Genomic DNA, 60536 nt, shown 5'->3' on the forward strand with positions numbered 1-60536 from the left:
TCATGAAGAACCTAGGGGTAAGACAGGAATAAAGACACAGACCTACTAGAGAATGGACTTGAGGATATGGGGAGGGGGAAGGGTAAGCTGTGACAAAGTGAGAGAGTGGCATGGACATACATACACTACCAAACGTAAAATAGATAGCTAGTGGGAAGCAGCTGCATAGCACAGGGAGATCAGCTCGGTGCTTTGTGACCACCTAGAGGGGTGGGATAGGGAGGGTGGGAGACTCAAGAGGGAAGAGATATGGGGACATATGTACATGTATAACTGATTCACTTTGTTATAAAGCAGAAACTAACACACCATTGTAAAGCAATTATACTCCAATAAAGATGTTTAAAAAAAAGATTTACCTTCTATATTTTTACTTATAATAAACTTTTATTTACAAAGAATAGGATTATATTATACATACAGCTTTGAAAGCTGTTTTTCTAATTTAACAGTACAAGGTAGATAATCTTCCACAGCAAATATTTTTAGTGTCTAGATAGTATCTCTCTATGGATGTACTGTTATTTATCTTTTCAGTACTCTATTGATGGACATTTATGTGTGTATGTTTTCAGCTATGAATTATACCTGTAACCACCCTTTTATACTTTATAAACTTAATTTTAGTAATTGATGGAACTATATCAATAATCATTGTGAATGTTCATGGTTTAAATGCACCAAATAAAAGGCAGGGATTGTGGGAGTAGATCAGAAAACAAGACCCAAATATATGTTGTCTACTTTAAAAAAAAAAAAAGACCTCACCTAGACACCTCTTTTATTCTAACTTATCCACCAGGGCGTCCAGGAAGCACACTGGTTTCTGCCCACTTTAAAGTGTCCCATTGGCCCCAGTCCCCCACTTACACCCTTGCTCCAGGGCCTTTGGCTGCATCTCCTGCAGGGTTCAAGCGAGGAGGGTCATCTCTGGCCTTTCCTTCCCCTCCCAGCCCCGCCCCCCAGGCCTCTGCACCAGCCCCCCTCCCTGTATCAGCCCCCTCAGAGGCGGTGCATCCTTACCTTACAGAGAGGAAGACATCTGGATCTCACATCCAGAGCGCCGCAGTATCAAATCATAGCTCAAAGCCCCAGGGTTTCTCCAAGTTTTCTTCCTTGTCTTGACCCTTACCTGTAAGGAGACGTTCTCAAAGCACAGGAAACAGAAAAATATGGCCCAGTTTATCAAAACATGCAGAACGTCATCCCAGGAAGGTTGTGCATCCCTGAATCACACTTTCTTCTCACTTTCACGTTAGCGCCGAGTTGTTAAGTCAAGCGCGTGTGACAGTCAGGGTTCCCTCACCCATGTCTGGCTCCCCCTTTGCCGGCAGGATCCAGCTATTGCTAACAGCAGCAAGGTACCCAAGCTGCCTTGCAGCTGGGGCTCGATTCTGGCTACTGAGAGAGAAGCAGAGGTCAGCTCCAGTGGAGGGTGGGGTACAAGACTGGGGAAACATTTTTCCCTCTGGATAAAAGGGTCAGACATCACTAGTTGTCTTAGATTGAGTTTCCCCGGGGAAAGACTCTGAGACCGAAGCTGCGTGCATGCAGCTTCACCAGGGAGGGCTCTTGGGAGATGCACCTGGGACAGGTGGAGGACGCAGGACCAGGCAGAGGGAGGAGGTGGCCTGCAATGAGGTTGCAGCCGAGGCCTTGGTGGATGAGCTGGCCACCCTGCGGGGATGCCCTGCCTGAGTCCAGAGGGCAGAGCCTTTGTCTCCCACATCAGCCATCACTGGCAATCAGTGGTATCAGGTCGTTTCCAGAGGGGAGGGGGGCGTGTCCATCAGTGTGAAGAGGTGGGCTGGGCAGGCACCACCATGCCCACGGCTCAGCCATGTCCCCTTCCTACCGTGAATGAGAACACCATGGCCGGGCTACTGTCAAGGAGAGGGCAAAGACATCGGCCCAGACACTGATGACTGTTGGACAAACATAGCCACCTCTTTCCTCAGACTTTTTTCTCATTATGTGAGAAAGATGACTCCCTGTTTTTTTTTTGTTTTTTTTTTTTTTTTTTTTTTGCGGTATGCGGGCCTCTCACTGTTGTGGCCTCTCCTATTGCGGAGCACAGGCTCCGGACGCGCAGACTCAGCGGCCATGGCTCATGGGTCCAGCCGCTCCGCGGCATGTGGGATCTTCCCGGACCGGGGCATGAACCCGTGTCCCCTGCATCGGCAGGCGGACTCTCCACCACTGCGCCACCAGGGAAGCCCGACTCCCCGTTTGTTTAATCCACCGTGGTCTGCTGGCCGATACAGCGGCTGAACGCACAGCTGCCTTAGACTGGTATTCTTTCCTGCCTTCCCCTCCACCCCCAAAACCTGGCCTCCCCTCAGTGCTATCCCCAGACACTCTACGTCCTGAATGAATCTGAAATTTGTCTTCTCCGTACTACCTCCCAGGTCCTCATCACTGGGAATCCCAGGACCTAGGTCCCCAGAGCCAGGCAGCCAGTCATAGATAAGATTCTGTCCCTCCCTGGCTCCAAATCCTTCACTGCCCTCAGAATAAAGTCCAAACCCCTTGGAATGTGACCGCCCAGACTCTAAATGCAGATCTGACCCCTGTCCCAAGTCCAGCTGCATCGCTGTCTGGCCCTCACCCCAGGCTCACCCAGCTCTGATGGTCCAGCTCAGCACTGCCACTGTGTCTGTACATGTGGTGGACATTCCACTCCCTCTTCCTGGGAACTTGAAGGCCCTGACCTTCCTGTGTGCGTAAAAAACTCTTGTTTATCTTGCAAGATGGATTTCTTGTCCCCTGGAGTTAATCTTTGCCTTCTCAGGCTGCCTCTGTACCTGGGGCGTGTGCTACCGTCCCACTGCGTTGCTCTAAATGTTGTGGTGTCCCCCCACCAAACCAGGACGTTTCAAGGGCAGGGGTTTGGGTCTTGGATGTTTTTATTGTCTTTGCTCTCCCCTACTGTCCCCTGCCAGGGCCCCCTAACCTCAGCTCTGACTGCTTGGCCGGCACTGATGACAGAGATGCGGCCTTGCAAAGGCCATTGCCAGCCTGCAGGGACCGATGGCAGAGCTGGCTCCCAAGCCCTCCCTCCCAGGTCTCACCTCCAGCCCACAGTCTGACATCCCGGGGGCAAACGGGTGTTCTCTGCCTTGTCCCTTTTCTTCCTGGACCTTCACATGACAGTTCAGCTCCTTTCACCCTAGAATCCCATCCACAATAAGGAAGAGCCCAGTGTGCCACCGCCAGGGCCCAGTCCAGCACAGGTGGCCCTGCTGCAGTCGGCTGGAGCTACCCGTCTAGCAGACTTGCTTCCCAGTCCACACTGGTTCCGGACCCAGCGCACAGTAGGGTGGATAAAAAGGCACTAAGTGCGCCCTAGAGCTCCGAGGGCCCGGGTATAGAGGCAGCTCCTCCGAGGGAACTGTTAAGACAATGCCTCCAAAAACATCAGAGCCAGACGTGAGAAGCACGGGGATTTGGGAGCTGGGAGGGGCAACTGTGAGCTTCGGGTGTTACTGGGAGCGAGGTCCTCCTCTCTGCGCTAGGAGGACCCTGGCTTCGGCTGCGGCTGCTCTTTTTAGGGCGCAGGGAAGGCTGTGCAGAGGAGGCTGCTTCTGCCTCTTTCCAGCCTTGTGAACTCAGGCAAGGGGAGTCACTGCTTCAGGCCTCACATTTCCTATCTGTAAAATGGGATGCAAGGGATCCCTACGCTATAATATCTAGAGGCAGTTGCATCAAGATGAGCTGTGTCAAGGTAGGCTTATGCCGAGGTGAAGTTAGGTCCAGGAACAGATAATGTTAAGCTGTAATTACGCAGAGGTGGAGTAATATTAAGGTGCATTTATGTCAAGATGCAGATATGCAGGATTTAGATATGTCAGGGAGTATTATGTCAAGGTTCAGTGGAGCTATACCAGGATGCGCTTATGTTATGGTGTATTCATGCCAAGTTATCTCAAGGTGCAGGTCAGCTATGGGGCACCTGTCAACGCCATGGCAGCTGTAGGATGGGAACCTGTGAAGTGGGATCATTACTGACTTGTGTAATCGGACTTGGCAGGAACCCACGAGGGCGCCCGCGAGGTTAGGTCCCTTCCTTCAGCAACAATAGGAAACGACTCCACCTCCATTAAGATCATGAAACTATTTCTCCTTTCACGGTTGACTCCTTTTAAGCGAAAATAATTCAAGAGCCAGATTGACGTGGGAAACTGGTTGAAGGAGCTCGGTGCAGTTACCCGAGTGCTCCACTGGGTGGCGCGCGGGCTCTGCTCCGATGCGGGAAAGAGCGGACTTTCCAGGTGGCGGGAGGTGGTCGGGCCGGAAGTGGCGGGAAGTGGGGATCCGACGCAGGCGGGCGTCTTTGGGGATTTTGCCAGGGAAGGCGGCCCCTGCCGCAGGAGACAGCAGAGATGCTCCCTGCCCTCGGAGCTTTACCCACTGCCTCACACATGGGGAAGGAGGCCCAGGGACCTGCTCTGGCACAGTTTGCATGTTGGGTCAGGGCTGAAGGAGAGGGGGCGGGTGTCACACGGAGGTCCCCTCTGTCCATCCACCGTTGCTGTGGCGGGGGGATAGCTGTGCCCAAGCCCGGGGAGAGGTCTGCTCTGCCTGGAATGGGGGCGGAGGGACTTCTGTCTGATGCCCTCCCAGCCATCACCACCCACTCCACTCTTTTCGCTGGGCTATGTTCACCGAGCGCCCACAAACTCCTGGGACCTGGGGTGATGAGTCTGTGCCGGGGATGGACACATGCTGGGTGGGAGCTGAGCTAAGGCTGCTCCCAGGGGCCACTGAGGGAGGGAGGGCAGAGCATGGAGGATCCCAGGGTTACAGCACGACATTAAAAGCCACCCTTTCCTTTAATCAGCTTCTATCAGGTATATGCCCAGGTTTCCAGACGCTTCCAGGAGCATCCCTGACCCCGCCCACCCAGCTCCCCAGCCCCCTCCAGCGCTCCTGAACAGATACCTTTATGCAGGTGTTTTGGGCCCCAGCCCTGTTATGTGGCCCTACCCATTGCTGAAATTCTGCAGCTGGGTCCGAGGAGGGGCCCCCAGTGTGTACTGACACCTGCAACCCTGGACATGTGCCTTCACTCTGTGCCTTGGTCTGCTTCTCTGTGGATGCAAAGATGCCCTGGAAGGCCCTCTGGGGCCACTGCTTCCTCCTAGAGAAGCGGGCAGGGAGGGTGGAGGAGAAAATCGAGGAGGGAGACCCCAGGCCACGTTTGTGCAGTGGGAGGGCAGGTCATGAGGCCCAAGTCAAACCCGGGGGTTCCCCTCCGAGCCAGGCTCCTTTGGTGTGGACTCAGGAGACACGGGTGGGAGCAGCTGAGAGCTTTGGGGCAGGGCGCATGCCTTCTAGGGGCAGCCTCGATGTTTGCTGTCAGCAAAAACTCACAGGTTTTGTTCTGTCGCCTGCCATGTTTGCTGAGTGTCTGCTGTGTGCCTGGCCCTGGGCAGGGCTCTGTTCTCAAGGACTCAGGAGTGGGGTGTGGCAGGGGCCACAGGGCTCACGTCTTAGGGCGATGGGGCACTGACACAAACTGGAAGTGATCTCGGGTGGCCTCGGCCTGCAGCGGCTTGAAGTAGGGTTTCTGTTCCACGCCAGAGACTGAGGTCAGGCCGCAGCAGTGAGAGCCCTGAATCTTAGCCTCTAGACCACCAGGGACCAGTGGCCAGTGACAAGGCCCTGGCCCATCCGCTGTGTAGAAATGAACTTCCACAGAGAGACAGAAATTAGTGAAACAAGTAAAGTGTTTATTAGGAGGGAAAAAGTACAGTACGTGTGGACAGACACACAGGCGGGCTCAGAGACAGTCGCGCCCTCGTGGTAGTTTAAATCACTTATATGGGGCATCTCTTCTGGTTTCCTTCGGCCAATCATTTTGACTTGCCTGGTTCTGAGTCTGTATTCGGTTTATCTCAGGGTCCTCCCTGTGTGTGCGTACATCTCTCAGCCAAGATGGATCCCAGTGAAGAGGCCTATGGGTAGCTCGACATCGCTCCCCTTTTGACCTCCAAGAAGCTTTATAGTCGGGAAGGTCTCCTTCACTTCGAGAATGAGAAATGTGTGGTCTCCTCTCTCGTATCTGGGCGGGGCTCAGCTTTTCCTCCCTCCTGCTATTTTGGAGTTTCTGTCCACAGGGGACCAACTCCAGCTGTTCGGCCTGGGGCCCATCTATCTCCTGCCTCAGAAATAGCGGGGAAGGATTTACAAAGGGCCTCCTAGAAAATGGGACCTCCTGAAAGTTTACCAGCACGATCAAACACCTGGAGTCCTTCCCCCACCTGGAACTCGCAGGCTGGGGTTCTAAAGGTGGGATGCAGCATTCAGGTGGGAGAGGGCCGTCGGGATGGGGAACAGTGTAAGGAAGGGCTCCGAGTCCAAAGCAGCTGTGTTTCTGGAGCCAACAGCAGCCAGGGGGGAGGGTGACTGTGACAGCGCCTGGGCTCACAGGTCTTAGCAGTTACCACGATTCTCCCACAGGGATGAGGACCTCGGGGTGGAGGTGCGGGTTAAGCAGGGAGTTCTGACCCTTGTGCCTGCACTGGCCACCCTGCTGACCAGAGCATCTTTGGAGACTTGTGTCCTCGTTAAGAATCTCTACTCTCGGGAACTCCCTGGTGGTCCAGTGGTTAGGACTCTGTGCTTTCACTGTCGAGGGCCCAGGTTCGATCCCTCATTGGCGAGCTAAGATCCCACAAGCCACAGGGTGTGGCCCAAAAAAATCTGTATCCTTGAATTCCCCAAGAACAAAACACTACTACTTTGGATTCCACATCATAATACATATACAAGGAGGATTACACTTTTCATATTAGTCATAGATCAGTAATTTAGAATAATAGCCAACACTCTCATAGAGCCTTGTAGACCCAAGCCCTCACATGGACTCTTCTCCCTTGGCCATCGGGGTGTCTACTTGTGAGGAGACATGACAGGTCTTAAGTGACAGCCTCGCTGTCTCCCAGCAAGTGAGTGGGAAGCGCTGTCTTCTGATGGGGTTTCCAGGCAGAAGGGTGGGGCTGGCGCCAGGGCCACATCTCCAAGGGCCCCAGATGCTACCCACGCTGGAGCTCCTAGGAGGCTCCAGCTCGGAAGCAGGGTTGGGGGGTGCTCCAAATACGGGCCTCTCCCAAGTCCACTCAGAGCCCACGTCTCCAAGGAGGCCGGGAGGCCTTGGTCCTGGCTGGAGGTCACTTGAAATGTGAAGGAGCAGAGTAAGAAGAGTTGGGATCTGAGGAGGGGACAAAGCACAGAATCAGGACCACCTGTTCCCCCCAACCTAGGACCCCGTCTCAGGTACTCCGTGACAATGTCGGGGCACCTACTGCATCCCAGGCTGGGCACTGGGCACTGGATGCTGTGATGAGTAAGAAATGGCCTCTGCCCTTGAGGGGCTCACAGACCCTTTAAAAGAGAAACCAGGGGAAAAAGGCCAAGCAAGGTGCTGGGGGCTCTGAGGTAGGCGTCACGGAGGCCACCACCAGTGACAGCCGTCTTCAGGGCCAAACCAGGCCATGGATCCTGTCTTGGACCATCGGCCTGAGTTTGTCTTTAGCCGCTATCTCTAGTGCTGGGAATCTTGGAGTTTCTTAGAAGAGCCCCAATTTCGTAGAAAGTAATTTTTTTCTTTTATTCAGAGGTGATCCACTAGAACTATAGCTGACTATGATTTCATTTTTATGCTTCTGTAAAATTCTTTCATGTAAAAGAATGTGCAAAGTAGGAAAAAGTCCATTTTGGTTTTGGAAATTACAGCTTGCATAGCTCACACGTGTTGCACACCTGCACACATACCTGCACACACACGCCCTCAGCATAGGGTGCTGCCCACAGTGGGATCTCTGAGCCTGAACTCACACCTGTGGACACGACAGAGCAGCTGTCGCCCAGGACTGTATTGTAGGGATTGGCTGGAAGTTGCAGGGAACACCTGCAGGGGTCGTGGGAAAGCCCGTCTGCCTCCCTCTTCCTCTGTTCAGGAGGGAGGGGAAGGGGCAGGCCAACGGGCAACCTGGAACGATGTCAGAAGGGCCAGTCCTGCCCCCAGCACAGCCCTGCTTCACGTGACCTTGTTTCCAGGACGACTGCAGTGACCCAGCTGAGTCAGTGGCCTGGTGCCCATTTCCCTGGGATGGAGGTTTGGGTCCTCGCTCGGTTTGGGCTGAGAGCTTATGGGTGGTGGAAGGGGGGTACCCAGCCAGGCCACAGTTCACGAAGCAGAGGACCAGCTGGACTGCCGCGTTCGGGCCTGGGTGTGACCGGCGAAGGCCCCCAGGGCCCGTCCAGCTGAGGGGAAGCTGAGGGAAACAAGGGCTCTGCCCTTGACCTCAAGTGGCTTCTGTGAGAAACTGGCTAGTAATATCTCCCATGCATTCCAGAAAGGGCAAGATAAAGCAGGGTGTGGTAGGTTAGGTTATTTATTTGAGATTTTCCCTCTTTCTTGAGTTAGACCTGTATCACTAGAAACGTCCCTCTTTGAACTAGTTTTGCAGCGTCCCATAGATTTTGGAAAGTTGTGTTTCCATTTTCATTTGTCTTGAGGTGTTTCCTGATTTCCTCTTTGGTTTCTTCTTTAACCTCTTGGGTTTTTTTTTAGTAGCATACATTTTAGTCCCCAAGGGTTGTTGTGGAACCTAAAAAATAAAACAAATGAACGAATATAGCAAAACAGACTCACAGATATAGAAAACAAAGCAGTGGTTGCCAGTGGGAGAGGGAAGCCGGGAGGGACAAATTAGGGGTATGGGATTAAGAGGTACAAACTGCTGTGTATAAAATAGATAAGTGACAAAGATACATTGTACAGCACAGGGAATTAGAGCCACTGTCTTGTAAAAACTTTTAATGGAGTATAATCTGTGAAAACGTTGAATCACTGTGCTGTACACCTGAAACTAATATAATATTGTAAATCAACTATACTTCAATTTAAACAAAAAAGAAAGATAGGGGGAAAAAAGCAGGGCATGAATGACCCCAGCTCTGGGGCCGAAGCAGTGGGCAAAGCAGTGGGCTTACCACAGGAAGCTGCTGGTTCCCCCTGCCTGGAGTCACAGTTCCCAAGGCAGGTGGATGCATCTGCCCAAGATGAACAGACCTCCTGGGTTTTCAGTGTCCAATCAGGCCAGTGTAGTCTGCAGCCCTGGGTCGAAACACTTGTGTGACTGAAACCAGCCAGCCCCACGGGCATCTCTTACTCATGCACTTTAAATGAAACCTTTGCCTTTCATGTCACACATAGAGGTGAAGTAATGCTCTAGAAATAATTTCACACCAAAATGTAAGTGGCGGGCACAGGCCATTCCTTCCTTCACAAATGTTTATTGACAGCCAACAGGTCAGCAGTCAGAGGTGAGAATTAAGTAAGGTAATGCAGATTGACAACCAGGCACGTAGTAGAATCTCCTTACATTTTACTTCCCAATCCTTTACACATCGTGGAACACATAGAAAATAATACAACTTTTTCTGCACATTGGAATAAACTGAGATAACTATATAGGGCTTAGTGAAAAAATTCATTACATTGTCTTTAAGTATATAAACAATTATGATAAAGATAAATTTAAAAGTTTGGGGGACGGGCTTCCCTGGTGGCGCAGTGGTTGAGAGTCCGCCTGTCGATGCAGGGGACATGGGTTCGTGCCCCGGTCCGGGAAGATCCCACATGCCGCGGAGCGGCTGGGCCCGTGAGCCATGGCCGCTGAGCCTGCGCGTCCGGAGCCTGTGCTCCGCAACGGGAGAGGCCACGACAGTGAGAGGCCCGCATACCGCAAAAAAAAAAAGTTTTGGGGAGATATTAAATGTGGAATTGGTATGAAACATCAAAATACACTTTCAAAAAAAAAAAACTTGCGCTTGCATTTATGTACATACCTTTGGGGGTAAGCTTGTTTGTTTGGACTGGCTACAATCAGCTCCTGATCAAGACTTTTAGATCATTCCTCAGTTGAGTGAGTGCATTTGCCCCCAAGGTCTTCAGGTAACTGGCACAAGAACTGTCCTTGCCAGCAGGCACCTGGATGCCCAGATCAGAAGGACTTTGTATGAATTCAGAAACGTTTGGGTATTCGGGTCTGGGTGTCAGGAAGGAGTCTCATATCTGGAATTTTTTGCAAGTAATGTATTAGAGACTGGGGAATCTCAAACCCTGGTGTGTAATTGCTTTAGATTTGCGGTTTAGGCTGAAATCTAAGTTTGTAAACAGTGCTGGAACATTTAAGAGAATGTAAGGTTCATCATATTCAAATTCAGAATTTGAAATTAAAAGGCTCAAAATGACTTTGTCATCAGACCATTGAAATACTTAAAAAGGAAAACGTATATTAAACTTATAAAGTCTTAAATGTTAGAAGAGTTTTCCTTAAGTAAGTTTGCAGCTGAAAACAAATGTTAGTCAAAGGCCCATTAAAAGTGATTGCTGGCTGTACACTAACAATGAATAATCCAAAAATAAAATTGAGAAAACAATTCCATGTAAAATAACATCAAAAAGAAAAAATAGGAATGAATTTAATTTATAAATGGCAAGACTTGTACACACTGAAAACTACAAAACATTGTTGAAAGAAATTTTAAAAGACCTAAATAAATAGCAAGATATCCCATGTTTATGGATCGGAAGACTTAATATTTTTAAGATAGCAATATTCCCCCATTTTACCAACAGACTCAGTGCAATCCCTATCAAAATCCCAGTGGCAGTTTTTGTAGAAATTGACAAGCTGACCCCAAAATTCATGCAAAACTGCAAAGGACCCAGGATAGTCAAAACGACTCTGAAAAAGAATAAGTTGGAAGATTCACATTTCCCAATTTTAAAACAATACAAAGTACAGTAGTCAGGACAGTGTGGTACTGGCAAAAGGTTAGACATGTAGATCAAAGGAATAGGGTTGAAAATCCGGAATTAAACCCTCACATTTATGGTCAATTGTTTTTTGACATGAGTGCCAAGACAATTCAATGGGGAAAGAATTGTCTTTTCAACAAACAGTGCTGACAACTGGATATCCACGTGTAAAAGAATAAACTTGAGTTCCTACTTTGCACCAGATACAAAAATTAACTCAAAATGAATCAAAGACTTAAATGTAAGAGCTAAGATCACACCTACAGCCCGTGCTCCACAGCGGGAGAAGCCACCGCAATGAGAAGCCCACGCACCACAACAACGAGTAGCCCCCGCTCGCCGCAACTAGAGAAAGCCTGTGCGCAGCAAAGAAGACCCAATGCAGCCAAAAATAAATAAATACATAAAATAAATTTTAAAAAAATGACAACATTATAGAAATAAAAAACAGATCAGTGGACCTGGGGCTAAGGAGCGGGTGGGGCAGGTGAATACTGAATGTGATTATAAAGGACACATGAGGGTTCCTTGTGATGGTGGACATGTTCTATATCTTGACTGTGGTGGTGGATACATAAATCTACACATGATAAAACTGCATAGAACTAAATACACACACACACACACACAAATAAGTACAATAACACTGGGGAACTCTGAGCAGGACCAGTGACCTGTGCCAGCGTCACATCCTGGCTGTGATGCTGTACGATGGTTTTGCAACACGTTCTTATTGAGGGAGACTGGGCAGAGGGTACCAAGGTCTCTCTCTGTATTATTCTGACAACTGCATAGGAACCTGCAATGATCTAAAATTTAAAGCTTTTTGCTTTTTTTTTTTTTTTTTTTTTTGGGGAGAACCCGTGTCCCCTGCATCGGCAGGCGGACTCTCAACCACTGCGCCACCAGGGAAGCCTGAATATTCATATTCTTATTTGATTCCTAGGCTCATTGGTTTTCTCAAAAAAAACCTCATGATAGAAATTGCAGACATTTTTATAATATTTTAGGAAGTTTCAAGGTGCAAAAAGCGAAAATAAAACTCACTTGGAACGCTCCTACCTTGGGGACTGCCAAAGTTAATAATTTGGTGCGGGTGTGCCCTTCCTGACGGTCTTTGTAAATGTGACAGGGTGATAATGGGGTCTTGGCGTCTCTGTGGAGAGATGGGAAGTCCAGCCACGTAGGTTTTATCAAAGGGATCTTCTACCACTATTATTGTCCGTTACCCACTTTGATGGTAGGGGGTAAGGGAGGACAGTACCCGCAAAGCAAACAACGGGGCATCAAAGGAGCTGCCAGAGAACTTGGCTGGGTCGCCGGGGGGTTGGGGAAGTAGGTGCCAGGGTGCGGCAGCAGATTTGTGTCTGGAGGATCTAAGAGCAAAGAGCTGGGCTGGGGCTGTCCCTAGAGCAGAGCGGGGAGAGGAACACAGAGAGTGCACTGCTCTCCGTGGGTGGGCCGCAGGGTCAGTCTCAGGAACAGGCATCGCCAAAGGGCCCGGGAGGCCTGGAGAGGCAAGGTGACATCCCCCCTGGGGAATCCAGGAGTGGAGGGCAGCCGGCAGCCCAGAGCTGAGTGCAAACAGCCCGCAAGGGAGGAGCCTCTGTCAAGGAATCAGGGGTGGCTATTCCCCAGCACAGGAGCCCACGGTGGCAGAAGGCAGCCCAGGGTGCTACCCCGACAGGAACAACTTCAGGGACACACAGCGACCCAGGATTCTGTCCTTGTCCTCTAATGGCCCCTGCCCCCGGTCCTGGGCAGAGGAAAACGGGTGGGGCGGAGGGGCAGAAAGACTACCTATCAGTGGGAGAACAGGTGAAGTGAGGAAGAGAGAAAAGCAGGCCTCCACCCCGCCACCTTCTGCCCCTTCTACTGCTGGTTTCCAAGCCCAAGTCTGACTTCTGAATTGGATAAAAGATGGCAGCTTTGGGGCTTCCCTGGTGGCGCAGTGGTTGAGAGTCCGCCTGCTGATGCAAGGGACTCGGGTTCGTGCCCCGGTCCGGGAAGATCCCACATGCCGCGGAGCGGCTGGGCCCGTGAGCCATGGCCGCTGAGCCTGCGTGTCCGGAGCCTGTGCTCCGCAACGGGAGAGGCCACAACAGTGAGAGGCTCGCGTCAGGCAAAAAAAAAAAAAAAAAAAAGATGGCAGCTTTGGTTCCAGACTGGACCAGACTTTTTAAGACCTGAAAACAAAACCATTCCTCGATATCTGAGAGCCAAACAAGAGTACTGAGCACTTGGAGCGAGGCTGGTCTGAACAGAGATGTGCTGGAATCGTAAAGTACGTACTGCAGTTCATTTTGGTAATTGACGTAAAAGCAGTATTAACAGTATATTGGTTTCGGGTGTACAACCTAATCATTCGATATTTGTATACACTGCAAAGTGACCACCACAAAAGTCTAGCTCCCATCCGTCACCACACAACTGGACCCCTTCACCCTTTTGTCCAACCCACAGCCCCTTGTCCTCTGATATAACCACCAATCTGTTCTCTGTATCTATGAGGTTTTTTGTTTTGTTTTCTTTGTTCATTTGTTCTGTTTCCTTTAGCAACAGACACATAGATCAATGGAACAGAATAGAGCCCAGAAATAAACATAAATTTATGGTCAATTAATTTACAACAAAGGAGGCAAGAATACACACTGGGGAAAGGACAGTCTCTTCAATAACTGGTGTTGGGGAAACTGGACAGCTACGTGTAAAAGAATGAAATTAGAACACTCTCTAACACCACACACACAGAACTAACTCAAAATGGATTAAAGACCTGAATGTAAGACCAGAAACCATAAAACTCCTGGCAGAAATCATAGGCAGTAAGCTCCCTGGTACCAGATTTACCAGACGGATCCTGTGGTGTGATCCGGCACTGGCAGAGGTGGGAGCTGCCTCTTTCTTAGACAGGTGTTTTCATGACTTCTAGGGAGATCCCCAACCCGCTTCAAGTGCTTTGCTGCGCACCCGTGACCCACAGACCCGCGGTGAGGGAGGCGGTCTCTGTGCACCCTGGCTGCTTACTAAGGAGCCCTGGGCAGCCAGCCTTGCCTCCAGTCCCTCAATGTGGCCCTTTTCCCATGCGAGGCCCCTCCCTTGCTCTCTGGTCCACAGTAAACCTTCCCAGCATCCTTTGCCACAACCCTTGGGGGCTCCAGCAGGAGAGCAGACCACCAGCTGGTCACTCACTCTCTGGATTTTTCAGGCCGGAATCCCAGACCAGTCCCTGTGTTCCCCAAACCGTGGGGTCACATGTTAGCCTCTTCAAGCAGGCTCCTTAAAGCCCTGCACTTGAAGCAGATGGTACCCCCTCCGTCCCCTTGGGGATCAGCTCCTGAGGCCCGCCAAACTCTTTCTCATTTCCAACTCTCAGCCTTCTACCCCGCGACGTGAGCCCACTGTTAGGAGTCTTGTAACTGATTTTCATCGCTTTGTTTCCAAAGCTCCAGGGCACAGCATGCCTGGGGGTTCCCATGAGAACTTCCCTCACTGCCAGGCCAAAGTTTCCCGAAGTGTGACCTAAAGTGGCGGCCTTGCTACAGGGATGACCTCCTTGGGCCCTGTCCGGGTTTCCTCGCCGAGTAACTGCATGGACGTTAGCACACGTGACCTCACAGTGCTGTGCTCACTCCCATGAAGATGGTTCCACTCCGAGCAGTTGCTCTGGTCTCTGTTCTAGAACATTCTCCTTTTCACACAGCTGCGCACCGGGCCCCTAACTTTCTCCATGTCCTCAGTCAAGTTCAGAGCCAGGCCTCTTGACTTCTAGTAGGTTGCACTTGGCCCCCTCCTCCTTCTACCCAGTGGGGTCCGGCCTTTCCTGTGAAACGCAGCATCTACTGTCCATGGTTGCCTAACCTGACATTTCTGTGCTAACATCTGCTGTACACGTGTACAGCTAAATGGGCTCTTACTACACACGCTCCCTTCCATGTAGTAGATTTGAACATCTCTCCAGGTCACTGTAGGTTCACATTAGAGTTTCCACACGGCAGATCCCAGAATCTCTGCAAGGCAGGGGTGATGAAACCGCCTCTAGCTTGGCTTGCGGCCCCCTGTCTCTGTGGCAGCTGCCTGTCTAGAAAGCAGTGTGGCACCTTGAGAGGGAAGCAGCCTCCCCTCCCTGGCAGGTTGGGGTGCATGAGGGCTTCTTTCAACCCGGAAACATCCTCTTCAACACCACACTGCTCATTGGCTGCACTGCGGTCAAAGCAGTGCCTCAGACGATGTCTCCAACCTGTGCCCCGAGGTCCCTGCCATCTGGAAGGCTCATGGAAGAGCTTGCTGGAGGAGCAGGAATTGGGGGTGAAGAGGAAGGGACCCTCCGGGCCAGGACACAGGGAAGGCCGGCGGGGTGGGGGGCATGCAGGCTGGCTGGGTTTTACAGAGAGGAGGAGAGACGGGAAGGCGTCTACATCATCATTAGTGCCTGACGTTGTCCTTGATTAGTCCGCTGGTGGGATGGGCTCCAGGTAGGAAAGGCTGGTTTAATCCCTCAGCATCCCCAAGGGGAGGTACCACAAGTGTGTCTACTTCACAAGTGAGGAGACTGAGGCTTCTTCGGGGCGTGAAATGACTTGATGCAGCCTCCAGGTGACAGAAGTGGACTTGAACTCATGCTATGTGACCCACATTCAGCAGACTTCACAGCGCCTGCTGAGGGCCCCTTCCTGAGATCCCCGTTGTCCCTGCCCTACAACTACCATACTATCCACACCAGGGGCCAGGAGTTGGAACAGGCCTTCCCACGAGCACTTGGTACAACACTCTTGGAGGTGGCAGAGCTGCAGGGGCGGGGGCCTAGCTCTGCTCCAGTCGGTCCCACCGTGGGCTCAGTGGGCTCCAGTCCTCCACCATGGACAGAGACTTAAAGGCGCCCAGTGACCAGTGGCCCAGCCCAGCACGGGCCGGCGATGGCCAGTCCTGTTCCAGCTGTGGAGTGACGGAAACCCAGATTACATTCCAGGGTCTCTCGCCAGGCTGTACACCCTGGAGCCGGTTGGCGACCCCACCCCTGTGTGTACATGGCTGCTGTGCATCTCCAGCTCCTCGCACATCAGAGGCTGGGGCGGGGGTCTCTGCAGTGGGGGAGATGAGATGGTGGGGTCACCGTGACTGTGAGTGAAAGCCCAGGGCTTCGCTCTAGGAGATGAGAAATTCCTCAAGCTAGCCAATCCACAGGGAGCCCGAGAAGCCTAGCTAACCGCTTGCTACACACAAGCTGCCCTCTACAGCTCCAGCTGCCTGGTCCCCGGGTACGAGCCCCTGTGTGGCCTTGCCTGGCGGCTTGCTCTGGCTTGGAGCTGTAAGTAACAGAGTCTGCCTTTCATATATCTGAGGATCTTTGTGTCAGGGCCACCATCAAAGGGACCTTTAAGTCTTAGGAAACAATTGGTGCTGTGAGCAGAATGGCGGGGCCCTGACCATTGGCTTCTGGAGAGCTTTGTCGGGAGACGGCTCTTGGTTTATTTATTGGTTCTAGACCACGGTGAGAGGGCTTGGGACAGAACTGGGGCTTGCATGTCGGGCTTGTTGCTGCTGCTGTGTGCTTGCTACTCTCCCCTCACCCAAGCGTCCTCAGCATGGGAACATTCAAATGAAGGGTGCTAACTGGACAAGCTCTGGGGACTGCCTACCCCCTCAGGTGGCCCGCTTTAGGGCCACAGGAGTGATGTGGGTCACCAGAGCAGCACTTTTCTGGGTTGGTTGTTCCAATGTGTCTCCAGCATTTATCCAGGACCTCATCCTGTCTTCGGTGTCGTTTTTTTTTTCTTTTTTTTTTCCTTTTTGCGGTACGCGGGCCTCTCACTGTTGTGGCCTCTCCCGTTGTGGAGCACAGGCTCCGGATGTGCAGGCTCAGCGGCCATGGCTCACGGGCCCAGCTGTTCCACGGCATGTGGGATCCTCCCGGACTGGGGCACGAACCCGTGTCCCCTGCTGTGGCAGGCGGACTCTCAACCACTGCGCCACCAGGGAAGGCCGGAGTCGTGTATTTAATTGTCCTTTAGGGTGGGACTCTGGTTTGTCTGTGTGTTTTGGGTGATCCCCGTGGAAAGATGTGTTGGTTGGACCCCCCGCCCCGAGGTAGAGACATGGGCCCCGTCTCACTGTCCGTGTTGCTCAGGTGGCGCTGGCGGCCTCCGTGTCTTTGTGGCTGCATAGCTCACTGCTCTCACCTGCACACTTCCTGCTCCCCAGACCCTCAGGGGTATTGTGAGTTAACATGTTCTCCCACCCACCCCCAGCCCCTGCCCGAGCCACATGTGCTTGGGCCTGACTAAGCACCCCCAAATATTAACATGCAAAGGGACTGATCCCTCAGACTGAGGGCGCAACTGTGCTGTCCCAAGGAGAGGCTGCTATCGCTCTTCTAAATGCAAACCCCCATCTCTGGGAGGGGGAGGCCCTTTCCCCACTCCTTTTCCTTAACCTCCTAGAAAGCCTACACTGTCAGTTATCACAGACAGAAACTAAAAACCACAGCTTTATGCTGCTAGAAGCCCCCCAAAAGAAAGAAACCTGGATACAGAAGGAGGTTCATATATATGTATATTATATATATAAATGATACACCAACCTTAAAAATACCTTCCCATTCCCCTTTCCTATATTTAAAGGGAGATATGTCTCAGCTTCATATATATGAAGACTCATTACACATGAGGCCCTTTACTCACATCTCTCCTTATCGGTATGGATTTTCAATCCTGCCCCCATCCCATAGGGCTGGAGGCCAGATCGGGGGCATATATTCCCTCGGGACGCATTGACTACAGATTGTCTCATGGGCCAGGCACCTGCCCATCTGGTACGGGGCCCATTTGAAACTAGATTTCCACCATCCAAAACTCCTTCCTTAACGACTGGGTTCTAAGGGTGCATAATTCATCCGGGCTTCCCCAAGGATCCTCTCCAGGAAAGTACAATTATTTCCTCAGAGCCGTTCCCACAGATAGCGTGGTCTATCAGAAAGAGAGATAAAAAGACAAAAGGTCCACTCAGTAAATAAAAGTCACTGTATCCCATAATGATGAAACCAGCCAATCCCTCATTTGTAATAACACATGCTAGGGGAAGATGGACAGCAGACCAGAAAAGCCTGTCTGGTACAACGACACGCCATGCTTTTAACTCTTGGTCTTGTTAATACTGATCTGGGTGCTTTCACCACTTTGCAATTCAGAGGCCAGAACCCTCCAAACGAGCCACTGTTTCAACCAACCATGGCAAATGCCAAGGCCCGCACGCATTCTATCCTATTAGGCTGATACTCTCTCTGAAGCCCAAAGACCCGGCTGGCGTGGCCGTCACCAACCAAACCAGCACCTGAGCCAGGAGCCCCATGGCAACTGCCGGATTGGAGGGCCTGCCCCCGGGCTGTGCTAAACTCCTACCTCAGGCACGGGGATCTCCATTGACAAGCAACCTGACACTCTCTTAAGGGCCCAAATCAGGCCATATGTTTCCAGCCTATCTGCGGCAAAACCCCTCTCATCACCCATCTGGGCAAAGGCTTGGAACCTTGGAAACCATTAGATTCGGTCACGCTTAAACAGGGCTTGAATTGTGCCAGTTGGGTTCCAGAGCTTTGGTCCAGTTACAACAATATCAGAGATGCTGGGCTCACTTTTGCTGGCTGTGCCCCCACAAAACCGCTTGATTTAAAAGATATTCACAGGGACTTTGCTGGTGGCACAGTGGATAAGAATCCGCCTGTCAATGCAGGGGACACGGGTTCGATCCCTGGTCCGGGAAGATGCCACAGAGCAGCTAAGTCCTTGCGCCACAACTACCGAGCCTGTGCTCTAGAGCCCGCAAGCCACAACTACTGAGCCTGCATGCCACAACTACTGAAGCCCATGCGCCTAGAGTAAGTGCTCCGCAACAAGAGAAGCCACCACAATGAGAAGCCCGCACACCACAACAAAGAGTAGCCCCCGCTCGCCGCAGCTAGAGAAAGCCCGCGCGCAGCAACGAAGACCCAACACAGCCCCCCAAAAAAGATATTCACAAATCAAGCTCCCAGGCTTCAAATTACAGGGAGCTCAGCCACAGAGCTGCAAAAACACAACCCACACCAACCCAAGTGGATCTCCACTTGGGAAGACTACCTCAGTCCCACAATCCACACCCAAGACCTGATTGTTAGAGACGGCTTTGCTCCAGACAATGAGACCATTGCCACAGTGAAGGCCAGGGGCCGCTCCTAAGGGGCTGACAAACCGGACTCAGGGTATTTATGGCTTTTCTTCCCTTGATATTAGGGATTCTATTCTGTTTCCTGAGCTTGCTGTTTGCCTAGCCCACGATCCTGTATATTCCTCGCTCTCTGCCAAAACGTACACCTCTATATTCCCACGCCTGGGGTGAAATCTTGCAGGTGTTACCACTGCCCACGTGTTTGCAGCCATGTTCACCACAAGCACCTCCTCCCCCTTGGTCACCAGCAAGTACCACTGTTCCTTGTCCATGGGTCTCACTGAATATCAGTTCAGACCCTCCAACAACATAGCTGCTGGACCTGCCCCCTCGGCCCAAGAAACATACCAAGACATTATCATCATAAAAATGTCACTCGTACTTTTAACGTACTTTGCAGTTCCACCAAGATATTATTAAAGACCCCAAAACATTTCAGATCTGTTTTCTTAGCTAATGCCACGTAACCAGGAAACTTGGTTATGGGCCAGCCTATACGGGCTCCCTGTATGAATATTTCTTCTTGTCTTCCTACCATTTACAGCAATGTATGCCCTGCGCTCTAAAAGTCTCCCCTACTAGTCAGGCCGCTAGTAATACCCCAAATAATCAAGCTCCAAACTGATGCCAAGACATTAAGGGGTCAATTGTAATAGAGTTGTGTTTTGAACACCATCTAGACCCACTTTTGAGGCCGTGGCTAGAGCCTTGTCAGTTCCTTTTCTTGAGAAGACGATTAAGTCCACACTCCAACCACTTCCCTTATCAGGCTCTCCACTGTGGACCGCCACGCCTCAGGCCCCGGGACCAGGTGCCACAGGTACCTGCCAACCAGGCACAGGCCCTCGGCTTAGGGCTTATAATTCCAAGTCATTCAAATCAGCCAGTCCCCGGGGAAGCTGTGAACCCTAGTTGGCTCACCTCACTGGCCACAGCCAAGCTGATCCACACGGCTCCCGCTGCCTGTTATACTGCTCCCAGGTGCGCGTCCCCTGGTGTGGCCCTGCCTGGAGGCCTTCTCCCATTTGGAGCCATAAGGAACAAAAAATTCTGCTTTTATCTATCCCGATGTCAATATGCTGTGTCCACTATCAAAAGAATCTTTAAATCTTATAAAACACCAGCAGACCAAACCCTTTCTGGCTCAGGAAAAGTTAGGAAACACTGGACCTGGGAAGGTGCCACGGAGCTTCCAGGGACCCAGCACCTGACCAAAATCTGGGTCTCGAGCAAGGAAGAAGGTGAGGTCGGGGGTGGGGGGTCTGCTGCCTCTAGGGTCAGCCTCAAAGGACAAACTTTGCTGTCTGCCCACGTCTGTCCCCTGCTTGTCCTGTGTCAGAACCACCAGACAGACACCATGACAGCCAGGAAGGATAGATCATTCATTCACTCCCTCACTTACTCACACACTTAGTCATTCACTCACTACTTGTTCTTCAAACTAAGACTGTTCTTTCCTTGCAAACGCCCAGACCTGTTCCACGGGTACAAAATGAGTGCCCGTGGACGGAATTCGGGCTGATCTCCAAGGGAGAGGACACGGGCATCAACAGAGAAAATGAGATGCTGATCGGAGATCTTAGAAAGTAGGGCAGCCTCATGTAGGCAGCGCAGATCATGAACCAGACTCTAGGCACTTCAGAACGTGCTACTTCCCGACCCGCTCACAAGCCCGCAGTCCCCATCCCAGGGTACAGCTGCTGACGCTTGCTCTGAGGCAGCTCCGGCAGCTCCAGCATCCTGTTAACGGCAGACTAATTCTCATGTGTAGAAACATGAAGGACCAGCAATGCTTCCTGAATTAGGCCTCGTTCCCATTTCTCAAAGGATCTCACCGTGTTACCTGATGAGATTCATCTACTCACTCAACAGCTGTGATTGAGGACCCTCTCTGTGCCAGAGGTATTCCAGGCTTGGAGAACAAGGCAGGTGTCCCAGAGGGCAAGCGTTCATTAAACAAGGAAACAGTGGATGATTTTCAATGGAAGAAAGTACCATGAGAAATGATCAGGGGACAGAATAAATGATCTAGGGAGGAGGGTTTCTCAGGGAAGGTTTCTAAGAGATCAGGTGCCTGAGTCCTCCAGGAAGAGGTGATCAGGTGGGGAGAGCACAAAGGTCTGGACGTGGGAACCTGTTTCCTCTGCTCGAGGAGTGGAGAGGAGGGACGGGGTGGGGGCAGGCAGGGCAGCCGGGCAGCGCTGGGGAGGAGAGGCCACCAGAAGCCTGTAAGTACAGGCTTGAAGTGCCCTGAGCACGGCTGCAGAAAGCACCCACAGACTGGCACAGAGGCCGCACAGCGGCGGTGGCGAGGAAGGTCTCGGGCTTGGACCAGGGCGGTGGGGGAGAGGGAAAGAATGGACAGAGGGTGAAATCGTTTGGAGTCTCCATGGGCTTTGGTGTGAGGATGATGAGAGGGAAGTCAAGCTGCCCGACAGTGTCCGCAAATCTGGGGTTCTGGCAGGAGAGCGGCGCCTTCTGGCCTGAGTCTCACTGCTGCCTTCTAGGGCTCCACACACCCTCCTTCCCACCATCCGCTTATGCACTGGTCCCATCCTGCCCCCCTGCCCCGCCCAGAGCTGCAGTTCCTACGGCTCGTTCAAGGGCTGGGCTCTCTTCTCCACGCCATCTACTCTGTCCATCAGGCCACAGCTGATAAAAACAAACCCCAGTTGTTATTTTTCCCTACTGGATGCATTGGGCAGACAGAACCCAGACCGGGAACTAAGACTACAGCTTTCCTCGTGGCCCCAGCTTGTGGGCTTTTGAACCAAGAGTTGGAAGGTTTTCGGTGGCCAGCCACTGGAGTGGTTCCTGCTTTCTGGTGCAGAGAGGACTTGGTGCCCGCAAAGACCACCACGAAGTGGAAATGATGCGTTGACACAGGAACAAAGCAATCAACAAGAGAAAGCAGTAAATTACTCTAAGGCTGTATTAATGAAGACAAATGTAGTAGCATCTGAAACCCATGAGAAACTCAGGGTGACATTTGTGATATGGCGACCTTTCTCAAAATTAGAAAAATTATAACCACCGTGTGGGTATGTGCAGACCTAGCAATGGGCACCTTAGCTAAACACTCCTCGCCAGACAGATTCCTTAGGGAAATACTGAACAAAGCCTCAGAAAACTCTAGTACCAAACTTATCACTTATGAATACTGACTTTAGCAGTGCTTACAAAGTCCCTGCGCCGTATCCACAAGTTATTCGGAAATTCCAGGGAGCCAGCTGTCCTTTGCCTGTTAAGAAGAGCAACAACGAGGACTTCCCTGGTGGCACAGTGGTTAAGAATCCACCTGCCAATACAGGGGACATGGATTTGATCCCTGATCCGGGAGGATCCCACATGCCGCTGAGCAACTAAGCCCGTGCACCACAACTACTGAGCCTGCGCCCTAGAGCCCGTGCGCCACAACTACTGAAGCCCGCGCGCCTAGAGCCGGTGCTCTGCAACAAGAGAAGCCACTGCAATGAGAAGCCCGCGCACCGCAACGAAGAGTAGCCCCCGCTGGCCGCAGCTAAAGAAAGCCCGCACGCAGCAACGAAGACCCAATGCAGGAAGGAAGGAAGGAAGGGAGGAAGGAAGAGCAACAACTAAGAAAGATTCAGGGGATTTGTTAAGTCAGTTCTTGGCCTGTCAGTTCCCCAGGGGCCCCCATACTTACATCCATTCAGAGTGTAAACGTGCTCCTTGCCACTCTCTCCCTCCCTCAGAGAGAATCGGGTCTCTGAGCCAGCTGATTTCAGGTTGCAAGTAGCATCAAATTATGGTGAGAAAAGCATAGCCTTTTAAGTTGTTTAAATAAATCATTCTTTTTTATTTTATTGATTAGTTCAAATAGAACTCAAAAGGTACAAAAGGGTGAATGGAAAAATAAGTTTCTTTCCATCTGTCTCCCCCAGGCACCCAGCTTACCTCCCAGGAGGCAGCCGCAGCTACCAGGTCCTTGTGTGTGTGTCCAAAATATCACAGGCATCTAAAAGCAGGTGCAAGAACAGTGGGGGAGGTCCAGACAATTCAGTGGATGTTGCTGGGACGGTGGTCCATCATATGAAAAGATGAAATTGGCTCTCTACCTTCACCATACACAGATGTCACTTCTTTGTGGATTAAAGTCCCAAATGAGAAAAGAAAAACCATAATCTTGGGATAGGGAAGAATTTCTTAAGACACAGAAAACACAAACCATAAGGGAGAAGGCTGAAAAAATGTATCTACTTCATTAAAAACAAACAACCTTTGAGACTTCCCTGGCGGTCCAGTGGTTAAGACTCCGTGCTTCCAATGCAGGGGGTGCGGCTTCGATTCCTGGTTGGGGAACTAAGATCCCGAGTGTCGCACGGCGCAGCAAATAAGTAAAAGACAAAAACCAAAAAACAAAATTTCTGTTAGTCAGAAAACAAGTCACAGACTGAGAAAAGACATTTGCAAAGGATAAAGCTGACACAGGACTAGTACTTGAAAATATAAAGAACACCTATATACCATCTCAGACCCACTGGTTTTGTGAAATTTAAAGAGCTTGACAATGCTAGGTTTTTGAAGACGTGGAGTGACAGGGTCGCTACCCTGTGGCATAGAGAGTTAATTCAGCCCACTCCACAGATGAGGCTGTACCCTGAGGCCCAGCGGGTCTCATCCACTCATGCTGCTTTGGGATCATAGCTCCACACTTTCTCAGATACTGGTGGAGATCCTTGTGGGCCACAGAATCTTCTAGAATGTAATCCTGCTTTTTGGTGTTCATGGTACCTATTTTCAGAGTTCCTTTCCATATATGGCAAATGATACTGTTTTTCCATTTACAGTGATGACCAAGTTTCCACTTAAAAAGTACATTTGTCAGAGAATTCTTGGAAGATATTGGAGTAGGAAACACCAGAAATCTGTTTCTCCACCTGGGCAACAATTATACTGGCATAATCTGCCTGATGTAACTATTCTGCATCTCTGGGGTCTGTTGAAAGCCTGCCACTTCCAGGGGAAGACTCGGGGAAGATTTCAATACCTCACTCGCAATAGTGGATAGAACAAAGAGAAGATAAAGAAGTAGAAAAGTTGGACTTTCCTGGAGGTGCAGTGGTTAAGAATCCCCTTGCCAATGCAGGGGGCAAGGGTTCGAGCCTTGGTCCAGGAAGATCCCACATGCTGAGGAGCGACTAAGCCTGTGCGCCACAACTACTGAGCCTGCACACCACAATTACTGAAGCCTGTGCTCCTAGAGCCCGTGATCTGCAACAAAAGAAGCCACTGCGATGAGAAGCCCATGCACGGCAATGAAGAGTAGTCCCTGCTCGCCCCAACTAGAGAAAGCCCGCGCGCAGCAATGAAGACCCAACACAGCCAAAACATGTTTTAAAAAAAGAAAAGAAAAGAAATAGAAAACTTAAATGACACAATAAACAAACTAGATCTAACAGACATGTACGGTAAGTCCCCTACATACAAATGAGTTCTGTTTCGAGAACACTTTCATAAGTCTAATTTGGTTTTTTTGTTGTTGTTTTGTTTTGTTTTGTTTTTTGCGGTATGCGGGCCTCTCACTGTTGTGGCCTCTCCCGTTGCGGAGCACAGGCTCCGGATGCGCGGGCTCAGCGGCCGTGGCTCACGGGCCCAGCCGCTCTGCGGCATGTGGGATCTTCCCGGACCGGGGCACGAACCCGTGTCCCCTGCATCGGCAGGCGGACTCCCACCCACTGCGCCACCAGGGAAGCCCTCCAATTCGTTTTTAAGTCCAACAAAGTTAGCCTAGGTACCCAACTAACACAATTGGCTATATAGTACTGTACTGTAGTAGGTTTATAATACTTTTCACACGAATAATACATAAAAAACAAACACAAAAATTAAAGAAAACATTTTGAATCTTAGAGTACAGGACCACGAAAAGTACAGTAGTGCAGTACAACAGCTGGCATACAGGGGCATGTTCACATCTTTGAAAACTCACAACTTGAAGGTTCGTATGTAGGGGACTTACTGTACAGAACACTCCACCAAAGAACAATAGAATATACATTCTTCTCTAGTGCACATGGGACATTTTCCAGGATAGACCATATGTTAGGCCATAAATTTAGTGCCAATGGATTTAAAGAGATAGATATTATAGAAAACATCTTCTCTGACCACAATGGGATGAAGTTAGAAATCAGCAACAAGAGAAAAACTGGAAAATCCACAAAATCATGGAAATTAAAAAACACGCTCTTTTTCTTTTTATTTTTTTATTGGAGTAAAATTGCTTTAAAATGTTGTGTTAGTTTCTGCGGTACAATGAAGTGAATCAGCTATATGTATACCTATATCCATCCCCCCATCTCACCCATTTGGTCGTCACAGAGCACTGAGGTGAGCTCCCTGTGCTATACAGCAGGTTCCCCCTAGCTATCTATTTTACACGTGGTAGTGTATTTACGTCAAACCTAATCTCCCAGTTCTTCCACCCTCCCCTTCCCCCCCATGTCCACATGTCCATTCTCCATGTCTATGTCTCTATTCCTGCCCTGCAAATAGGTTCATCTGTACCATTTTTCTAGATTCCACATATATGCGTTATATACGATATTTGTTTTTCTCTTTCTGGCTTACTTCATGCTGTATGACAGACTCCAGGTCCATCCACATCTCTACAAATGACCCAGTTTCATTCCTTTTTATGGCTGAGTAGTATTCCCTTGTACATATGTGCCACATCTTCTTTATCCATTCATCTATCATTGGACATTTAGGTTGCTTCCATGTCCTGGCTATTATAAATAGTGCTGCAGTGAACACTGGTGTACGTGTGTCCTTTAGAATTATGGTTTTCTCTGGGTATATGCCCAGTAGTGGGATTGCTGGGTCATATGGTAGTTCTACTTTTAGTTTTTTAAGGAATCTCCATACTATTCTCCATAGTGGCTGTATCAATTTACATTCTCAACAACAGTGCAAAAGGGTTCCCTTTTCTCCACACCCTCTCCAGCATTTACTGTTTGTAGATTTTTTGATGATGGCCATTCTGACTGGTGTGAGGTGATACCTCATTGTAGTTTTGATTTGCATTTCTTGAATAGTTAGTGATGTTGAGCATCTTTTCATGTGCCTCTTGGCCATCTGTATGTCTTCTTTGGTGAAATGTCTACTTAGATCTTCTGCCCATTTTTTAATTGGTTTGTTTGTTTTTTTGATATTGAGCTCCATGAGCTGTTTGTACATTTTGGAGATTAATCCTTTGTCTGTTGCTTCATTTGCAAATATTTTCTCCCATTCTGTGGGTTGTCTTTTCATCTTGTTTATGGTTTCCTTTGCTGTGCAAAAGCTTTTAAGTTTCATTAGGTCCCATTTGTTTATTTTTGTTTTTATTTTCTTTAGTCTAGGAGGTGGGTCAAAAAGGATCTTGCTGTGGTTTATGTCAAAGAGTGTTTTTCCTATGTTTTCCTCTAAGAGTTTTATAGTGTTTGATCTTACATTTAGGTCTCTAATCCATTTGGAGTTTATTTTTGTGTATAGCGTTAGGTAGTGTTCTAGTTTCATTCTTTTACGTGTAGCTGTCTGGTATTCCCAGCACCTCTTATTGAAGAGGCTGTCTTTTCTCCATTAAGCAACACACTTTTAAACAATCAATAAATCAAGAAGAAGTCAGAAAGAAAATTAGAAAATACTCAGAGATAAAAGAAGACTAGAACACAACATATCAAAACTTATGAGTGTAGTGAAAGCAGTGCTAAGGGGGAAATTTATAGCTATAACTCTTCTATTGCAAAATAAGAAATATCTCAAATAAACAACCTTACTTTACAACTTAAGAAACTAGAAAAAAATGAACACACTAAACTCAAAGTTAGAAGAAGGAAAGAAATGATAAAGATTACAGCAGAGATAAATGAAATAGAGAATAGAAAAACAATAGACAAAATCAATGAAACCAGAAGTTGCTTCTTCAAAAAGATCAACAAAATTGATGAACATTTAGACAGATAGACTAAGAAAAACAGAGAGAAGACTCAGATTACTAAAATCAGAAACTAGAGTGGGGAGATAACTACCAACTCTACAGAGTTAAAGAGGATCACGAGACTACCATAAACAATTGTACACCAACAAATGAGATAATCTGCATGAAATGGACACATTCCTAGAAACACAAAACCTACCAAGACTAAACCACAAAGAAACGGAACATCTGAGTAGATCTATTTCTAGTAAGGAATTTGAATCAGTAATGAAGAATATCCCGACAAAGAAAAGCCCTGGACCTGATGGCTTCACTGGTAAATTCCACCAAACATTTAAAGAAGGACTAATACGAATCCCTCTCAAATTTTACAAAACGTTGAAGAGGAGGGAACACTTCAAGCCCCATTGTATGAGGCCGGTAGTACCCCGACATCAAAGCCAGACAAAGCCAGACAAAGCCACTACAAGAAAACCATAGACTGATATCCCCTATGAGCACCGATGGAAAAATCCTCAACGAAATACTAGCAAACAGAATTCGGCAGCCTGTTCTCACGGCAGGCACTGCAAAGGGCACCTGACACATATTACCTCATTTAATTCACAAATATCCCTGTGAGAGAGGGATTACTCTTGCCATTTTATAGACAAGCAAACCAAGGCAAAGAAATCAAGTACTTCATCTGAAGTTGCAGCGAGTGTATTTCTATCTACTTCTATTTACTTCTTCTTCTCAGGAGAGATTTTTAACCCAAGTTCCACATTCACACTCTATAAGCTGAGGGCTCGCCAAGGTCTCTCACTAAGTATCTATTGTATATTCAACATGGGACCAGAGGGAGGGCCATGACTGTGATAAAATTAGGGGTGCAGCTGTGGCTGTACGTGGCTGTCTTCGTGGAACACAAGATGCAGAAGAGAAAGCCAGAGGCCACAGTCCAGAACAGCCAGAAGCCTGAGTGCTCAGGTTCTTCTTGCAGGAAGGAAACCCAGGCAGGAGGACTGACAACCAGAGGACCTGAGGCAGCCCAGGCGAGCAGAGCCAAGATGCGCCCTCCTGAACGGGGTCTCCAACGACAAGTTCTATGTTCCGTGTCCACCATTTAAGAAACAGTGTCATTTCTCTCCTACCCTCAGCCTCACGTCTCTACATACTGGTCTGCAGCTTCTTCTTTTCACCTCCAAATTATGCTCTCCTGGTCATGTTCCTGTGTCAGCACATGGATGTCTACTGTGCCTTTTCCAGCTCTCAGAGGGCCTCCCACAGAATGGACACAGCCCTCGTGCGTCTGGATGACTTGTCCTATTCGGAGTGGACGTGGTCACAGGGCTTCTTGAGAATGGGCTGTCCTTTCCCACAGAGTTGCTCCCTCCCATTGACTGACCAGAGGTGGGGAGGGGATGTCGTGTCTCAGAGAACCTGGTAAGGCCAGGATTCGGGTCCTTCTGATGTTTAAGTTGGGGTCTGAAGCACCTCCCATGATGCAATGGCTGCTCTGCACAGTCACGACTGCTGCCCAAAACAGCTGGGCTGGTCAGATGAGGGCCAGGCCTCGTCCCCAGGGGCTGTGGCACCGTCCACCCTGTTCAGCCAGGCTGTGTCCTGCACACTTCTGGGTGCAGCTCTCTGGAGCCTTCTCTGTCATCCAGGTGAAGCAGCGACAGGCGCCCTCCTTGCCTTGCAAGGGCTTAGCTGCTCCGAGTCATAGATCAAGACCTAGAGCAGCCAAGAGCTCTTCCTCCTTTCTGTTCCCCACATCTGGAAAAGCCGGTCTGTTTACAGTGATAGCAATCAATTCACCCAAAGGACACATGTCCTGGCAAGTTCAGGAAGCCAGTGGGACACAGCCCCTGTGGAAGCTGAATGTTCCTGGGCTTTCCAGAAACCTGCCTGCATGCTTAAAATTTCCCCCCCCTCTTTCTGTCCCTCCTTGCCTCCACCCTCTCTCCCTGTCTTTCAACAAACACTCATCACCCTTCACATGTACCAGGCACTGTGGTAAGTACTGAGCACTGAAAGGTGAATTAGCAAGTTCCTACTACTCTTCATAAGGACGTGCCGTTCTTCTGCACCAAGTTTCAAATTCCCCTTGGTTGAGGTTTTCTATAGTTTTATTGTATTTTCTGAATTCATGCTGTCCCAGATATCGAGGGTCCCTACGCTGATTCAGAGAACCATGGGCTGGTCCCTGGACCCCTGTTTCTTTAGGCTCTGTCCCAAATGCTTTGCACTGACCAAGCCTTCCAAGAACTGAAGAAACATGGGCACCTGCTGGAATCCCCTCTCTTCCCTGGAGGAGAACTCACAATGGCCTTGTCAAAGGCCGTCATGGCTGCCACCTGGAATGCTCCCAGGTACAATGGCCTCACCTCCACTACCCAGGCTCCCACATATACCTCCCTCTCCAGCCTGGTCACTTGTGCTCAGACAGCTTGGGCGTGGCACTTTGAGGGTACATTTTAGGTTGAATGAATGGACAAGTCACCAGGTGGAAACAGAAGCTCAGAGAGGTAGCAAGTCTGCCCCTTCATGACTTCTAAAAGGTAACATGCAGAGCCGAAAATAGTTGCCTTGATTTGGGAGAATCACGGAGTATTAGTACAATTTTCCTTTCTATGTTTTCTAAGTTTAAGTGTATTTTTTCCAAAAGAAAACAAATGCAGAGAAAAGATAACAAGAAAGGTCCCTCTGGCACAGTAGGTGGGAGGGTAAAGGTTTCTCAATACCTGGAGGCAAGTGGCTTCTCTAAAAGGTGGGTTCCTGGTCATCCGAGAGGGGGTCAGTTCCCATGGGGAGGCCTTTGGAGGAAGCCTGAGTTTGAGAGTGAAAGGCCCAGGATCGAGGCTGTTCCGGGATGCACCTGCTAAATTCCAGTGTTTTCTCAGCAATTCTTCGGAGTCTTAGTAGCATGCTGCATGGCAAAGGCTATTTGAGAGGTGCTGTAAGTGAAACCTGGAAAGGACATGCTTAACAGGGAGCAGCCTGCAAGCCCCAACCTGCACAGCTTGAGTAGTGAGTCTGCATCCAGGGGACCCACTGGCCCAGCCCTCTCTGTGCATCTGATGCTTCCTGATGTCCTGGGCAACTTGGGCCAAACTCTAGGTGTAACTCACTGGGCAGGCAGTGAGCTCTCCTGCAGAGTGGCAGGGTCCCCACCCCTCTCTGGGGCAGAAAGCATGAACCTGATTATTCTCAGGGCTGAACAGGGGGAAATGACTAAGCTTGAGGTATGCTTAATACTCTTTAGATTTTGCCCCTTTCCTCTGAGCCCAGCCTGCCCTTGGCCTTTCCAGCTCTGCCCCAGGAGCCACCCTGTTCCCCACAGAGATCAAAGACTTTCCAGCCTCCAGGACCCTTCCAGGTGCACCCTGCCTCCCTCTTCCTGCACAGACTCCCCTATCAGCATCTGTCCTGTCTTCTTCTCCCAGAACCCACCGTCTGTGCCTATTTCCTTCTGCCCTAGACGTCCATGGCTCTTCTCCCTTCTTCCCCAGCACAGTGGCTCTGACCCCTATCAGGGATTCCCTTATTTATCCTGCAGCCCTTGCAGCACGTGGAGCAGGGCCTGACCATCCTCCAGGGCCTGTGCCTGCTGTTCCTCTGTAGGGAAGGCCTCCTTCTCCCTCTGGTTAACCACTGCACACTCGCTCAAGGGTCACTTCCTCCCACAAGCTCCCTCCAGCCCTAGGTCAAGCCAGGCTGGGCTGCTGGGTGCCCCTGAGGATCCCTGCAGTCTCCTCCCAGCACCAAACCCTTTACACATTTATCATGCAGTGTCTGATTGAACTCTCTCTCTCCTTTCCCTAGGGTAAGCTTCAAAAAGGCAGGGATCAAAAAAAAAAAAAAAAAAAAGGCAGGGATCCACATCCTTGCCAACATTTGTTATATGTGTTCTTTTTGATGACAGCCATTCTGAAAGGTATGAGGTGACATATCACCATGGTTTTGATTTGCATTTCCCAGATTAGTGATCAGCATCTTTTCACGTCCCTTGGCCGTAGGCATTTCCTCTTTGGAAAAATGTATATTCAGTTCTTCTACCCATTTTTAAATCGGTTTATTTATTTTAGCTATATTAGCTGTTTATATATGTTGGATATTAACTCCTATCGGTCATATAATTTGCAAATATTTTTCTCATTCAGTAGGTTGTCTTTTCATTTGTCAATGGTTGTCTTTGTTGTGCAAAAGATTTAAGTTTTATTACTAAGGTCCTATTTGTTTAATTTTGCTTTTATTTCCTTTGCTTTAGGAGACAGATCCAAAAAATATTGCTACAATTTATTTCAAAGAATATGTTGGCTATGTTTTCCTCTAGGAGTTTTATGGTTTCCTATCTTACATTTAGGTCTTTAATCCATTTTGAGTTTAGTTTTGTATATGGTGTTAGAGAATGTTCTAATTTCATTCTTTTATGTGTGGCTGTCTAGTTTTCCCTGCACCACTTATTGAAAAGACTGTCTTTTCTCCATTGTATATTCTTTCCTCCTTTGTCATAGATTAATTGAACATAAGTGTGTGAGTTTCTTTCTGGGCTCTCTATTCTGTTCCATTGATTTATGTGTCTGTTTTTGTGCCAGTACCATACTGTTTTGATGACTGTAGCTTTGTAGTATAGTCTGAAGTCAGGGAGTATGACTGCTCCAGCTCTGTTCTTTCTCAAGATTGTTTTGGCTATTCAGGGTCTATTGTGTTTCCATACAAAATTTAAAATTATTTGTTCTAGTTCTGCAAAAAAATGCCATTGGTATTTTAATAGGGGTTGCACTGAATCTTTAGATTGCCTTGGGTAGTATGGTCATTTTAACAATATTAATTCTTCCAATCCATGTTGGTGAGGATGTGGAGAAAAGGGAAAGCCCATACACAGTTGGTGGGAAGGTAAATTGGTGCAGCCACTTTGGAAAACAGTATGGAGGTTTCTCAAAATACTAAAAATAGAACTACCATCTGACACTACTCCTGGGTATAACTAAACCACTCATTGGAAAAGATACATGCACCCCAATGTTCATAGCAGCATTATTTACAATTGCCAAGATATAGAAGCAACATGAATGTCCATCAACAGAGAATGGATAAAGAAGATGTGAGATACAGACACACACACACACACACACACACACACACACACACACACACACACACACACACACACACACACACACACACACACACACACACACAATGGAATACTACTCAGCCATATAAAAGAATAAAATTTTGCCATTTGCAGCAACATGGACGGACTTGGAAGACGTGCTAAATGAAGTAAGTCAGACAGAGAAAGACAAATACTGTTGATATCACTTATATGTGAAATTTTAAATATACAACAAGCTATTGAATATAACATAAAAGAAGCAGACTCACAGATATAGTTTTCAAGTGTGTGGATTTTATGCAGGGGGCACGGAGGCAGTGGGACAGTCTGCCTTCTAGAGTCAAGAGGCCCAGTTGCCCTCCATGTGGCCTGGGCATGTTCCTTCCCCACTCTGAGCCTGTAGGTGGGGTGACACCTACTGGAAAGGCTCTGTGGGATTAAATGAGGTCATGTGTGCAAAGAGCCTATGGCAGTGCTGGACACTTAGTAGGCCCTCAGCAATGCTGGCTCCCCTCCACCCTCCAAGGTCCAAGGCAGCTGTGACTGTCCTTAATCCATCGCCCAGCAGTTCCACCACGGAGTGATGCGGACCGGGGTGCAGCGTTCCGGGCTCCGGGCTCTGAGGGTGCAGGGAGAAGGAATGGGTGGCCGGAGCTGGTCTCAGTACCGCCTCTGCAGGGCAGGGAACTGGTCTCACGATGAGCCTGGACCCAGAGGTCACGCATATTAACTAACCCAGCAGAAAGATGAAAGAGCTCCAACTTAAGAACAGTTCGAGCAGTGGTGACCCGAGGGGTGCCACGGTGGGGAGTTTGGGGGGCATAGTGGTTGATGGTGATCATTCTTAAGAAATGGCGATCACCTGCAAAGAGTGCAAAGTGTGCGAAGTGTGCGAAGCGCCTCACCGTGGTAGCTTTGGCTCCGGGTGGGAGGTGGCGCCCAGACGTGGGCATCAGGAGTCAAACCCCCGCCCCAACCTCGGGGTGGTTCAGGGCTGCGCCCTTGGCGCTGGGCAGGTCCCTTGGGGTGCCCCTCAGTCTAGGGCGGGGGCCGGGCGGCGGCCGGGGCTCCTCCCTCTTCGTCAGGGGCGCCCCTGCTCTTAACCCGCGCGCGGGGGCGCCCTGGCCACTGAGCTCCGCCGGGCAAGAGAGCGCTCAGCGCAGAGCCAGAGCTGCGCGCGTCCTGTTCCGAGGCCGTCGCCAGCCCACCAGCATGGCCCCCTCAGCGGCGTCGGGCGGCAGCAGCCTGCCTAGCGGCTTCGCGGTCTTCACCACCTTCCCGGACCTGCTCTTCGTCTTCGAGTTTGTGAGTGGCTGGCGCGCCCCGCGCCCGCGCCTGGGAGGGCGGGATGGGATGGGTCGTGCCGCGCGCTCTTCTGGGGGATCCGTACAGCGCGCCGACTGATCCGCAAGCAGCGAGGGTCCCTGAGCCTCGGTAGCCGGGCCCGGGGAGGAAAGACTCTCCCGCACGCCCACCCCGCAGTAATACTTTGGCCCCTTCTAGCTAACGGCCATGGGGAAACCGTCTCCAAGACTTAGGTGGAAAAAACGAACTCGCAACACGGGTCAGATACCCGAAGCCGGCCCCGGTCCACTCTTTGCGCGCCGGTTTCGATGCTGCGCTCCCGACCTGTCTCCCATGGGCCGAGCAGAGGAAGCCCTTATTGGAGAGCGACGTCCCTGTAGAGGGGCCCAGCTCTTTCCAGGGTTAGGATTTTGCTTCAAAATTTAAAAATCATCAAAAGAAACCTGAGGATTACCAAGCAAAGTGTGGAGATTGGGTTGGTGTCATAGGAGGAGCCGAATCCGGATTATTTTCTCTTGAACGTCTCTGGTGAAGGTATTTGCGACAACTTTGATCTAATAAAACACGCTGTCGTTTGCTCCGCCACAGCCATGGTGCCCAGTGTGGGGTGTGCGAGGGGAGAGGGACCTGTGAGAGGCGTCCCCGGCCTTGGCTGACTTTGAGCAGTCTGTAGACCTCTGCACCGCGGCTGGTCCCTCCTTACACTGGAGCCGCACAGCCTCGCACGGCTGCAGGAAAGCGCTTCCTACTCTGGGCTCCTGTAAAGTGCTCACTGCCGGGAGGCTTCAGACCCGCCTTCAGCCTAAACTCCCCCAGGGCCCCAGGGCCTCACCTAAGGGGGTGGGGGGAGCGGGTGCGGTATTTCTTCTGTGGGTGCCGTTCCACGGGCTCCGAGACTCCTTTCCCTGCGTCCCCACCGCAGAAGTGGCTGCCTGGAGAGTCAGCTGGAAAAGAAAACGTCCAAGCCTGTTTAAAAACGGGACCCCAGCTTCTTATCTCCTGATGGTCAGGGAGGGTGTGAACAACAAAGGGATCAGGTTCTGTCATCCATGGAGGGTTGGGGGAAAGGGAAGCGGGGGTTAAGTTTGCTTGATGGCACCATATCAAGGAAGTGACATCTAGGAGAAACCCTGGACACCTCTAAGCTGAGCCACACTGTTTATAGGTAGGGACACCCAGACCCAGAGTGGAAGGGGCTTGCAGTCACTGGAACATTCCTTCCCCAAATGGCTCATCTCCGCGCTTCCAGTCGCACTTAGCCTGAAAATGAGTAATAGGTGGTTTCTTCAGAGGCTACTGTATTTACAAAGGCAGAATTTGGTGACTGTAAGTGATGATGGCTAGAGGTGAGATGGGGCAGAGAGATTTTTAAGCAACAAAATGACTTGCTCGTATCTCTTGAGTTGCCCTAATGAGTTTTTTACTCTGCCTTTGTAGCTGTTTGGGGAGCATTATAACAAGAATCATAAGAAAGTGTGTTGAGAATTGCCTGCAGCCCGGTGGTTAGGACTCTGCTTCCACTGCCAGGGGCCCGGGTTCAATCCCTGGCCGGGGAACTAAGATCCCGCAAGCCACACGGCATGGTCAAATAAATAAATAATTTTTTTTTAAAGTGTGTTCATCAGGCTTCATGCAAAAGACTCTAGCACACCCTCCTCCTCTTGCCCTGACCTGAACAGGTACACGAACATGTGTGTCACAATAATCAACAGGTGGAAACAGCCCAAATGTCCCATCAACGGGTGAATGGATAAGCAAACCGGAATAGTCCATGCAACGGAGTATTATTCAGCTGTAGAAAGGAATGAAGTACTGATACAGGTTGATAAACACTGAAACACTGCTCTAAGTAAAAGAAGCCAGGCACAGAAGGTTACATAGTGTATGACTGCATTTATCCGAAATGTCCAGAATGGGTAAGTCTATAGAGACAGAACTCAAATCGGTGGTTTGCCGGGGGCTGAGACGAGAGGGTAATTGGGAGCAGCTTAATGGGTGTGGGCTTTTCTTTCAGGGTGATGAAAAGGTTTTGGAGTTAGCGGTGATGGTTGTACAACATCGTGAGTGTATTAAATGCCATCGAACTGGTCCCTTTTAAATGGTTACTTTTCTGTTGCACCAACTTCAAATCAAACTTTTTAAATTAAGAACTATTTCAAAAATGACAGAAAAGTACATATACTTCAATAGGCATCCACGTAATTAACACTCAACTTTGTCAAATCTTAATATTTTGCCTTATTTACTCTCAGTATTAAGGAAATAGGGCTTTCAGATGACATCTAAGCCCCCTGGGTATTTTGCTATTATCTCACCTTACCTCTCCTCCCTCCACCCTCAGGACGACCCCTGGGCTGGATGTGTGTTCAAGATTAGACCTTTACTGCACCCCTAACTATCTATGACTACACACGGTGTGGTTTTATATATTTTCTCACTTTCTGAAAGTACCGTCACCCCGTACACATCCTTCTGTAACATGCTTTTCATGCAACCTTGTTCTGAGCTTTATACATGTTGACACTGTTTATTCAGTCTTCTATTGCTGGACACTTGGGCAATTTCCAATGTGTTGCATTTTGATAGCGCAGATGGAACCGCCAAAGAACATCCTTGTATTTGCCTCTTTCCTTTTGGGAATTTCTTGTGGGAACACACAGAGATTTGACTTGCTGGGTCATAGGGAATGCACACCCTTGTTTTCCCAGACGTTAGCACACTGATATCCAAAAGGGTTACAACGTACACAGTCAGAAGAGAAGTTTCCAGGAAGCTGATGAAGCTAATTAAGCTCAGGACTCCCACTTGCTCAGGACCCTTCCAAGACTCTGACTCACTCCGCATGCTTTCGTAAAGAGGGTCCCCATATCGTATAACTTCCTGACCCCACCAGCGGCTTATGAAAGTCTCCATTGTTCCTCATCCTGCCACACTTGGTAGAGTCAGATTTTGTAATTTTCTGCTAGTCCAGAGGGTGTGAAATGCTTGATTATTTTTTAACTCTGTGGTCCAGTGAGTCGTTGATTACTCCCAGTCTGTATTCTCATGCCTGACCTCCCAATAGCCTGGAAGGTGCAGATGCCAAACTTTCAGCCTCCAGGACTGAGGGTGGAGCTCTGCCCAGCTCCCAAGACATGCCCACAGAGCAGGGAAGGCTGGTAGCTCGGGCTGGCGCAGGGCAGCTCAACTCTGGCCCTGCACCCCTACCCCTGAGCTCCTGACTTCCGAGAGCTGCAGGGTCTTCACAGGAAGGGGAAGGCAGGCCCAACCAGGTGGTGTGACCCTGCCTCCGTGAGCACCCCAGAGCCGCAGAGGCCATGCCGCTGTTGCAGGCGGTGGGGTCACAGGTGTACCCCCATTCAGGTGCAGGTGGAACGCCCAGTGTCCCCCCTCCCACAACAACTCCCCCCAGGGCTTTGCTTCTGGCCTGTTCCCCCACTGCCACCCAAGGACATTTTTCCTTTTGGAGCCAAGGCTCTGTCTCCCCATCCTCGTCTTCCCTCTAAGCCAGGGGCTTCGGGACACTTGGGACATGTTCAGAAAATGGGATGTTAACATAGGATGTTTTTTGTCTCAGCTCTGGCCAGCTCTGGTCTCCCCAAGTGCCGGGAGAGACGCCTCCCTTTCGAAACTTGTGAAGGGGATACCTGAAAACAGGTTATGTAATAATCTTTAACCCAACTGCCTCTTCCCCAGCCTGCTAGAGATGGAGCCGCTGATAGAATGGCTGGATCTTGAGAGAACATTTCTTTGGAAAGAGTGTACGCACCTCAGGGTGTGCCCTTTGGGGGGCGGGGGTGGGAGTTGGAAGCCACCCGGAATCAGCCGGCAGTGTCGATTCTTACAGTGAACTGGACATAGTAGTTACTGAAATGAGACTGCTTCTAGGACCCAAAGTGACTGGGGACTTTTTATTATTTGAGAGTGACCAGAAAAGTCCTGGGACTGGGAGGGCAGGGGAGGGCAGGATGACAAAGCACTTTTCTGACGGGTGGTCCACATTCTGGCTACACTGGGAAGGCAGCATGAGGACCCCTAGGAGATGAGAGATGTAGAATCACAGAAACATAGTTTTCAAGAGGTGGGGGGAAACTGAGGCTCAGAGAGGGGAGGCAGCTCGCCCAGTACCTCCATCTCCAGTGGCACTTCTTGCAGTGACAGCAGAGCTCTCGCAGATTCCTGCATTCACCCAAACACCCACGATGAACTTCCGTCTACAACAGAAGGGACCACATTGCCCACCTGGCAGCCCTGGGCAAGGCCTGATTCCCTCTTCTCCCCCCAAGGGAGTGAAGGGACAGCTCGGAGCCACTGGGGAGCTCACAGCTGCCTAGGCCTTATTGTCAAAAACACCCTGGAAAAACAAAAACAAAAACAAAAACAAAAAAACACCCTGGAGGTCCTGAGTCACTAGGTTCTGGGCCGGCCCAAGAATCTGCATTTGCTAAGCACTGCACGGCCCGCATCATCCAGCTAGGTTTGGAGTGGTCGACGGGAGGCCAGTCTACCCCTCAACGTTAAATGGGCGACAGGACACTGGAGACAGCTCTCAGTGAAAGGCTTGGGCAAGAAGCCAGGTGCCCTGAGGTTCTCCTGGGCTCGGCGGAAGCACCCTCTCTGCTCCTGGGGAAACTTTCATTCTGCCCCAGCCAGGGACCTCTCCTACAGTCACCGGAGAGTACGAGCCGGCCCTGCCGCCAGTGCAGGACGGTGGCTGAGCCTCACTTCCCTGGCTGTGCCCACTGACTCCTGGCCCTGTGTCTCTCCTCGTGTTGCAGGCCCCTCCCTGGAGCTGTTTAAAAGGAGGTAAGGGTACTGCTGGGTTTTCTCCTTTCCTCTTCTCTGAAGGGAGGGGGAGAATTATAGGTAGAGGTCTCTCAGGGTTTTGTCCTTGGAGCTGAGAAGTGACTTTCCAGGTTTTCAAGAATGGGAGGCCTGCTTTGATCCGAAGTCAGTGACTGAGCTGTTCTCTGGAGACCACTAAGCGTGATGACGCAGCTCAGCTCCAGGATCCTCATGCGTATGTCGTCACAACCAAGCTGCCTTGAAAAAGATTGCTTCTGCGCTTTCCATAGGTCACCCCCAACTCGACGCAGATGGGCCCCCCTCTCTGTCCAAGTGCTTTCAGAAGAGAGTAGGCAGGTTCCAGATGCCCCTGCAAGGCACAGCTCACACTCAAGTCAGGCCAGGACAAAGGATGGCTGCTGCACCCACTCCCTCCATGCTGGCTGCCAGGGCGCGTTGGGGACGTGTGCTGTGCTGTCAGCCAAGGCTGGTTCTGCAGAGCCTTAGGAATGGCTTGTGTTTTGTTTTGTTTGTTTTTTTTAATTGAAGGATAGTTGATTTACGTTGGGCCAATCTCTGCTGTACAGCAAAATGACTCAGTTATACACATACAGACATTCTTTTTTAAAATATTCTTTTCCATTATGGTTCATCCCAGGAGATTGGATATAGTTCCCTGTGCTATACGGTAGGACCTCGTGGTTTATCCATTCTAAATGTAATGGTTTGCATCTACCAACCCCAAGTTCCCAGTCCATCCCTCTCCCTTCCTCCCCCTTGGCAGCCACAGGTCTATTCTTTATGTCTGTAAGTCTTTTTCTGCTTTGTAGATAGGTTCATTTGTGCCCTATTTTAGATTCCACATGTAAGTGACATCATAAGGTATTTGTCTTTCTCTTTCTGACTTACTTCACTTAGTATGATAATCTCTAGCTGCATCCATGTTGCTGCAAATGGCATTATTTCGTTCTTTTTAATGGCTGTGTAGTATTCTATTGTATATATGTACCGCATCTTCTTTACCCAAGGAAGAGCTTGGCTTTGCTCTGGACTCAGGACACTTTATCTGAGGGAGGGGCTGGGCATGGGAACTGGGCCACCTGGGGCCTGCCTCCAGGCAGGATGGGGCCAGCCAGTCTGGACCTGGATGGGGGCTGGGGACTGACTCCCCCTGGATTCCGTGCTGAGCCCTGGCTTCCACCCCCGATACAAGTCCCTGGACTTGGTGCTTTGGACCAGAGGCCACCAGGGTCAGGCACTGATGAGATGCCCCAGCAGGTGTTCTCTCTGGATGCTCATGAATGTGAGGACAGCAGGTGAATGACAGCCCTGGTCCCTGAAGCACTGATGCCTTGGGGAGGTGTGGGCCAACTCCTCACGGGTTCCAGATTATTCCTCAGAGCATGAAGCAGGGCCCTGGTACTCTCTGCATCGTGGGGCTCTGACCTGTCTTCTGCATTCTGGTGGGAAGCTGTGGTTCCTGGTAGCTTCTGGATGGGTAGCTTCTAGTGGCATAACTACTTCCTAGGGTAATGCAGTGGCCTTGATTCTCCGCCACACTTAGCCAAGGCTCTCTGTCCCTCCCACCATGTGAAAAACATTCGGTTCACGCTGGAGCAAAACAACCCTTGTGTTGAATCATTTTAATACACCAAGGTCCTAGGACCTAGAACATACATGTAGGAACTAAAAGAAAAGCCTTGTCACCAGCCGTCACACATTGACGTGCATGTGCGGTGAGAAAAAGGGCCACACAGCCAGTCTCAGCTGACCTGAAATTCCACACTGGAGCCTTGGTTCCTATTAGAATACAGTCAGGCTGGGAGGGGAGGGGCCAGAAAGAGCGGGACGGGGGGAAGGGGGAGAAGTACCCCCGCATGCTAATGACCAGTGCTATGGGGGGTGGGGGTGGGTACTCACCTGAGGGAAGAGGGACTCAGGCCTGGACAGGAGGCCACTGCCCAGTCCACACTCACCCTGTTAATATCAACTACAGACGTGAACCCACACCCTGTCTTTTTGAATCCCAGACCTCTATCCTCCTCTTCACAAACAGACTCAAGGTCCCCTGAGTCCTGGTCTCACCCTCAGATTAAAGGGACATTATCTAAGTCTATATTGGGAGGGTCATGTAATGATGGTTCCCCAGAATGAAGGAGCCTGCTGACAATGGGACCAGGAGGGCAGAGCACCTGGCATAGGTAAACTGAGTCACGAAGCCTCAGAAGCACTCCTGGTGTTCACCATGGGAGTAGACTCAGAGGTCAGACTCCTCAGTTGGCAGAGGGGGAGAGGGTCCCCACAGAGAGAATCTCTGACCTGCCCCAGATACCTCCATGAGGTCCAAGGAGAGGACGCTGTGCAAATATCTGGGCTCTTTCCCTCTCCTGGGCAGAGGTGATTAGCTGGTCACCCTCACTGGGGCCCCGACACTCACTAGGACCTGCCTTTGCCCTTGGTGGCCCCAGAGCTGCTTGACTGGGGCTTGGCAGCAAGACTGGAGGAGAGAGGCCAGGATGGGAGAGATGGGCTCCATTTACTAGTGTGTCTTTGAATAAAGTCTGTCTCCCTGGACGTACCTGCCCCCAGTGCTGCCATTTCCTCTCAGTATCTGTTAAATGCATAAGTGAATGAATGAATGAATGGGTGGCTGAGTGAGTGAGCAGGTGGAGGAAGGCTTTCCTTTGACTTGCTGGGAGCCCAGTTCCTCCATACAAGGGTGGTGGGGCTCACATGACAACTAGTGTTTGCTTCCTGCTGTCTCTGCTTTTCAGAACAGGAAGAGCCCCCCGCCTCCCCCTCAGACCCCTTTTCGTGGGTCTTGGGGAAGGTTTCAGTGCTCTGATCTCCCTCTCTCTATACTCTCCTGCTGCCTGGTGCTTAAGTCCTCTTGACTTGGTGCCTATTCCCTTCCCTGCAGTAGCTCAGCCTCCAGACACACACGCACAAGAAAACGCCCTCTGCTCTACCTCACGGAATGACTGATTGTTTTAGTCAAACAAGGCTCAGAGCTGGGACTGCTGCTTCTCCTGGAACACCGTTACTCTACTGGCCAAGTCACCTGCATAGGCCCTCCCAGCATTGCAATGACCCCTGACTGCCAAAAGAGTTCAGTGGATAGAGACACTTCCAGAAACACAAACTGGAGTTGCTCTTCCTGGTGGCCCTGGGAGAGCACCTAAGGGCTCGGAGCTCTCGGCAGCCGGGACAAGTCTCATTGCTGTGTCCATCTCTCTCCTCCCTCCTGGGGAGGTGATTTTTGCCCACCTGACCAAAGTAGCAGGACTGCTCAGGGTTGGGTGCGCCACCTGTGTTCTGTGGCCAGTTTCCTTCTCAAGAGTTCAGGGCACAAGCTCCTATTCACATACATGTGCCCTTCAAGACCACACTGTGCCCTCAGAGCTTGGGAATTCTGACACTGGGCCCCGAGGGACTTACTACCGGGTGTGTGTGTGAACAGCCCCACGTGGACGTCCTCCTTGGGTCACGTCTTGCCTTGTTATGGGAAGACTGCCTGCTTGTGGCAACCCTGACAGAGTAAAATGAGCCCCAGAAAAATATTCAGAGAATTTAAGCGATCCTTCTGCCTTGAACTCAATGATCCAAGTCCTGCTGCAAAAACACTGGACAATTGTGGACCCAGAGCTCTCAGCCCTGCACAAGCAATGGAGACACCCTACCAATCTCAAGAATGTGCCGGAGGAGTCCTTTTCCCACTTTTGTAACCAGAGCTCATTGTTGGAAGGAAGGCTTTCGCATATTTTTATGTCCTTTGTGTTCCCTTCGGCAGAGGCAGACACATTTTCCTCAGCTTTTGATTTCTGGGAGATTGTAGGTTTTTCCCTTTTTGATGCTTCTGAAGTTATTTTAAAATTCTGTGTCCCCACAAGGTCTGGGGGGGGATAATCGTGCAAGTTGAGATCTTGACCTACTGGGGTTTTCACGTGGTTACAGGAGAGGCTTCGCCCCATCGTACGTCAGTTATAACAGCAAGTACTTAGAGCACTCGCCGCCGTGTGCCAGGCACCTGTAGATATAAACTCATTTCACCCCGGTCCCATTGGGTGGGCACTACTGCTATCACTAGTTTTCAGATAGGGACTAGAGAGGAAGTAACTTGCCCAGAGACAACCAGTGACCCAGCGAAGTGTGGCAGAGCTGATTCAGATTCAGTAATTCTGAAGTCTACACCCTTAACCACCCTTGCCTGCCTCCTCTGGATTAATTCAGAAAAGAAAAGAAAGAACGTACTCTTGAGTTCACGTGAGACCTTCCCCAAGACCATCTCCTGAGGAAATTGTTTCCACAAAAATCATTTGATGGGGTAGACCGCAGATTAAAACTTTTTTAAGTCTTTGGAAATTTTTTGTCTGGATTTGTACAATATCCTTGGTTCTTACAGAACTTCACCTCTGCTCAGCCTCCACAAGCACACCGAATGAAAGATGGGCGGTTTCCAGGCCTGGAACACCAGGGTGGGTAGAGGCCTCAGATCCCCAGCTCCACCCCATCCATGGATACTGAGGCTCTGTCCCCGTGTCTAGAGGACACCCAAGGACGAGCGACTCTCACGTTCAGAGCAAGACAGGGATGGAAGCTTAAGGAGAGGAAAGGAAACTTTGTATCAGAGCCAGTGAGGAACTGGAGAGGCATCTTGGCCGGCACTGCTGGACGTTGGAGACAGGAACCATTTCTCCTTGTTTGACAGGAGTTACCAAAACTCCATCCATGGACCGCTTGTGGTATGGAAACATACTCCAAAGCCTTTGGCAAAGAGCCTGGGATGTTTGCTTCTTGTCCTATCACTCTGCTTCTCTCCTTGGCATGAGACCTGGGCACTGGGGTTTTCGAGGTGACCCAGGCGATTCCGGTGCAGAGTGAGGGCTGAGGACCACTGAGCCCTAGTCCAGGCCCCACCCCCGTTTTCTAGCGTGGGGATCTGGGACCCAGAGAGCGAGCTCAAGTCTGGTGACTCTCGGGCCACTCAGCTAAGAAATGTTATGCAAGACGGTGACCTGGGCGCAGGTGAGGGTGGTGGGAATCTGGCCTGTTGACAGAGATGAACGGAAACTGGGGCCATGCCTCCACCTGTGTAACTGATGTGTCAAAACGATTGCCTCTCAGCGTGCTTCCTGAGAGCTGGGAGCCCCTTCGGGTTCTCTTTAGGAAGGGAAGCGCTTGAACCCTCACCTACCCCTTTGCTCTTGACAAATATTTGGCCAGTAGGGTTCTGAGGCCAGGGAGCAGTGGACTGCTCCCTGCCTGGGATGCCTTATCTCCTAGGTGTGGGTGCTGTACTTGCTCTGTTTGCTCTCTGCAAACTTTGTAGGTGGAGTGAGGCAGGCACTGGCTTTGCCCCGTGATTCATGTCGAATCTCGGTTTTCCACTGAGCAGGGCCTGGCACGCCTTTGAGGTGGCCCAACCATCAGTCCTGTGTGAAGGTCACCCTTCCTCAAGCCGCACTCCCTGCCACTCCTTGTTCCCCAACCTCGTGCCAACTCACGGCCTTCCCAAGCCCTCACTGCTGCTGCGGCATCCTTTGGGCTTGGCATGTACCCTTTCCTCCCCTGGAAAGCCTCGTCCTGACCTTCTGGCCTAAGTCCACCTCTCCCTTCAAAACTCAGTTGGGGCCGTGTCCCAGTCGGGACTGCCTTGCCCGATCGTCCCGCGCCGTCACTGGCTGACTCTACGTCTGTCTGCACTGGGCTGCCGGCATCCTGGGTGAGCAGACTTCCCTCTGCTGTTGGGTGGTGAGGGGGCACAGGGCCAGAAGCTTCACACTCACGCCCACAGTTTCAGGCGGTTCGCACCAGCCGGCAACGTGCGGAGTGAGCTGCCAAGTGCCATTTACGGTGGAGGAAGCCAGGGCCCGAGAGGTGGAACCACGTGCTACAGCATCCTCCAGCGGATTCGGTGGAGAGGCCCCCTCACGCCGTGTGCCAGCAGCCCTCTGCTCCCAAGATGGGCAAGCCAGTTCCACCCTCTTCTCCATGCCACACTCTCGTGCCTTCTACATCCAAGTCTGTCTCAGCCATAGGCACGATCACATCCTTCTGTTAAGCGTCCCTTACGAAAAAGTCCCAGCAATCTGTTTGATCTTAAAGGCAACGATGGATGAATCTATACACACATCTTACTCTATAGCAGTCTGAGGATTTTTATTTAATCGATTTTGCTCCACTTATTCTAAGTTGGAAAGTGTGTCCCACTGCCTCTCAGTCATCAGTAGAGGAATTTTCTGATCAGAGATGCCCACATATGATTCATCAGACCCAACTTGGTTTTGATAACTCCAGGTTCTTCACTGCACTGATTTTTCTACCCAAATGTGATGGTCTCCTGAAGCTTCTCAGCGAAGAGGCTCAGAGAACACCTGGGGAAGTGCTATCTCTTACCCAGCAAGTGGGCAGCAGGTGCAGGGAGACAATGTCAGGGTACCACATGCATTTACACCCCCAGACCCTCAGGAGGATGGCGCTAAGCTCTGCAGTACCTTGGACCCTGTGACTATCTCCACCCCTGTCCCAGCCCAGTCCTTCTCTGGGTGGGGTCAGTGGAGGAGGCTGAGGTGACTTCACTGGGATGGAGAGGGACAAGGAGAATGGAAGACAAGTACAGGAAATTCCAGCTTGGGTTGTACCTTGTCCACAGGGGGAGCCGGATTATACCATTGAGATTATGAACCCCAAGTCTGTCCTTATGTTTCTCTTGAAAACATGGGGCTCCCTGACCCTGAGGACACCAAGTGGGATGTCTTCTGGATAATGACAGGGGGAGGAATGCTTCTCCCACCTCTGAGGAGACCAGGCTGACCTGGGCCCTCCCCACTCCAACCCCATCTCCAAAAGTCACTCCAAAAGAGAACTTCTGGGACTTGGGGATTTAAAGGTCAAGTTTTTTTCTTAAATGCTAATGATATAGTATGGCTAATTTGTTTTGCCAAGTAAAGACCAAAAGAATCAGCTGGCCACTACCATTTTATAAAAGAAAGAATATTTGGGGGAGTTTCCTGGTGGTGCAGTGGTTAGGACTCAGTGCTCTCACTGCCATGGCCCCGGGTTCAAGCCTTGGGCCACAAGCCGTGCAGCGTGGCCAAAATAAAACAAAAAGGATATTTGTCTATAAAAAATACTAGGAAGGATATAATCTCAGAGTTTGCCCTTCTACTAAAAAACACTGGATGGCCTAAGTCCTTTCTAGGGATAACAAATTTTTTTTTTTTGGGGGGGATAACAAATTTTTAATTCAAAGGTGCCTCTGTTTCCCCATCTCACAAATGGGTCAGTACCACACTCACAGGGATGTTGTGAGGATTAACTGAGTTACCATTTATAGAGTGCCCCCGCTTCCCCAGCGTGACCTCTGGGTCTGGTCCTACCTGGGTGTGGGCTCTCCTGGTCTGACCCTCACCCCTTCTCTCCCTCCCTCTGCAGGTCTTTGGGGGGCTGGTGTGGATCCTGATTGCCTCGTCCCATGTGCCCATCCCACTGATCCAGGGCTGGGTCATGTTCACGTCTGTGTCTTGCTTCATAGCCACCACTCTACTGCTCTTCCTGTATCTAATTGGTGCCCACGGCAGCAGGACTTCCTGGATCACCCTGGTGAGTCCCAGTCCTGCGATGTTTGAGGTGGGGGTGGGGGTGGGGTGCGGCATTGGAGCGTCGCCCCTGGCAGGTTGGCTTTGCCAGTGCTGGGTGAGGTGCCCTGTACAAGTCTCCCACCCATGCGCCAAGGCTGAGCCGGGCAGGCCCTCAGATCCGAGCTGCCCATAGCAGCCCAGGGCTCCCCGCCGCAGGAGGTCGGGCAGAGGTGAAAGGCAGAAGCGGACTGTCACTGTCACTGCCTGATCCTCTGTGGGCCTGCTCTGCTTTCTCCTGGGTGAACGCCCTTTTCATGCAAACCGGCAGCCCAACAACCCTCCCTGTACCTCCTGCACCTGCCAGGGGCCAGCTGGCATCTCCCACCACCCAGAAGGGCTGACTTCCATTTCGGGGTGGGGGACAGGGTGCTGGGGGCTGGTCCTGGCTGCCCAGTGTGAGGCCACACTCACTGCCCAGCTCTCAGTCACCACCTTCTAGAGCAGGGTCACCAGAGAGGGACTTGGCCCAGGAAGAGGGGAGGCCTGTGATCGCTCTTGCACATGAATTCTGCTTTGAGGCCCATGAAGGGGGTAAACTTACACGTGGGCCACCTGCCCTTACCTCCCCTGGAAGGCGGTGGGGCTGTTAGCCAGGCCTCTTAGTCTCAAAGGGCCTCCAACCTAGACCTTAGAAACCACCTCCAAATCGTAACTACTCAAAAACCTGTTCTAGTGCCTTTTTGCTTTTAAAACATACCTGGAGCCCCAATCCCCGGCTCCCCCCAAGAAAAAGCTAACAACAACACAACAGTGAAAATGGCCTGAACCTCTCACTCTGTATTGGCCACCAAGGCCACACCCGAACTGGGGACTGACTGCAGCTGACACTTCTCAGGTCCAGAACCAATTTCTACCAATCCCAAAGGACCACCTCCCCACCCCTTACTAGATCCCACCTCAAGGGAAAGCAGTATCCTTCCTCCATCAAAGTCCTTACTCTGGCCCCAAACCAGTGAGATAACTCAGCTCGGCAGCTCTGGTTAATCAATGTCTCTGAGGAGGGGGGCAGGGTTGGGGGTGTCAAAGGGAGTAGCAGATGATGACGGGGGACCTGGTCCTGGGGTGGGTCCCCCGTCATCTGAGGGGTGGACAGGCCCTGCTGGGACCACAGCTGCCCCACATCTCCATATCTGGGTGCCCCACCTGTCTAGTGGCCTTTTCTCACCCTGCAGGATGCAGCCTACCACTGTATCGCCTCCCTGTTTTACTTTGGTGCCTCTGTCCTGGAAGCTTTGGCCGCCATCCAGCTGCAAGTGGGCTTCACCTACAAATATTACCATGAAAACATCGCTGCTGTGGTGAGTCCCCAGTCAATTTGCCCCGTTCACAGCTCCCACTGAAAAGGTTCTGAGTGGAAGGCTGCCCGGGCCCTCCCGCATTTTTTTAGTTCACTAAATTTTGAATAAAATAAACCTTCTCCTCATTTCTGAAGAAACAAAGCCTCAGAAAAGGGAAATGATGTGCCCCAGACTCCCTCAGCCATCAGTCAGGCCTGCACTGCCCAGGGGTCCAAGCCTGGTTGGGCTTTGAGGCAGATATGGGAGGAGACATGACCGTGGGGCCTGGCACTGTCTTGAGCCCTTGCGAACAATCTTGTTTACCCCTCGCGACACCGCTAGGAGGGAGGTGCCGTTACACCCATTTCACAGATGGAGAACTAGGGCCTTAAGAGCATTGCACAACCTGCCCCAGGGTCACCAGGAATTGGAAAGGCCTGGTGTCCAGGCCAGGTGCTCTTTCACCCACACTCTTAGCACCAGTGTGAACAGAACATCTGGCCACTTGGGTTCCTGGCTCTCCATGAGTGTCTTCCAGGGAAGCACACCGTCAGGGCAGGGGCAGTGCTGAGACCACAGATGGAAAGTCGAGTGGCCAGTGTCTCCCAGGCCCTGGCTCTGCGGCTGTGGGGAGGCTCTGTGGCTGTGGGGAGGCCCTGCCACGCGCAGCATGTCCAGACCCCCAGCCATGGATGGTTGCTGCTGGGATTAGGCCTTCGTCTCTTGACAACGGTGTCTCCTGCCTGACAGCTCTGAGAACCTGTGCAGGAGGAAGCCTGGAGTTCACACTCGCCCATTCCTTGTGCAAGTCCCTTTGTGCCCTCTGAGCCTCGGTTTGCTCATCTATAAAATGGGACAGTAATTCCTGTTGTTTCCCTGGAGAATGAGACAGCTCTTAAACCGCTTCCATCCAAGGCCTCACGATGAGCAATGGGTGGAACAGGGCTGTAATCTCCTTCACCCCGTTAGGAGGTGAGATGGGGGTGAAACTGTGTGTCCGGGAAGCACACTGCACGTAGGTCTGAGCTTTAAAAGCAACAACCTCCAACTGGGGGACCAGATCCATGGCGGTCTGTGAGGTCATGACCTGATTTTCTTGTTGATGGAATGGATCAGAGTGACAGGGAATACGAGAAGGTACTGTTTCATGAAACTCTTTCCCAGAGTTGTGCGCGTGTGTCCTTGCACCAGTGTGCTAACGCATGATATCAGATGTATTTCTAACCATGGATATTGTTTAAAAACTAAGAAAAAGTTTCAGAAATAGCACTCAGGTTTCTAGCGATTGACCTATGAATTGAGCAAATCCCAAGGGCAAATGTGATGACACACCACGAGATGCCCGCCCCAGGTGCCAAATCTGTTCCACCCCCGCCTCTCTTCGGGAAGGGTAGAGCAGAGGCTGAGAGAAAACCCACAGGGTGGGCGCAGTTGGGCTCTGGGAAGGGGGTTAGTGAGGGTGCCCTTCCTGTCCCCAGAGGGAGGGGTCTGGGGGGAAGCTCCTCAAAGCCTGTCTGCTGGTCCCCAGGGGCCCACCCCCTTCCCTGGGGAAGCCACACACTCCCCTCAGCTCCCAGCCGCTCTCCAGTTCCATAAGCATGGCCACCTCCTGGTTCCTGGCATCCCCTCAAATGTCCCACCGTGTGGGACCCTCCCCCATGTGGGCTCATCTCCCAAGGTGGCTGGCTCCAGGAGCACAGCCAGGCAGCGCCTTGGGTGTTCTTCCCTCTCTTGGGAGACTGGTCATCTGCCTCCTCCGGCACCTTCAAATGCCTATTTCATCACCCCCTCACAAGAGAACCCATACATACCTCCCCCATCCCAAGCCCAGAAGCCTTGTCTCTGAACAGACATCAACCAGGCATTTGACGACCGTTTCTGTAAAATTAGTGCAGAAGAGGGCAGTGAAATGTAGACGGAATGTGGGTAGTGGGCCAGCCCTTGACTGAACAACGCAGGAGCGGGGAGTTAATGACCTGCCCACTGGGCAGATATCTAGTTGGGAACCACTGGGCTCTACCAGGCTCTACCCTATTCTGACTTCTCCCTTTTACTTTCCATCAAAATGCAGCATAAACAGGCATCCAGGGAGGTGACCTGGAAGCACGTGTACAACCTGATGAATTTCCATCATGCACCCATGACTCACAGTTCACAAGTCCTCCGTGTAACAAAGCATCCAGGTTAAGAAACATGACAAGCAGCCCCTTCTTGTCCCGCTGCGGTCACTGGGCCCCTGAACTGAGTATCAGCGCTGGCCTGGTTTCCAGCTCAGGTTCCACTTCCCCTGCTTTGCATTCTCATGAGCGTGACGTGCCTTCGCCCACGTCTGGCTTCTCTCTCTTCGCCTCCGGTTTGTGAGGCTCCTCCACACTGCTGGGTGGGGATGCAGAGGTCCGTTCTCTTTGCTGTTTAGTGCTCCACTGAGGACTGTACCAACATCTATTTATCCCTGCCACGATGGATCATGTCCCCACGTCCCTGGGAGCTGAGCTGGAGAACCATGAGGAGGCCCAGGCAAAGTCAGCAGGGCTGGAATCAGGAATCTACATGTTGCCAGCAGGCGGAAACGCTGGGCTGGAGCCCCCCGGGTTGTGTCCGTGCACATGGGAGACAGAATCGTGCTGACACGCTCAGGATTTAACCCCAGACCCTGCCCAACACCCACATGCCCCTCCCATGGTCTCAGGGTGGGGCGGGGCTGCGGCAGTCCGGGCATGTGACCTCCCGCACACCCCTGGCCTTTGGGAGCATCTGGCCTCCTCTCACCCCTCTTGGACTCCTCACCTGCCTCAAAAGCTGAGCTTCTCCCTCTCTCCTCGGCTGGCAGCAGAGAATCTGCACCAGAGGGATCCCTGGGATTGGTGAGAGCTGCCTGAGAGTAGCTGGAAATTTCTGGAGAAATCTAGAGGTTTCTGGATCTTAACTGTGGTGGGCAATAATGGCAGCTGTTCAGGGACAGGGGTTTTTAAGGGCCTAGGTTCATGTCCATTCATGGCCCTGGCTCTCCATGTCCCGTGTGCCATTTCTTGACCCCCCTTGAAAGTAAGTGTTTCCTGTTCCTGTGGGGACTTCTGAGGTGCTCCTGCCAAGGGTCTCCATTGGACTCGGAGTCCCCAACACAATACACTGCTCCCTCCTGATGCGCAGGGGGGTCTTCGAGGGGCTTCTCACTCGTGTGTGACTGCTCCCTTCAGACAGGGTATTTGGTTCCCAGATACATTTTCTTACCTTGGTTATTCAATAACTCAGGTTACTTACCGCCTCCGGCAGTGAGGGTGAGGGTTCGCCCAGGTGTGGAGGCAGCGGAAGAGCAGGCACAGTTACGGCTGGTTTTAGGGGAATTTTCAACAGTCACGGGAGTGTAGCCGCCCTGATGTTATGCCTGGGTTAGAAACTCCTGACCCTACACCCAAGGTCACAAGCCAGGTGCAGATATTTGCTTGGGAGCAGGCAGCCCTCAGGGCCGGCCACCCAGAGCAGGGTGATAGGACAGATGGTGCCCAGGTGCACCACGGCAGGTCAGAGGCTTGACAGGGCACAAAGTGACCTTTTGCCACATTCCCCAGCCTCTGTTCCCAGTAGTAGCTTTCTCAGTAAGCTCCCTCCTTTTGCCAAAAGCTCAAAATCCCTCCTCTCCATCCCAGTCCCTCACTTCCTGTGGCCTGGCTCCCTGGCCCATGCTTGTGCAATGCAAAATCTTAGAATAAAATTCTGGTCGGGGTCTGAAGATGTCCAGGCGGCAAACCCACGTGTTCAGACTCTCTTAGCCAAGGCCGCTGGGATCACAGCTGGTGGACTCTGGTCTTATTGGTGTGCAGGAAGGAAGTTTTCCATGAAGAGCCCTTCAATCACCACTTGAAGGGTCTCTGAGGGCCCTCGTTTCCAGTTGGATGGCACCTATATGATGATGTGTGACGGCAAATAGTTGACCTTGCACACCAAGTTCAGTATATCATTAGGTCACCTGGAGTCTGTGCTGAGAGCGTTCTGGGTCGCACCTAGGCTCTGCAGGAAAGCATATCTGCGTGTGTGATGGGAAGCAGTGGCAGTCCACAGACGTAAGGGCTGTCGACCGCAAGCCATGCACGTGGCGACCCCAGTGTGCACAGCCCATGCCTTTCCCTCTCCCCGTGCACGGCCATTAATTGTCACTTATCTTGCTTTCAGGTGTTTTCATTCGTAGTCACTCTGCTGTACGTGGTCCATGCAGTGTTTTCTTTAATCAGATGGAAGTCTTCCTAAAGCAGCAGAAGAACTTTAGCTGAAAACCAAGAGGGTATTAACTGATCGGCCTGCCTTCCAGCATAACACTTTAGAATGCAGAAATGTTCTTGATAGTGGATAAAGAAAGAGGTTTACTCTCCCATATACCTTCATGTCAGAATAGGAGGCTTGCTACATTTATCCTCCAACTACTGAGCTGTCTTTCCAAGATCGTTTCCTATTTGAAAGGGGGCAGTGGGAGTGGGAAGTGAGGAATGTGATCTGAGAGACCACAAAACTGGACTGCTGACTCCTGGACTGGATCGTGAGAACCGTCTACTGGAATTTTCCTCCGGCTCTTTTGAGTGTCCATCTTGCAGCAAGTTCCTCTGTCTTCAAGAATATTCTACCTGTCATGGGGAATAAAATTCACCCAACAAATATTTGCAGGTGTCCACAGTGGGATGTGATAAACCTTTGAAATACTTTATAAAGTACCTTTATGTTCAATACTTTCATGGGGGTGTTTTTCGTTTTTTTTGTTTTTTTTTTTTGAGGGGTGGGTCCGTGCTAAATTAGAAAATCCTTAAGCCAAAAGAAAACAAGGGCAGAAGTTTCTTCTCACTCTATATGAAGCTGATCAGAAATTTTCTGGGCAGTATCTTCCATGTTCTATTCCCATTAGGAACGTGGATAAGAAACTGTTTTTAGAATTTCCTTGAACCACACTGTTGTAGAGAAAGGGGACCGGGCCACAGTGTGAAAGGAAGTAGTATGACAAGTGGCAGTGCTACCTTTCAGGTATGAGATGTCTGGGTCGGGAGGAGAAAGGATGATTAGGAAGGAGGGCACTCAGTAAGGAATCCTGAAAACTCCGCTCCCGTTACGAAACGCTCCTTTAACCCTTCATTAAAGGAAGGTAATGGTTGGGACACCAGAACAGGTGTCTCAAAAGCTGGTCACGTTCCAGCGTGGAGGTGTAGATGCAGAGGCTGGACGACTGCTGGCTAGCGGGCACGCAGAGCAAAGATTGAAGCCTCAAGCAGAGGTCTGACTAGTTGACGTGTTACTCCCCTTCCAACATGGGGACCCTGTGACTAAACTGGATCTCAGTGGTATCTTCAGGAGCTGTTATCCCAGGGTAATTGTACCAGAAAAGGCCACTTTCACTGAGTCCACTTAAATTTAAGGTAAAATTTTACATTATTAGGAGCAAAAGGTGATTGGGGCTATATCCTGAAAAATACAAGTTAAGAAATGATAGGAAGTTGGTCACGTGTTTAACAAAATTTGCTACCAGGTGTTGACTGAGGGAAGTCTACAATTTTTTCATCATGCACCAAGATGCTAACAGAAGCTCATATTCGACCCCATCAAAAAAAAAAAAGAAACCAGAGGCTTAGTCGAATTTCCCAAGGGTTTCTCAATGTTTTTTCAATTATCCTCTTTACAGGAAATTTGATGTGCTCTTTCTCTATTTTCCCTTTTTCAGTTGGGAATTGTCTAATTCGAAACCCTCATTAATCCCAAGCTTTGCAGAAGATTCTCTGACATGACCTTCTCATTCCTTCTATCCTGAGTCATTTTTATAATTTGCAGTTTCACTGTGCATTCGATTTGCCTCCTCTTGCATTGGGTGTAATAAGGGTGGGCAGCCTCAAAAAATGCCCTCTCCTGGTCCTGTTTTCCTTCACCCAGACCACCCCGCCTCTCCCCACCCCCAGCAGACCCTGGTCCAGTCTCCCGGCTGGTGCATCTCACTGCTCAGCTCCATCTGCATCCAGCTATTTAGGAAGTGTTTGCAGGTACAACTTCTGGCCAGTGGGCAGGCCTCCTTGCTAAGGGCAGTGCTCCCAGGAACCCATGTGGCCTGGGGAAGGGGGCATTTAAGAAGCCTGCTGGGCAACAGCAGAAAGGTCCTCAGATCACAGAGACTGGGCGTCAACTGAGCACCTACTGTGTGCTGGGACCATTGGTCCCTCCAGGTGTGGGATGGTGTCTGCCCCCCAAAGCTTCTCGTGGTTGGCATGCCTCAGCTCTGCCTCTGGGTCTTGGGCAAGAGGGAACCTCCTATGGGGCACATCTGGCTGCCACCCCAAGGGCAGGTGGGACATGCCTTAGAGGTTACCTGCTTGGTGGCCCTGACTTGGACCAAAGGGCAGGTCACACCAACACCCAAATTTGCACTGTGTGACCATCTTGGCTGCCATGTTTGGAGCTCCTGCCTTGGGTCAGACACTGTGAGCACCTTCCATATAGAGAGCCTCCTGTCATCCTCCCAGTGGGCACAGTAGACAGCTATGACTGTCCTTGTACAGGTAAGGAGACAGACTCACTCAGCGGGTGAGAACTGGAGCTGGGCCTGGGGCCAACTTCTTCCGTCCCTGAAGCCCTGTGCTCACTCACTGTCCTCAGGTGTCCAGACCTGTCCCCATGAGGGTCTGTTCTCTGGCTGCTTCTCAGGAAGTGACAGTGAGACAAGACCTTGTAGTAGACCTGATACCAGTGGGCAGAGGACGTCAGAGGGGGATGAAGCCGGGCGTGTGGGACAGATCCGGACCGCTAGCAGGGCTTGCAGGAGGCCACACGGCCGAGTCCAGGTCCTGGACACCGTTGTCTTCCTGAAAGGGGTGGGCTGCTCTGAGCTGCAAAGTCATGGCCAGGCCCGTCCAGGCAGCTGCCGAGCTCCACGCTGCAGCCCCGACAAAGCCAAAGGGCCCCCAGGCCAGCTGACGCTTTGTGAAGAAGGTGAATAACTGGGTGTCTCTAAGTTCATAGAACAAAGAGCTATGTCCCTCCACGGGCCTGAGAAAGGAGTAAGAAGTCAATGTCTGTACATGACCAAGAGGCAAAGCTTGCAGCACAGAACAAACCATGGTGACTACAAACTTGTGTGAGGGTGTGCATCTCTGGACGGAAAGAAGGAGAGGCAGCCGTGGATCAAATCCCACCGGGATATTCGGGATGCTTCTACCTGTGACTTCAGTGCCTGTGGCCCCCTTGCTGTATGGGGGCTCTGGGGACACATCCTAAGGGCCTTCCCTGGGCAGGGCAGGCAGCCTGGGAGGGGCTTCATCACACGTAGTCCCCCTCCAGGAACCGAGCCCCTACCCCTTGCTGTGCTCCCAGTGGGTCCCACCGGATCTGCCCTTCTCCTGGAGAGGACAAAGCGTGGAGGAGCTGGGCTTCACCGGCATGCCCAAACCGAACTCTAAAAAGCACCTCTCATCAGAGCCCCTGCAGCAGCCCACGTGCGGGATTTAAGGCCTCTCCATGCTGACCTTAAAGAGACACAGGCTTTGCACTGCCAGCCGTGGCCCGTGGGCCGTGGGCCAGTGCAGCCTTCAAGCCCACACAAGGGATGATTGTTCCCGGGGTCACAATGGGGCCTCTGAGGGGCAAAGTGCCTCTGGCCTGGCCGAGTGCTCCTACACACATGGGCATCCGCCCAGGGCATTTAGAATAACACGACTTGAGAAAAAGATTGAAAGTGATTTTCCCCGCTCTCTGCATGACTCATGGGCTTTGTTCTCATGGGCTTTGTTTGGTAGCCTCCAAGAACTGGGGTGCTGGAGGCAGATGCTGGGGCTCCTAGCTGTGCCCTCTCTCTTCTCTCACAGGTAATCTGGGACAATCACAGTGCCAGGCTCTAGAGATGGTACCCAGAGAGGTTTGATACACGCAGGGAGTTCAGCTTCCAAGACGTCCTTCAGCTAATTTGTAGTCAAGGAGAGCCTGGTAGGAGGCAGGCGCCCAGGGACATGATGGGAGAAGCCTTGCCAACACCACTGGCTGCTCAGTGCTGCTTAAAGCACTTTACTTATTCACTTAATCCTCATGACAACCCTATGTGGTGGATACTGTTTAGATGAGGACTCTGAGGCGAAGAGAGGTTAAATGATTTACCCAAGGTCACAGAGCAAGTAGGTGTGACTCGAGTTCCAAGGGCCCCCAGTGTTACCTGTCATGTGCCACATCTCATAGGACCAGGGGGCACAGACCTGCCAAGCAAGTCCTTCAAACCCACAACGCTGACAGACGATACAGAAGGTTCCAGACTACACACAGGGATTTTCAGGGAAACGCAGGCAGAAGCCCAACCCGCCAAGGAAGTGCGTCTGAGATGAGAACACCTGCAGGCAGGGAGTCTTCCCTAGGCAGAGCCAGGACAATGATCCAGCCAGGTGGGGTGGGGGAGGGGAGGCCTCCAGAGGTTAGGAGAGTCTGACGTGGCCCTGAAGGCGAGTATCTGTTGGCAGGGGCAGCTCTCCAGGTGAGAGATGCTATGGGTGTGGGCAGTAGCAGGGGTGGTGGGGGAAGAGCGGCGGACAGGCTGGTCTGGGGAGGTGGGATAGACCTGACCAGGTTTTGGTGAACAGAGATCCCATGGAAGGCAGCGGCTGAGGACACGGACCCTGAGCCTGCACACGTGTGTGACCTCTCAGCCTCAGGGCCCTTGCCTGCAGAAGGGGAATATTCATCCTGCCTCACAGGTTGTTGGGAGGATTCAAGAACTTGGTTCAGGTAAGCACCTAGGACCAAAGAAGGCTGAGGGAGTGTCAGCTGGGCTCACCAGCATGGGAATGAAGGAGGGAAAGGTCTAGAATGATCCTAAGTCTCTACTCTGGGCAGATGACGGTTACTGGCATTGTGTTTATTAATTAACCATGTTCCTGACACTGTCAGAAACTCAGACTGACACTTCTGCTTCTCCCCACAGAACTGAACATTTAATCAGCCATGACATACTTTAAAATAGCCCCACCTAGAGAGAGTGGCATAGACATATATACACTGCCAAATGTGAAGTGGATAGCTGGTGGGATGCAGCCACATGGCACAGGGAGATCAGGTCGGTGCTTTGTGACCGCCTGGAGGGGTGGGATAGGGAGGGTGGGAGGGAGGGAGACGCGAGAGGGAAGAGATATGGGAACATATGTATAACTGATTCACTTTGTTATAAAGCAGAAACTGACACACCATTGTAAAGCAATTATACTCCAACAAAGATGTTAAAAAAAAAAAAAAACCCCACCTAGTTGATGACAGACTGAAATCATACGGAAGTAATCACAGCTCAGGAATACAAAACAGGGCAGGTGGCCATTGAGAATCTTGTCTCAGACACGTCCCTGCACCACTGAGAACTTCAACATTTTCTTAACTATATCAAACCAAGGACACCAGTTGTTTTTAAAACAACATCTGTGGTCTCAAGGTTGTTCCCCCTTCTAACTATACAATCACTTCAGACTCCAGCTGATCCTTACCTCCTGCCGGCTCCAATTATAATTCTTGATCAACAACTCGTAACTAACTGTGGCCTTGTGGGTTTTGCCTTTATAAGCGCTCTCCATTTTGTAGTCCAGCAGAACACAATTCAAGTGCTTCTTGAATCTGGCTCTCCTGGGCTGCAGTCCTAAAAAACCCCAAATAAATGCCTCTTTATTTCCATTAAGTCTTCATTCCCCAAATTTTGACTAACAGAGTAAACCAACTTTCAGTCCCTTGGGAAGGAAGCCATTTCTGCCAGAGCCCTCTGACCGCCAAGTGCAGGTCACTGTCATGGTCATGGTCATCTGACCAGACCCTTCAGTCCCTCAGTTGCCCAGGCATGAGTAGCCAGACCTAACAAGCTTCACTCCTCCCTCCTGGGGGCAGTGCTGGGAGGGGTCGGGGACATTCCAGATGAAGAACAGGAGGCTGGAGAGGCCAAGAGACTCACCTGAGCACACAGTAAGTTAGCGCTGGAGCAGGCACGCAGCCTCAGGGCTCCTGGGCACCCTCCTCTGAATGCTGCCCCCCTTGTCTTCCTGCCCCTGCCACCCTCCTCTTTTTCCCTCCAGTTTTATTAAGATACAATTGTCATATAACATTGTAGAAGTTTAAGGTGTACAACACGATGATTTGATCTATGTATACATATACTGTGAAATGCTACAACTGGTTTAATTAACATCCATCACCTCACATAGCTGACACAACCTTTTCTCCTTGGGATGAGAACTTTTAAGATTTACTCTCTTAGCTACTTTCAAATATACAGAAGAGTGTTGTCACCTATTGTCATCATGCTGTACAAACATGCCCGGGACTTATTTATCTCTAACTGGAAGTCTGTACCTTTGACCATTTTCACCCAATTCTCCAACGCCCTAGCCCCACTTAGGCAACCACAAAACTGATCTGTTTCTATGAGGTAGTTTTTGTTTGTTTGTTTGTTTTAGATTCCATATGTGAGATCATACACTGTCTTTCTCTGACTTACTTCACTTAGCATAAGGTAATCACTATCCCAGAGAGACACCTGTACCCTCATGTTCACTGCAGCATTATTTACAGTCGCCAAGACACAGAATCAATCGAAGTGTCCACTGACAGGAACTTGAGGGCGTTGTGTCTTCCTCTTTTAACATATCCCACCGCTTTCTGCCACTTGCACTGAGGCAGAACAGAGAGAGGGGCTAAATTAGCAACCTGCACTGACCACAGAGCAGGAGGTCAAAAAGAGCCATCCCTGTGAGTGTGGAGGTTCAGTGCCCGGGCTCTGGGGCCCACCAGCTGCCCTGCGGACTTCAGTTTCTGGGGTAAGAATGGATGACGACCTTGCGAATCACAGGACAGCATCCACCAGCGGCTCGGGAGGGGCACGGCCGTCCCTGAGAGTCATGCACAGATCACCCAGCCCACTCTTCGAACACTGTACCACGAACGTCTGTGACGATGCCGACGTGTCCCCACACCCAGCCTGCTCCCGGTGTCCTGCTCTCCACACCACCAGCCTCTGCCCTTTAACCCTACGAGCACCTCGCCCACCCCCACCTCCCAGGCAGATGCCCTGACTGGTTGCTTCTCTGCAGATGCTCGCCCTACCCACCCCCCAACAGGACACAGTGAGGCTAGAAGGACCGAGGGGCTCTCAACAGCTCCCAGGAGGAAGAAGTTCTTTGGTCCCAAGGGCCCCTCCTGGGACTCATTCCTATCGCCCAGGTCGGGAAGGGATGGCAGGCAGGGCAAGTGCAGGTGGACAGACAGCATATTTTTGCCAAGCCCTCACTTCTAAAAGTGGGGCAGGGGCCTCCAGCCTCGGCCTGTGCCCTGCCTTGGGCAAACAATGCCTGGAATGCACCCCGAGACAGCGTGCCTGGAGAGCTGGCCTCTTCCACCAGATGCTCTGATAGGGCTGCCCGCCCTTCGCCCCACTCTCCTAAGTCAGGTGTATTTCTGGCCCCTGATTCTAACAGGGGAAAGATCCTGGACCCTTTCGGGGGTCTCCCGACAGGGTGTCCTCCGTGGCCCGGCACAGCCCTCAGCGGTAATGGAAGGCGCAGGGGACTCTGGCCTCACCAGGCAGGGAGGTGGGGGAGGATTAGGGGGAGAAGAAGCTGCCACGTGGTCACCATAGGGCCCCATCCTGCCCCCCCACACCCGCTCAGCTCTGCTCCCTCCTGGGATCCACACGAGGGCCCCCAGTGGCTGGCGTGAACCCCCAGTGGGACGGAAGCTAAGAGCTCCCCACGTGTTCTGTGGCGTCACCTCACGGCGATCCTACCAGGCAGGTGTGATCACCGTTTCCACGGCGCAGCCTCGGATCACGCCCCGCTAAGGTCGCTGCTAAGAGGCTGAGCCCAGCCCTGAAGCAGGGAGGCTGAGCGGGCGCCCAGGCAGGGAAGGAGCCATCCCCGAAGAAGCATCGCATTCCCCACCTTCCCCGGTCCCCTCAGCACCTGCCTCCCCCGCTCCCCCAACTCCATACAGGTTCTCAGCTGCCCCCGTTCGCCTTCGGGGCTTAAAAGGACTACGGCCCCCGAGGATGTTGCATTTTAGCAGGAGACTCTGAAAACCTGCAAGGAAGGATTTAACAGTGTTTGGCCACCAGGATCCCATCCTTCCCGGCCCCGAAACCTTTCTCTCAAGGAGACTCTTCTTCCCGCTGGGTGAGAGAACAGACCCCTCACACCCCCAACCCTGAGGAGCAGTAAGGAGCCCCAGCTGGACCCCGCGAGCTCCCGTCTCCTGGGCCCAGAGAAGTCATTTCCCAGAACAGCTGTGAACAGGAACAGACGCGGCTGCAGAAGCCGCCGGGGTCCGGAGTTGGCAGGAGGCAGGGAGAGGTGCCCGGGACAAGGCCAGCAAAGCGACATACAAGACGGCTCTCCTGTCACTTGCCCAGAGGGTGGGCACTAGCGTCACTGGCAAAGCTCATTAACAATTCCGAGTATATAAAAACAGAATCTGAATAATAAAGTCTAATCTCTTTTCCTCCTCTCTTTTCCTTTGTGCTCAGTCTGGTGTCACTTGGTCAAAGGGTGCCTCGAGCAGTGGCTTCGCACCCGGCACTTCAGACGGAGCTCCCACAGCCAGGGGCTGCGCCTGACACCTCAGCTCGGCGGGCCGTGTGCTGACGGTGCCCAAGACACTCCACCCGAGATGGCGGCGGCGGGCGTGTGCAGAGACGTTGCCCCGCCCTTCAGTGTTAAGTGCAGTGAGCAATGCGCCTGCGCTGGACCTGCGGGAGCCCACCCGGCCCTCCATGGAAGAGAAGCTGATTGAGCAGCCCGGCCCGTAGTCTTTCGCGAAAAGCGTGTACTCTGAGGCCGCTCACACCTCTCCATTCTTTCATCAGAGAATAAAACTTCCCTTCGCTTCTGAATCGAACTCCCTCTCGTTCTATTGGCACAAGTGATGCCGGACAGAAGGACCTTTGTTGGGGCCTGAATCCAAAGTGTCGGTAACATGACTACTTTTCTTTTCCTTAAAATAATTTTATTTCCCATAAGGTTAATATCTGTGGTTTTTTGTTTTGTGTTTGTTTTTAAAGGGGAGGGATTTATTTTTTTCTATTATCATTAATTCAACCAAAATACTGTAGCAGTTTTCTAAATCTCTCAAGTTGTGAGATGTGTTGGATATTCCCTCAGTTTTTTTTGACGTTAATAAGTCTCTCCCAGAGCTTTGCAATCTGAATTGGTTGTCCTGTTGGGACCTTGTGCCCAGCTGTCCCCTCATCATCACTCTGCACGTTCCCTCACCTCCCTGCCACGTTGCTCTCTGGTTTCCTGTGGTCCATACAACCCTTGCTCCTTGTTTGGCTCACTCCTTCATTTGGGGGAGCACATGCTTTAGTTACTTCCTAGGAAATAGTTCAATGGGGACTGAGGTGATTGCTTTTAGACTGCTTGTGTTTGAAAATATTTTATTCTACCTTTGCACTTGATTAATAGTTTAGCAGGGTATA

General features: G+C 51.0%; 1 protein-coding gene across 1 annotated transcript; it reads left to right on the forward strand.

Annotated features, from left to right (window-relative positions):
- Positions 1-33194: 33194 nt before the first annotated feature.
- On the forward strand, positions 33195-51816 carry MALL (mal, T cell differentiation protein like). The gene is made up of 4 exons (XM_024743664.1): positions 33195-33390; positions 45610-45777; positions 46988-47113; positions 51263-51816. The coding sequence occupies exons 1-4, from the start codon at positions 33298-33300 to the stop codon at positions 51335-51337; spliced, it is 462 nt and encodes a 153-aa protein (XP_024599432.1). The 5' UTR covers positions 33195-33297; the 3' UTR covers positions 51338-51816.
- The last annotated feature ends 8720 nt before the right edge of the window (positions 51817-60536 follow it).

This window comes from Neophocaena asiaeorientalis, unplaced genomic scaffold, assembly GCF_003031525.2.
Source record: "Neophocaena asiaeorientalis asiaeorientalis breed wild unplaced genomic scaffold, Neophocaena_asiaeorientalis_V1.1 scaffold114, whole genome shotgun sequence".
Lineage (NCBI taxonomy): Eukaryota > Metazoa > Chordata > Mammalia > Artiodactyla > Phocoenidae > Neophocaena > Neophocaena asiaeorientalis.

Coding starts and splice junctions, on each gene's coding strand:
- MALL (XM_024743664.1), top strand. CDS start 33,298: ATGGCCCCCTCAGCGGCGTCGGGCGGCAGCAGCCTGCCTAGCGGCTTC. Junction 33,391..45,609: donor TGCTCTTCGTCTTCGAGTTT/GTGAGTGGCTGG, acceptor CTCCCTCTGCAG/GTCTTTGGGGGGCTGGTGTG. Junction 45,778..46,987: donor GGACTTCCTGGATCACCCTG/GTGAGTCCCAGT, acceptor CTCACCCTGCAG/GATGCAGCCTACCACTGTAT.